Source organism: Anopheles bellator, chromosome 2, assembly GCF_943735745.2.
Source record: "Anopheles bellator chromosome 2, idAnoBellAS_SP24_06.2, whole genome shotgun sequence".
Taxonomy (NCBI): domain Eukaryota; kingdom Metazoa; phylum Arthropoda; class Insecta; order Diptera; family Culicidae; genus Anopheles; species Anopheles bellator.
The window spans coordinates 53,365,069-53,434,709 of NC_071286.1; the positions used below are offsets into that span (position 1 = coordinate 53,365,069).

Consider the following 69,641-nt stretch of genomic DNA (forward strand, 5'->3'; position numbering starts at 1 on the left):
GTGCCGTGCCGGGTTTGGCTGGAGCGTTTACAGAAAATGTTTTCCCGCTTCCCGCTCGATTGACCTTTCGAGAAAATGTAGAGAGAATTTCGTGGCCACCGGGCCCAAACAACGGGCGGGCTAGTGTAGGGTGCCATATTTTTCAAACGTGTTTCTTCACTTTCGTCGTTCCACAGATTTGGGGGAAGTGCTAAGTGCTATACTTAATTAAATACTGTTTGAAAATCATGTTTACTTAAAGCGAGCGGCCGAAGGGCCTATTGGAGGATGATGTTGCTGGTGCTGGTGCTGCTGCCGTTCCGGTCCGGTCGATCGCGATGCACCGACGATCGGCAGCGTGGCAGCGTGATGGGCAGCAAATGCATCAACAGTTTGCTGGAAGCCCGGGAAAAGATCCTGTTTACGTGGGGTCCGGATACGAGGAACCTGGTTACGTTCAATGGCCAGAAGGCTGGAGAAGTAGCAATTTAACGAGTGGTACATTCGTCTACAAGGCAGTTCTTTTTTTGTACACGAACACGTTGCGCCAAGAGTGTAATTTAAAAGGTAAATCGTGGGATTGTTATGGACTTTCTGAAACCTTTGATGAAATCGCTGTTTATTTATATTTTATTGTAAGTGTAATAATAAGACCGCCTGGAAATTTGTGAAAACGTGAAAAAAAGTTCAAACTTTGTACTAAAGTGAGGATAATAAAATGGTCGAAAGATAAATGACAAATACTGATAACGTACCACATGCTGAACGTATGTACGCGAGAGGTTTGTAGGGCAACACTGTATAAAGAACCGACCCGATGTGTGCAGCAAACGTTCGTTTCATTCATTTTCGTCGCCCAGCTTCGAAACGATACAGAGTAAGTCCACTAATCAGTGGCAAGATTTATGTTTATGTCACAATCGTACCGATAGCTTGCCGTGCCTTGCTGGTTCGTCCACTGCTTTACACTGTCGATGGTTTTATTTTTGTAAGGATACAGGGCCGCAGCGCTGGTTCGGTATATTGTCGACAGTAAATCACTGAGTTGAAACTGAACAAGAAAAACGTATGGGAAACGCGCCCTGTTGTTCGCGGGTTGTTGGGCTACGACCATCGCCAGTTCACCAACGCTTAACCAGATTCCTGGACACAATGTAGAGACGACGGGTTAAATATGTTATCGCTTAAAAATTTATTAAATTCCATCAATTTAGCGAGCACGTAAATGGTACGTTTGATGACGGATTTTTCTGTTCGCTATTTAATCAGCTGTTTAAAACAACTTGAAGTTTACGATGACTATTATTTACTAATAGGTTCGTGGGGAACCCACCAATTAGCGCGTGGTTATTCTAAGCTTCATTCTTCTTATTTGCTGTCTCGTTATTCGGTTTGAACCGCTTCCTAGGGGTTTCCGCCGTTTTGTCTGTATCCTTTGCTAAGCTAGCATCACCCGGTTGCGTCAGGAACCACCCGCTCGCCTGGATTCCGGGTATGGTAACTCGTTTGCTCACGGGACTAAATATCTGGTCCAGCAGAATTCTCAATTTGTCGCTAACGTACTCGGGATATTTTGGGCCGCTCTTAATTATCTACAAACGAAAGATAATAAACGAGACGCAGATTAAATGCTGGTGGCATCTGCTAGCCTCACATGCTGCCGCACCTGGAGCAATAGGGAAACTTTTTTGGCGTTCGTGAAAGGTAGCTTGCCGCTCACCATGGCGAACAGGACCACGCCGCACGCCCAAACATCCGACGGAAACGGATCGTAAGGTGTAAAATTTAAAATTTCCGGACTCGCGTACGCATGGCTTCCGCAGAATGTTTTTGATAAACACGGCCCCACCACACCGTCGTTCTCACTGCCTTCCGTGCGTCTCGTTACTCGACGTGCAAAGCCAAAGTCGATCAACTTGAGTGTATCCCGCGCATCGAATACAATATTTTCACACTTAATATCTCGGTGAGCGATTTCGCACTTGTGGATGTACGCAACACCGTCGATCAACTGATGGAAGTAGTGCCAGGCTCTGGGCTCGCTAAGCCATCGTTCTCGTTTCAGCAACTGCAACAAGGACCCTTTCTCCGCGTACTGCATCACAATGTAGAACCTGTTTATGAGCAGTGGAGAAAAGTCGGCTGTATATTAATTCTTATTTTGTTCTGCTAACGCGTGCTACCTCATTGTGGTCTCGATGAATTCGAAACATATGATCACATTCTTGTGCTTGAGAGTTCTGATGATCTCCAGCTCGCGCGGCATAAACTTGAGCACTACGTTTGACGAGGAACCATTCTTGGGGATAATTTTAACTGCCACCGTATTGCCGTTCAAATTGTGCGCTTTCTGCAAAATCGAAAACGGACATGATATGCGTTATCACTCCCGGGACGGGACTCGGCTGCCCCTTTACCTGCCACGCACACACACAAGCACACACCTTCACACAGGAGAACGCTCCTTCGCCGATGACGTCACCGATGGCGATGCCACGCTTTTCAAGAACCGACGGAGTTTGCCGATGGTTTGCTTCACGCAATGCACTCCGTAAAACCGCCTCAGAAGCTTTCATCATACCGCACGAGGTCATCAATTTTGTTTCGTCGCTTAAAAAATTGAATTTTCTACTCTGGTCCGTTGTTTCCCCACCACTTTTTCGGAACGCTTAAAGGCCAATTATCCAAATGACTTCCATCGCCCGTGACTACGATAAAGTGCTGGGCCAAACCAAACGGCAGGAGTGCTGCGATTATTGAGCAAGTGGTAGTTAAGGGAGATTTTGCAAACAACGCAACTCTTTTGAATTGCTATCGATTAACGTGGGTTAAAAATTTTAATCATTTTTTCACATCCGAACCAGAACCAACTACCAAATGTATTGGACTGCTTTACTATGACACTTTAACTAACCATGGTGGAGTAGTGCAAATTATTAATTAAAACCTCCTCTCATTATTCACATCACACGTTCTCAAATGTACTGGTTTATTGTGCAGTAAAAGTAAAATTCTCTTTTCAACTGAAACTCTCACAAAAGTGTTCTTAATAACTCGAATTACAAAATTGGTGCATCGTCAAAAAAGTAGAATCCAAGGTCAATAACTGACTATCGAACTGGCAGAACAAATGGTCTCAGCAAATCTACTTTCCTTATGGAGACTACGTGTCGAAAAGCCAAATTATGAGTGCAAAACAAGCAACCAATTAAAACCTGAGCCATCGGAGTACGGCCACCGGCCCATCCGAATACGTTTGGCCAGGCGTGTAAAATTTATTGATTGTAATTGTATTCGAATTCGCTATCAGATGTATTCTGATCCAACGATGCATGTGCTTGTTTTAGATATTATTCGTTGGCCAACCGTAAGTGTCGTTAGTATGACAATCTTTGACAAAACAGTTCGCTGTCTGCTGGTGTGAATGTGATAAATTGATTTTTGTTACTGCTTTAATTTCCAGCCATATAATTCGCAGACTTGGAAAGCAAACCATTTAGTTCTTGCGAAAATAAAGCAGAATTCACGTGTTAATTGTTATTCATCTATCAACTAGATTTTCAGAAGCATAACGATGAAGTTTTTACGCACTTTGTTTGCCGATTAGAAGAGAAGCAAATTTTGTTCGAGGTTTCTTTTATTTCTATTTATTTCTGTTCGATATTGGTCTTCGATAGTTGATGCGTAGGGCTACGCACGGTGCCTGTAAGGCTTACAGAAATTGCTCGTGCTCGGAATTGAAGGCCATCGGTTGTTTGGTGTAAAAATTCTAATCGCCGCTCTGTCCGACGGGTGCAGATTCGTGGCTCGAAACGTGCTGTTGATTTGCGTGTATACGAATGTGTATAATGTGTGTATATATGGGAGTCAAAACCATTTTATTTTATTGTTTCAATAAGTCCTTAACTTGCACTTCGCTATCTTCCTTCGGACAAGATGAATCTGGGATACTTTTGGAGGAGTATAAAATTTCGGGCGGGTGATCTTTAGCAAGCAACATTACACGTTAGGTCTGTTGTTGATGGAACATGATGTCGTTTTCCCACAACACATACTACCGAGAATCGAAGCTGTGTGAATTTCCTTCACAGAACTACTTAGTTGATATTGAAAGCGAAAGACGTTAACGTAGTGAAAACAACAACCGCTGTCGGCGTGATAGAGAAGCCATTCAATTTCAGATTCCTAGTTGTAGCACAGAACGAACGATTCAGGCGACAATACCGACACAAGTCACGATTATAACGCCGTAACTCACCAATCTACAGGACTGAAACTAAAACCCTACAACGAAACTGGGCAAAATAATAGCGGTATATGTTTTGATACAATTAATATACGATCTGCTGTTTTAAAAACATATCCTTTGCCAGATCGATCAAACCACGACCGTGCAACGTTTCAAACCCGCGTACCGTAGAATAAATAAGACGCTACCTAATATTTACAGAAGCCGTTTGAGCAATCACAGTGGAGGTACTGAACCGTTTCCTTTCGCCGGGATCGGAACGAATCGATCCGCAGGAAGAAGAGACCGGCAAAAAGCAAAGCAAAGTGAATAGCATCGTAAGCAGGACGAACAATAAAAATAGCCTTCGCTACAACCCTGCTTCACTTCTCCACAACTACAACGGCGCCTGGTGGAGGAATCTCTGAATTACCAGTACCGGGGATCAGAAACCAGGTTGGTGACGATGGGCCGCACATTTGCAGTCATCACGATCACGATGCTGTCCGTGTGATCGTAAGGGAGCCACTTTTGTAGTATTGTGGTATGCTGATTGTGTGGTTTGTGTGTCGACCCCGCGAAGGTTGCCGCAGTATGTTCACAATTTTTCCTGTAAAATTCAAAACCAGCAGGAAACTGTAACAACCAGTTGCTTGGGAGTAGAACATTCCAATAATAGCTCACCGAGAACGTTAAGGGTGTGAAAATGTTTGTGCTTGAAGTGGATGATCTGTCGCAGGTTTGTGTTTGCGTTCCATCGTTTTGCAATCTCACACGAACTGATCTGCACAATTTCCGGAGTGTCCGAAAAGGGATCCAACTGTAACAGAGATTGACCAAAAATTAAAGAAACTTCACAAAGTCCTGTGCATTACTTTCTTACCGGGTAGTATTGAACGTCTAACGTTTCATCATCACAGCAGGATTTGATGGCCTCGATCAGTTTCTTATAGTTACAGTCACGCTTCGACATGTGCAGCAAGTACTTCGGTATGTTCATCTTGCATGTGTCCACTTGGTACTGCTCGTTGAAGTACTGGCGCAGGACGTCCAAATTGGGTGCCACTCCAATGCGTGTCTGCAACAAGGTGCGTCTATTGAGTCAAGAACCCGCCGCAATAGTGGATTAACTTACCAAAGCCTCAATTATTGTCAGCTCACCACAGTTTATCGTGTAGATAGTGACCGTATTTTCCGGACAAACCTAAAATATAAAACCGAAACCTATTCAAGAGCGATCCTCACTGAAATTCAGAAACATTCTACACGCACCGTTTGAAAATAGTCCAGCGGCACCACTTGATCGGGTTGCGATGCGTCCGTTACGTCTCCTGTGAATCCTGAGCCACCCACAGCAGACGATCGCAACCTTCGGTAGGTGTGTTCATCGGCCTGCGAAAGGCCGCTGCTGGGTGGTGTTTCTTTGAGGGCATTGATTTTGTTCAACGCTTCGAACGCGATCAGTTCAGCTCGCGCGTTCAACTCCGCATCCGATTCGTCGCAACCCCTTGCTTCGTCGTAGCGAACGGCTGTTTCGTCGAAGTTATAGAACTCGGACAGCTTTCGCCCATCGGCTCGCCCACCGAGCTTCGTCGCTGAACTCACTTTTGATAGTCGCCCTCCACTTCTTCTTCCTTTGGCAGAGCATACCCTGCACAACCGTTGCAGCGTGCGGTCCTGCTTGGTGTCCATGAGAAACTCCTGTTCAGCACAGTCTAAGCAATTGTTTTCCTCTTCCTCGTCCTCCGCAACACCAGCGATGAGTTCGCTTCGAATATTCTGTCCATTGGGGGGAGCAAAGTCCATGTACGCTCGCTGGTCATAGTATGGGTACGGATTGGTTGCAGTGGGGCACAGATTTAAGTCGAGCTTAAGGTTCTTGCAATTTGCCGAGCACCGACCGGGAGGGCGATCTTGATCCGGTGCGATGGCTGCGTAGTGATGCGGCACGTTCTTCGGAATGGCACCGGTTTTGTGAGCTTGCGGAGGATCCATGGTTCGCGACAGCTCGTGACTACCCAACAAATTACCCACCGCTTCCGGTGCTGCCTCATTTCTCCTTGTTTCCCCACCCGTCTCGTCCTTCAATGTTGACAGCTGCTCCGGTAACGGTAAAGTTCCTCGTGGCGCTGATAATTCCAAGCTCGTCGACAAATGTGTCGTATCGCTGTGGGCCATTTGCTCCGTGTGATGATGCGTCTGTTGGTGTAGCGAGTCATTCGCCTGCGAATGTGACTGATGGTGTGCTGGTTGCGGTGACGCTAGAAGCGAATGGTCTCGCGATCCCTTCTCCATCCGCTCCGCAGTGTGCGCTTCGTTCGATCGACATACTGCAAACGCATTATCGTCGTCATCTAGGGTCGGTTCCCGATGACTGTCGAAATTCTCCATCTCCGAGCTCGGTTCCGGATCGAAATCCATCTCGAGAAAGTCCGTCTCGTCATCGGGCGGTTGATCTCCGCGCAGTTCTAGCAACTGACCCGCCAGTCCGCCCGGTTCTCCACCGCGGTACGCATAGATACAATCTTCCGACGTCGATCCGTTGTCATCGTCCGAGTCCACATTGTTCGGCAGTAGGATAATCTCCTCTATCAAACCGTTTTCACTGAGGTACGACAGATTACCGATTGAATTGTTGTCGGAAAAGTCTCCTTCGTCCGGTGGCACGACCGGTGGACCTTCGTCGGCTTTCTGGACCTCTACCACCCGCTCGTCGGGAGGTCCGTCGCCGTGAACACCGTTGGTTCGAGCGTTTACCGAAGCCGTGTCGCTAGTACTCAAAGATACTCGACCGTACACATTCGTTGCTCCGTTCCTTGTTGCACTAAAGCTAGCGGTAAGGCATTCTATGTTCGGCTGATCGGAGAGCAATCGGTCTTCCTTGTTTACGCACTCACTGGAAGCCGCAGATGATGGTGGCGCAGTTGATTGCGGAAACACTGCACAACCGTTAAAGTTTGACCCTGAAAATGGAAACCCAGTTTAGATCGAACTGAACCGAATGTGTGAAACCTTTCCAGTATGCTGCAAACGGCTGACAAACATTAAACATTATGTGGGGATTTTTGCTCGTAGGACCTTACCGTTTTCACCGAAAACCTTCTCCTTTGCAGGCACCTCAATTATCGCCGCCTTCGAAATCTCTTGGTCGTTCGCCGTAACTGGCATTGTGTCGCGCGGTGCGGGCATAAGATTTACCTGCTCGAGCAGATTATTGTTGAACTGGTTCTGATATTTGGCAGCGGACACCGCTTTGGCGATGCAACTGGCACCGATACCAGCCGGGCCAACGAAACGTTTGGTCCCGTCACTGTTGGTGGTGTTGTACTCCTCGTTCTCGTTGCTGTCCATCGCCAGCGTCCTCTGTATCTGGGCTTGATCGTGGCACAACGAATCGCTTTTACCGGGAGCCAAAGACGCTATTTACGACCGTAATGCTGACACATTTGACTCGTGCAACTCGGAGTCCGTCCGGCGCAGCGGCAAGGTGGGTATGATGTAATGTTTATTTTAAACATAAATACCGCTTGCTTCAATCTTGCATGCTTGTGATGTGACCGCTGAGTGTTATGCGGTTGAAGGAACACTCCGCACAACCAGCTTGCGGACAGTTTCTCCGGAAGTTCTACAGTCGCACTTCAATTGCCCTTATTAGTGTGCACTAATGCTTGTGCGGCATTTCGCGCGGTTCTCCAGCGGAACCACCGGAATAAGTATCCACTTTTCAGGACGACACAAAGAGCGAAACGTATTCGCACGGCTGCACGGCACCTTTTGCGTCTCGCAGAATGCAATTTACAACGCGTGCGGCGCCCCTGACCAAAAGTCCAAATTGATTGACGCTGATGCGGAATTGATGCGAAGGAGCAAAATATCACATCCCCGGGTGCAAATAAACTGCACGCACTTTACCAAACGCAAAAAAGGTGTTTGCGACGAAATTTATTGTTGTTCTTTCTCTTTCGTGCACCTTTCTTACCATCTGTCAAAACGGCCGTGCGCTGTCAAAAACTGGCCGTTTCAAATTGGTGTGCGACCTATCGTTTGGAGTGTTTCCTAAAACGATAAGTTTTTTCAAGTTGTAATCTGCTTTCCAAAACATTGATCTTAGTAGACTTGAAGGCTTTAAGATCCAAAGATACTCGAAGCAGTGGGGCGCTACTAGCAAACCCAATTTACCGAGCAAGCGAACGTCTACGAGAATGACCGAGCGCGGCATGTTTGTAACGTATATCTTTTCAGTTCAAGTCGGCATTGCGCTGCTTGCAATTTGTTTGTACCTGGGCCTAAATCAACGAGTTTCAATCGAGTCGAATACCGAAAACCGAATTCAATCCCGTGAAATCGAGGAGGTTGCGACTACTGCAGTAAGCATTCGGGATGTCGCGCAGCTGAACGACAGAATTTCGATGCTGGAGAAGATCAACTTTGACAAGCTCGGACCAACCGATTATGCAGCCCGTATATTTGGTGGGGAAGTTATCTCGGTGGCAAGCCATTTCTCGTCGGAAAACGGTAGCCTCCTGGCAAAATTACAAAACATCTTCCAGAAGCCCTCCTATAACCAGATGCAATGTATTGTGCAGGTAATTTAGAAAAACACAGATCTATCGCCTGCTCATAATAACTGAAATCTTTTCCTACAGGACTGTAGCACATGTTTGAGCGTCGCTGGCAGTCATGGCTCTATCTATCTGAAGCTATCCGCTGATATAGTTTTACATTCCCTCACGATTGAACACTTCCCACTTCACGCATATCCGAAAAGCAAACATGGAACATACAGTGCCATCAAAGAATTTTCTGTCTGGGTGAGTTCGAGTTTCGACCACGGCTTGCTTTGTGTACTGACATTCCTTTTCCTAGGGAACAAACGATTTGAATGGTCCCGACCCAGAGATCTGGTACGGTTCGTTTTGGTTTGACTATAAACAGGATTTCCTGCAAACCTTCCATTTCGCGGCGGATACTCAAACGCAAACTGTCCGTTACGTGCGTGTCGAATTTTTCTCCAACCACGGCGAAGACTACACGTGCATTTATCGGTAACGCGGCACAGATAGTGGAAGTGTAAATTGAAATATTTTAATTTAAAATTGTCTCTTCCAGATTGCGAGTGCATGGATTTTTATTGTAACGATTATGGTAAATTTCGAACTGACAGCCTCCCGGAGAGTGCGTGAAGTGAGCCCTTTACTGTCAGCTTCGTTCCGTTGTGTGCGTGAAAAATGCTGGCCTGAATTCCATTGCGATTGTGACAGTAAACAACGGGCTGTCAGGATAGAAAAACCAACAATAAGGCAAGCGAAACACAAACGAAACAGAAACGAAAAGATTACGGGAAAACTCTCTGTTCCGACGATGTAAAGAAAATTCTGTGTGTGTGCTGCACCCATTCTGTGGGACTGGATTTCTGCTGTTCTACTAAATAGATCGAATCGATCCCACTTTGTCCAAAAGCATTCCTCGTCTTCCGTGGTTCCGTGATTCGTGTTGTTTGGTGTGCATTGTTGTTTTTGTGGTTTTCGTGGAATTCCCGTGATGTCCCCGATGTGAAGTGATTCACACTTGGCACGGTGCTGTGAAGAGGTGTGTAGGAGTCGCTAGCGCGAAGAAACTATGATGGTCAACACAATGGAAAGCTCGTACGCAACAATGTCCAACATTTCGCAGCATGCCGAAAACTTCCCACTGCCAGGTACGTCACGACCCCGTTCAGTGTTGAGAAAACTTTGTTTTTCTAACGAAGCAGGCGGCAGCATGGAAGAATGAACCTGAAGGCTGCCAGCGCCAACTGTGAGGCACCAACAGCGATGTGTCACGGCGAACCCCGTTGTGAACCTTGCAAAAGGCCGTAATTAGCGTAGCGCAATTGGCGCACCGACCGACCGACCGACCGACATCGGAGCGAGTGGAGCGGTTACGTAGTAGCCCTACTAGTTGTAGTTTTTATTCCGCCCCATACATGCTCAACGTTGCAACGTTTATTATCTTTCTTCGCGCGATAGACCCACCGATTAAGACCATAATAGTTACTGCCCATAACCAGCCCACTTATCTGCTCCGTGGTGGTCCGGCAAACATGGACATTCAATTGACATTTATCACCATTTAAGACACCTTCAATGGATCAATTTCCTGCTTTGGGAGCGTTTTATCTAACAGAGTCTCCGCAGGCCATGTCTCGCCGATGATTTATTGTTAGCCTATTTGCTTACTACACGATCGATAGCTTCTATGTTTACGAAGCGTTCTCTGGCGCGTTCAACTTTCTCCTCCCCAATCCGGCGAACGGTTATGTTGCGCCTTCCTCGATGTTTACGTTCACGTGCGTATCGTTTTCTTCCAAATTTCCCGTTAGCTACAGAAGCAAAATAAATCGAAGAAATTCTCCCCGAATGCTCAGATCCGTCCCGGCGGACGGACCCTGCTTCGTGGACGCACGTTCGATGGATGGCCGAAAATAGAAATGTAATTCTGTGCCACCCCGCTCCAGTGTTTCGATAGTGGCCCGATCGATGGATTGATTAACGGGGGTTTGGTTTGGTGCTGTTTTTAATACAAGTAAACCCGTAGCAATTGAATCACCTTCGAATTACCGGGATAGCGCCGGAAAGACGACTTTGGCGAAGTGCGCTGGCCGTAACCCGTTCGTCTTCGCGTCATCGCCTGGGGCCCATAATGTTGGCACAATAAGCAAATGCAAATCGTTGCCACCACGCCATGTGGCCAGAGCGTGAACGGAACGGAAAGACTTCGTTTAGAGTGAAATTGATCGTAGACTGCGCGCCACGTTCTGCCGGCTGCATTCTGGGTTTATCCGGGGACCTTAAAACCTTATTTTTCTCTCAAGACTAGCAAACGAAAGCTGCTTGTCGTCGGAGGCTGCTGCGTAATAGATTAGCATAATCTGCTTGAAATTATGACCATGTTGCTAATTAACGCTCTTGATTTTTCGTTTTAGAACTAACACCAGAGCAGCAAAAACTGTTGATAGAACTACGGCGAAAAAAGCAAGAAATATTGCTCGAGATACAGGTAAGTACCGGTGAGTTTAAGTAAGATTTTTGGCATCGTTGTTGGTATAGTTTCGGCTGCAATGTTGTGCAAATGGTGGCATAAGCGTGATAGAAAGTGTATATTTTAGTGATCCAAGAATGCCGATTATTTTCTGCGGCTCTGTAATACGTGACGGTTCCAAAGTGTGAAGGTAATTTTAAGAGTGTACAAATAGTTCGTCGTGGTGGCATTAATGTAAAGCATAAAAGTTCAATGACTCCAACAGAGTCACGAGAATCCAGCAGACGATTGTCTAACAGTGATAGGAAAAAAGGTGACAATTTATGGTAGAGTAAATCATGTACGATGTTGAATTTACGTTTACCAAATCATTTTGATAACAATGCTTTAAAATCTGTGATTCTACGGGTTGTTTGTTTACCGATAGTAACGTCTATTACGTATGATGCCGTTAAACTGGCTTACGACACGGCGTGACACACCACGCTTGTTTCGTGATTGCGGAAGTGAGTCGTCAAAACTGCCCTTGACTCATCTTATTTGCTTAACATAAAGTTCTGCAGCGGATAGCATAGTGTGCTTTGATAAGGATGAATTATTCATTGGCCAATGATTAATGTAAATCTCCAACTTAAAGAAACACGACACAAAAGAAAGTGAGCTGCGATAGCTTTCCATACCTCTCAATCATCACAATAATTCGTCTGAATTTTTGTTAAAACGCATTACACTCACACACCACACAGTTTAATTTATCACGTCCGCTGTCCACAGTTCAGCGCCTGGGAAACGTCATCGTGAGCAGTGCCAAGGGACGGTGGTTGCCGGCCGATTTGCCGGTCGATCGTGGACTGGAAGACGGCGCGACAACGCCGTGCTGCGGAAGTTCTCGTGCTATCTGACGCCTATTTTATGCTCGCTTAAAACGCGCAAAACAACCAAAATCCTTTCGCCGGCTGTCGGTCAAATTCGCGCTCCAGTTGCGATGGCACGGAATGGTTTCATGACTTAATACGTAGTCCCTGAAACGCAACATTAAATCAGAACGACAGGTCGGTTTGGTGCCGGTTTTCGGAAACGGCCGCTTGACCTGAGATGTCCTTTTCCGAGTTGACATTATATTTGGTTTTACTCCACAAATATTGTCCCGGTGCTCCTGGGGTGGTTTTGGTCCTTCTGTCTGCCAATGTTCCGTTCGATTTTTTGTGCCTCTTTACGAGCCGGTGTGGCACGCGATTTTTTAGCTGACAAAGGATACTCTCTGATAGCGTAGGCCAATCCCAAATTGAAGAGCTCTCGTGACTTGGTTTCTGGTGTTATTAACGCGCTGACGGTGATTTTGGCCGCCAGTGGGCTTCCAGGGGTATAGGACTACAATTGAAACAACGGGCTTTAACGCAGCGCCGAATCGCGATCCTGTTTGTGTTCGCTATTGTAGTGACCGTACTCTGTTCACCGAGTAGTAAATATGATTACTCAATGAGCCTTTTCATTAATTTACCGTTCAGGCACTTATTTTCCCCATGACACAAATCTAAGCATGACAAAAGTCCTAAAAACCTCACGGCACGGCCATTAGCTTAGCGTGGAAGAATCCAGCGTTTCAACGTCTGCCAGTTCAAACAGAGTTCAAACATCTTTAACGTTTGCAGACCTACACAACGATTCAAACTTCCGGTCGGCGGCTTATATCAACGTTTTCGTAGCAACTACTTTTTGTTCACGAACGAACATTTCTGTGCGCAAAAATGTAGTTCATGGACGTGACCTTTGCGACAGTTGTCTGCAACGTGTCCTTGCTAGCGAAAATAGCGTCGATTATCCTTGGATAGGTGCTATCATTTATTGCTTTTGGCAACTGCTGAACGTGCGAATTGGATTGCACATTTTCGGGCGATTCGGGCGTTTGCTGAGTATTGATTTTTGAAAGCTGTACCGCGCCTAGCGGTTCTCTTTGATTTTCCCTATAAGTTGCATTCTTTGTTTCAAGAATTTTGTTTCCAAGGTTTATTCATGGAACAATTCTTTATTGCGTGCGGTGTTTGGTTTCAACAAATAGCATAAACTAATTGGTGTATGTTGACCCAGTACTGAACGAGTGACTTTTTTGCATTGTATTTCAAATTACCGATTTCTGTTAACCGGATTGAATACAGCAGAAAACTCGTTCGAACTCATCCGAAGAGCACCACTCAAGGTAACTGAATTAATGGTTGGCAGATAAAGTTGTTTCCGTCCATCTTGTTTTGTTTTTCGTGTCGATCAGACGTGACGATTAGTGCCGTTGCTAAACGTTTGTGCTGTTTTCTCAAGGCTTTTCATGGGAATCCCGTTTCGAGAACAATCGCTTGTCGCAAAACAAAGCAAAGTTCTACTTTTAAAAAGGTGCTCGAGGTAGCAACATTAACCCACAACATATTTCTATTTATTCAACGCAATTGCCATACTTAGAATACTTTGATTTAGGACGAGGTTTGTCTTCGATCGTTCCTCAAACAAATTTCATACTCCTTGTGCTTCTTACAATAGTGTAAGAGCTTTTGCCGAAATGCAAATAAACCGTTGCACGCGGACGGAGCTTCCGAATCTGCCCCGACGAACCCTCTACTATTTATTTACTAACCCTTCAATCTAGACTTCTATTCGTTCTCTCTCTCCGTCCGTTTGCTGAGCGCTAAAACAACGTCGAGAGGTGAGAGCCGGGAAAATAACAAGTAAACAGAGTAAAATGTTCTCACACAGACGTATACACACCCGGGGGGGGATTTTTCCGGATCGTTACGCGGAAGTTCCTTCCGGGCAGATCGTTCCGGGTTCGCTGGGTTCCGCTCTCCTGCGAACGGTTGTCGCGTTTTCCTCTTATCAGCCTTGGTCGCCCGTCGGCGCCGAGGTTCGTTGGACTCTCGCTCGTCGTAAGGATTCGCCAGGATGTGCCTCGTGTGCCATTAACGTATCCCGCTGTGTGTGCATGTCTCTCTCTCTCTTTTTCCTTCGCCTACCTACAGTTTCGGTATGCGGCTTCCGGGAAAGTGTGAAGATTTTGCCGCACAATTTTCCACGTTCCGCTGTTTTTCGACGGGTTGGTGTGAATGGCCGCATTGTTTCGTAGGGTTTTTGGGGCGGCTCCGGAACTTTTAGGAACTTCCCCGACATCTTATACCGAATAGATTTGATCCCAATTTTTGGCTGTTACGTTTTCAATCTTTGGCCAATTTCTAACGTTCAATTTCTAACGTTATTTGGAACTTCCCTCCCAAACGTGGAATAACTCTCCGGGATGCTCACTCACTCCCGGCGGCTCCGGGGAGGTTCGCAATCTTTATGAGTCGACCAACGTGGCGTGGTCGTCGTCCTTGGGCAGGATTCTCTCACTTCTCGCCAACGCTGCCACCATCCTTTACGCGGAAGTGCGGGTTCTTGGAGCACGAAACTGGAGGTCGATCGCGCGCACGAGAGCACGGGCGATGTTATTGCTCCTTGGCCGGCCAACACCCTGACTCCGAGACTTTCTTCCTTTTTGTGTCGTTTTTCCTGCTGAGCCAGAGGCGTGCAGTAGTTTTGGGCCAACGCACCGAGCGCGCTCGGCCATTGCGGCTTTCCCGGGGAAAATCGCTGCCAAACCGGAAGTAGATGCAGGGCCCTAAGCACGTGCACGTGGTATTGTTTCTCTGTTCGGAGTTCCAGTGTTGTTGTTTAGCTTCGGGAGTCTGCTCACGTTTTGTGCCGCCGTTTGGGGGTTAAAAACAGGTGTGTTTTACGACAAGTAAATGTGGTGCGGATTTACGGTGTATTGGTAAAAGGGGGACCAAATTAAGATGTGTAGCATATTGCGCGAGGGGGACGCCAACGATAATGTTGCGGCGGGCGGGCTAATGTTTTGGTTAATGTGTCGACAAAAAAGTGAGATTTCTTCGGTTCGGTAACGATGTCATCATTTCGTTTAATACTTCTAGGAGTGTTTATTTTTTAAGTACACTGTTTACGAAAATAATATGTTGTTTTATCAGTATCTTTTTAGGTGGATGTAATTCTTGCAAAAACATGTGAAGAAGTTTAGCTTAGTTGTGACAGGTTGCCTCCAAAATCCTCGTTGACCACTCGAACCCAGAAGTGTTTTGCGGTCCGCCCGGACGATGACGCCAATGTGTGCGTTCAATTTCTGGTATTGTTTTCCTGCCGTGCCGTTGTTGTTTTGCGCGTGACCCGAAACCAATTTGGCATCCGTGTTTTGGTAGTGTGTGGGCTTCCGAAACGTCATCGAACTCCGCGTTCACCGCCATTCACCGGAAGGGCGATCGATGGCGGCGCTGCTGTGTTTGGCGTTCGTTGGCGCGGATGGTGCGTTGATGGTGGTGGTTGCGTATAGGACGAGGCCACGAGGCTACGATGAAGGCGCCATAAATCGATGACGTGCCTCGCGGAAAAGGACGACTTCAGAGTCTTCTCGGTCCTCGTTACGTGTCAATACTAAACTTTGATGATCCGCATGTTTTCGCGGCTTGGCCAAATCGTTAACATTAACATCCCGGTCGTTCCGTAATACGAGAAACCGATAAATAGACAACAAGGATTGTGGCGGTTTAGGAGTTGTGCAAAAGGACACTGGTCCAAGACCATTGGATTAGGACAGTTAGCTTCAAGTTAGCAAGGACAAGGACAGTTAGCGTTAAAAAGGGCTTGTTTTATTAAACACCTTTAGTTTCTTTGCCGTTTTCAGAAGTATAAGTCAAAGAAAAGGAATATATAAAGGAAGGAATAAGTAATCCAGGAGATAACGAGACGTCGAACGAAGATGCAAGATTTCTGACCAATTTTTCGTATTAGAATCGGACTGGTGAGACGGCCCGCAGAATGAACTTTTCAAATGTCGCTTGTCGCTGCACCGCGAAACCGTTATTCAGGCGAAAGGCTCTCCGGTAGCCTTAACGGTGCATTTGATCTCAATTACCAAGGACCCTCTGGACAGACAGAGGACGCGTACATACGCCAGCTGGTCCTGCTATGAGGGCGACCCCCTTATCGGATCGCCCGTTCTATATCCGACCCACTCAACCGTTTTCTGTCATGCTGTCCGCTGTTGTTTGCGCCTCCGGCTCGGTATTTGAAGCGTTTGTTGTTTACCCTGTGTTAGATATGCTGCCGATCCCGGGCCGACACAGACACACAAACAGGGCGTATGTTGTATGCAAAACAAACTCACTTAATTCGTTTGGGTGTTGCTCTTTCCGTGTGTATGTGTGTTTGATCACGTTGTTTAGGTTGTTTGTAGTTTCGCTCTCGCTTCTCTTCTGGCTTGAGCCGGGCCGGGAGAGAAGCCGCGCACTCTCACTCTCGTCTTGGCACCGCGTGCGTCCTCCGCGCTAGCCAACGTGTCTCGGCCGCTTCTCTCGCCGCGGAACCAGCTGGGTGCTGCTGAGAAGTGTTTTTAAGTCACACTACCACACCACACACTCTGGCGCCCACTCTGCTGTTTCTTTCACATTCCGCCGTCCGCCGTGGCACAGTGGGGAATTTGTATGACAAAGGCGGACATATTTGTTTTTAGGAAGAATCTATGGACTGTTTTCGATATTTTTGTTTTATTTACATGTGTTTTGATAAAATTCAACTTTTTATGTATAATACACACGTTCAAGTATAACAAAAAAGCTTTTTTTTTGTTATTTTAGGGTTTTTAAACGCCTTAAGTATGCAATCTGCATTACACCAAAACAATTTAAAGCACTATCGAAGAAGCAAATATCGAATTTCTGCTACAAATTGAATGCCTTGTGAGTTTAAAAGAGGATATGAAATAATCAAGGAGCTTTACGCACTCCGTTTGAAGCAAGTAGTTATTACCATCCGAAGTATCCATCCCATGAACTATTATTTAAACGTTGGATAGAATACTTATTAGTCTATGTCTTCATCCAACCTTAAATCGATATTATCTACTTGGTTAAATACATGATCAATCGTAATATCGTCATTAATATTTTCCTCCATTATAAAAAAAAATCTTTAACTACATCAGGAAACTAAATTTATGTTTTTTCGCTGCCTAACCCAATGAATAAGAACTAATTTTAGGGTCACTGTTATCATTAGCATCACTTTTCTGGTTAGGCATTGCACTACAAATAGGGCAACGCATACTTGATTGATCCGTGATCACTCATAACACTTAGTTTATCTAAATAATAGAAAAGAAAACGTAAACATTTAATTATTTCATATGAAAGAAGGATTCATTACCTTTCGATTGATGTAGGAACATTACCGTTGCAGAACTGTGCTAACGATCGCGTTAAAGTAGCTGATAAAAGTTGGTTTTAGAGAGCAATTTTTATCACTCTTTTGACTGTGAGAGATGAATGCTCGGAATCTACACAACATGGAAGGCTAAAAATTTGGATTCGCCATAGATAACTTATCTATTTCAGGCTAATATGACTACCTCCTCAGTTTTTGAAATTGACTTATGACCGCCTTTTCCCCATAGTGCCGTGTATCCTGACGTCTATTGAGCGGCCTGCGTGTATGTGTGTGGTTCTCTTTTATTTAGCTTTTTCCCACCGTATCGCCGCCGCCGCCGCGGGTGTTTCCGTGGGTTGTCTCATCAGTTCCACGGACGGGCGCAAGGCGGAAGGTTGTACACACGGAGTTGTCGGTCGGTCGGGTCGGGTCCGGTCGGTTCGGTGTCTAAGCAACCCTTTCCTTTGGGGGGTGTCTATTTGTCGCGCGAAACCGTCGCCACCGGTCCGGTGTTCCGACAGTTTTTGGCCAATCCAACGAAGGTAATTAGAGAGGTCCTGCTTGTGTGTGACTGTGCTGATCGCGTGTGGCCGGGCGCGGGATCGATCGGATGCAGTTTTATTATTGTGCGATGCGCTGCGCACACGTGACACGCTGCGCCGTGCAATCCGCGACAATTCAAACGTCAAACCGTCACACTCTGCACTTTGATCGTGCGCCACAATTTAGTCCACTTTATGCGAATGGCCCTCACGACCCGCTTATCCGCGTTTAAAGTGCCCTCGTGTGTGTTTGTGCTCGCGATTGTGTTTTATTTAAACAAAAAAAAATGGTTTAATGGTATTTCCGCCGGAATGCGACAGTGTGTGGGGTGGGCTGCGATTAAGATATGAAACGACACCTCCGAAGGTGTAATTGAGCCATCGATGGCGCAGTGTCACTGTGTATCTCCCTCTCTGTACTAAAGTGTTTAATTGCGTCAAGCGCCGTGTGTACCGAGAGGTTGTTTCCGTTCCGTTCATCGTTTCGCGGTTTTGCTATCGATCACGAGCCAGCAAATGAGCTCCCGGTTTGTTGCTCTGGCTCCGTAAAGTCAGCAGCCCAGATATTGTGTGGTCGGTCGTCGGGCAGCCCCACAAATGTTGGATGTGAGACAGAAACACATCTCAACGGAGCAGCGTAGAGATGTATCAAATTAGCACACAAGCGGTGCGGGCCCCCTTCCCCCCACGACATGTGACCAGCCAGCCGTGGAACGGAAGCCCCCCAAGAAACCCCTGCAGCCGGAGCATCCGATCTACTACATCCGGATTCCGGTTGTTTGTGTGTGGCGCCCACCCGCAGTCGCCTGGGTGTAGTTTTATTAATCAATCAACTGCTAATCGAATTCGACAGTCTTGTTTTTGTGTTCGACTTGGCCGCTGCTGCTGATGGGTGTAGTGCGCAGTGCCCAGCTTGATTAAGACAACCCCTTGGACGCGACCCCACGACGTCGCCCAAAACTAACGGAACCAATTCTCGGAACATCAGTTGGTTGTGAGTTTAAAATTTACTACTCGACAAACAGTCGTCCGACCAGCTGCAGCGGTAGCGGTGTGTGCGCGAACGATGAGTCACATGGCCGATTTGCGCGCAACTCGCGACAGCGCGCGATTATCAGCGGGCGCATTCGCGTTGCGCAGGGTGGCGCAAGATAAAGAAAAGGAACTCTTTTGTCCCCGAAGTCGACGGCGAGTGCGAAATGTGCCGTTTGGCCAAGAAGCTTTGGTTGGTTTCTGAGAAATGGCTTAAATCGCGCGTTATTTCGGGTGTTGTTCCGTTACGCGCGAACGTTCTTGGTGTTGATTTGCGTTTTCGTTTTCGGTCGTCTGCGTGTTGTGGTGATTATTTGAACAATTGCTCATTGTTTTCTTCGTGTCGAACGAATGATAGGAGAAGAGGTTTTTTTTTGGTTTGACAAATTTGATGAATGCATAATATCGCTAGATAATTACGATTATTATATTATATTTTTCCTGTGCCTGGCTGATGGATGTTATGCAGCGGCTTTACTGTGTCGGCACAGTTTATTAAAATTGTTGGTTGATATCTACATCACACGGAAGGGTAATGTTGGAAAATATTTTAACTGCAATTTAAGTTCAATCACTTTAAGGGTTTGGGATTTAATTTAGTTTCGTTTTCATTTACAAAGATAAGATGTGGATTGCAGTGGAAAATATCCTATTCTCCACTTCGAGCTCAAATCGCCCATAAATCCATCACGTGGCGTCCAACATTCCTAATGAGAATTATAATTCAGAATAACAACAAAAACATTTCAACCAAGATTGTAAATTTATTGTTAATCTGATCGTTAATCAGATACTTTTGGTGATATAGTTTTCATATCATTGTTTGGCCAAGTGTGTTGAGGAAATAAGGACCTATTTTTAATTCGTTTTAACTGATCGTTTCTATGACTTGATAATGTTGCCAATAACATTTCAAGTTCCAATAGCAAAACTGGCGGCCCTTTCAGGTTTGTTGCTCGTGTTACTCTCTCTCTACTTAACAGTTTACTGTTGGGGTCCGATTGTTTTCTAACCACCCGTCGCAACGGTCGTTACGTGTGTGTTTAGGAAGTGGTTGGTCGACGGTTGTAAATTGTCTGTGTCTAGCCGATTGCAATTTTTGCACCTCAGGACTCCTGGCCCCCGTCTGCGCGCCTTTGTGGCCGCGGAACCGGACCAAACTATGCCTCAACCCGCGAACCCCGGGGGTTGATTTTTTATTTTGTAATAATGTTCATGTCGCTCGCTCGGTTCTTAAATAACCACAGCGCGCGGGCAGTCGTCGGGTAGCGTCGACGACATGTGCGTGTGGTTGGCATGGCAATAATGATTCGAAACTTTGAACCCCCCCGGATAGGGGAGTAGAACATTTTACCATAAACAACGTCAAATTGACCCTTTTTTAGCGCGGGTCCACCGAGCGGACGTACGATCGAATCGCGTTGCGTTGCTTCGCCAGCGAAAATGGTGGCATCATTTGCGAAGAATGAGTCACGCCGAAGTGCGCAAATTCTGAATTCCGCACAAAACGCAACCTGGAATCGTCGCGACGCGAACGAATTTTGCTTATCGAGTTTGATGTCAGTTCTTAAATATGTCGGGGGTCCGGTGTCTATATTTAATTTCAACTTATGGAAGGTTCACGTTGAACCATCGTCGCCGAAAAGTGCTTTCGTTCGTAGACAGCTTGAAGATCGGTTATTATTGGCAAACATTTTGAAACGAAGCAAACTTTAGATATTAGTTTCGATTTTGTGCACTTTTATAAAATGTGTATGTGGTTTATCTTTCAAACCCGAATAAAACACACTTTTACTTTACGGTAAATGTTAGCGGAATTTTTATTACTACTGCACAGCCTATTTTTACAAACATCAAACGACCAGCGGCTCGGTGGCCATTCCTTGCATGTTGCCCCCGATGTCAGGAGTCTCTTGAAAAAAACTATTTCAGCTCTACTGAAGTAAAATGCATTTTCTGGTCTCTTGAAAGACCTAGTTGTAAAGTAGGGCTCTATGGGGGCATTCACTGGAAAGGGTATGCAGTTCGGCCCTGCTGTTGTGCAGCTTTCGCTACATTTTCAAGTGCACTTCGTCTAACGGGGACCTGCACCCGGAGATCTTTTGATGAACCTTATGCTGTACTCCGTGGTCTACGTGGCTATTTGTGCTGTTCGAACGATGGATAAAGGCGGTCTCGTGGCCTCTAAGTGCTTTGAGTAACGTAATTTGAGAACCTGGTGTTCTGGTGGGAAAATTGAGGAAAAAGATGTTAGAGTATTTATTGTTTTCTGAATCAAACTTGTAAATATATTTGAATAATTCAGATCGAGTGCGGAAGAGTGTTGTAAGACGAGACAAAGTTATAAACCTTTTTCAGTAAACAAATTTAAAAATGACCATATCGTCGAAAGTGTCTTGTAACTTTTGTATCTTATCGTGCTTTCGAGATTCTAAGACCCTTTGAGTGTTTTCCGAAAGGGACCCCACATCGATTTGTTTGGATCGGTTCACGTTCACCATTAAAAAGGGGGGGTTTTACCGAACTGAAAGCATGTGTTACATTACAAAGGCTCGTTAAGGAAATGGTTTTTTTGCAATCACTATGTCTGCTGCAATCGCTCAGGAAGTCACACTTTCCTCGTCGGCACTAACCGTTCTTAGTTCACTGAAAAGGACAACCCGCAGCCAGAAAGGCCTGTCAGAAAGAGATTTCGAGCCGTGATAGTTTCGAGGTTGGTGCTGTCGGAGAGGAAATGCAATCCTCGCAATGGATTGGGAAGACGTACGAACCCGTGCCATGTGCCAGAGCCTTTCCCATATGTCCGTTTCCCATCGAAAGAGAGAATGCGAGTGATTACTGCAAGGAAAAGGTTAGTTCTCATTTTTGCCCGCTGATAATAAGAGTACAAAACGCGGTTGTTAGCAAAATCTACTGGCCGTCCGTCCGTCCGTCCCCACTTCCTGTTGTGCTCGTAAACCGAACCGACACCCATTTCCGACGATCTTATCTCGCTGCCCGCGTCGTTCACTTTCCTGACTGTTCATCCCCCACAGCTGAGTATTTTTATTTTTCTTGACCCACGGCATGTCTGGCGGCTGCCGACGACCGACGGGTGTCGGAGCCGTTCCGGCAAGGAAGTGGAATTAGAGTACGAATTGAGCCGCGAGTTGATTTTGCTCCGTTTGTCGGATGAACGATGTGGAAATATGCTTTCCATTTCAATTTCCATTTTCGCTTCTTAATACACCACCAGTGGAAGTTTGTTTCAGCAGTTTTCATCATAACATTTTTGCAGAAACATTATAGAAATATTTGCAAATTCCTATGGGGGAACTTTATCGCAATGTTAGAGAGGTTTCTCCTTGGATGACTTGCTTTGCTCATAGCCTGTGGCTGACCACTGCTCAACTTATCAACTCTTTTGAATTCTTTATCGAAACACATACCTCAGAGCAGAGATAAGCGGTGAAGAGACAGCTCAAGATAGTGACTGAGCCTCGTCGTTAGATAAGGGGTTTCTACTGTAATGTCATTGCCCAGTGGTGGCCCAGATGGTACCTCTTTTCTGTCACGAAAGCGGCCAACGAAATGCACTTCTCTCTCTGCTAGCTATTTAATCAGCATTTATGATGACACATACTATATTAAACGATGAAATGTTATCGCATAAAGGACAATGTTCGGACAGGAGCTTGATAGTGTTGTGGGTAAAGCTGCTACAAATATCTAAATTTTTTTCCCAGAATGATAAAATAATATATAAAATTCTTTCTTCTGGGAATTTGACTGCGATTTTGTGGTTTGCCAAACTGTTGATTTTGAGCGACGTCTGGAAAATTTTTTCTGTCCACTCACTAATAACGATGTGAGTTGACATAATTTTGTGAAAAGCATCATGATTACGCGAGGTATGACTAGACTCTTTGGCTTTAATTTCCTTAATGGTCATTCAGAAACAGCTCTAATTTACGATTGTCTAAAGTTCTCTTTGAGCATCACAGAAAAAGACCTCCACAGTTTTCAAGCCAGAGGTTTTGTCCGGTCACGGCACCGGCGAAAGTGACCACCGAATACTTCACCGAGGATAAAAAAGAAAAGGGAAAACTATTTGAGTGACTGACGGGCAAAATTGCCCGTCTGTCTCTGTGTGTTTTGTGCATTCCGCACGGCGATTGACAATCGAAATGACACGCAAGGGATGCATTAATATTATGCTCTACGTTGATCGGACCGCGTAGCTCCTCGTTTTTGAAGTCTTTGGCGCTCTCGGAACGCGGATATCGGTTACCATCGGTGCTGCATACAGGATGTCGGAACGAAAGTGCTGATCGCCGTTGTTGCTACCGGACCAAGGCGGCCAAGTGTAAGATTACCCCGGCCACCACAGGTGCACAGGACACGGTGGCAGCCATGCAAACCCTGGACGGGTGAGAGTGATGGCTCAGATAACCGTAAGCTCCGTCGAGGTGTATCAGGTGGCAAAAACGGCAGCAGCAGGTCCCCGTGGGTTGGATGTTTTCTTCTTCGTTGATGCCGTCGCGGTTCAATGAACTGTTCCGTCGGGCAAAATTGCGGAAAATGTCCCGATATAATGCAGGAAGTCAGTTGGAAACAATAGAAGACACAAAAGGCGTTACTTTTTCATTTCATTGAACATGTTGGAGGTTTTTTTAAAATTAACCCAAACAAAACCAAGTTCGTCGAAGTACTTTAAAAAAATGTGATTGTTGGCTGCCAACCGGAAAAAAACATCATTTCTAGTGATTCTAGTTTACATAACTGTTATGTCCATTCTTTTATGCGTCACAATCGCTGTTAGGAAAAGGAACGCGTTCCGTTGGATGTGCTAGGAATATTTAACATTTTTATGTTTTTATGCTGAATGTTTTGGTGCCTGAGCGCTCGGCCAGCAGCGGAAAGCCAGCCATTCGAAAAATAGAAACCATAAAACATTATGCAAAACTGAAAAGTTTAGGATGGAAAAAGTTTTTCGGGTGTCGGCCGGAGGATGCGTATGCAAGTTGCGTAGAAATTCGGTTACGGTTCCTGGAAGGTCAACCGGAGTCCGGAGAGATTTTCTTCCTCTTTTCGATCCCCGCGTGTGTGCGTGGCATTTTTTTTTCTCACAAAACAGAAGTCCCACAATGGCCATGGTACACGCCATGCTGTATGCTGTTGGTTGGGTACGATGGTTAAGCCATTGAGCCAAGAAGCAGTGCTGCTTTGCAGAAACGGCATGGAGTGTCACAGGCATGGTTTAAGTGTAACATATGCGCAGGACGACGGCGTCGCGGGGAAAAATATGTGCGTAGCATACGAACATGAGACTTCGTTTATTTTGTCACACAGCAACGAGCCTCTCTGGTTGGTTTTGCCCGCTTCGCACCATCATCGTCGTCGTTGTCGATGCGTTAATCGTATGCGGGCGCTGCGGTACCCGAGCATCGAGAGGACCTATGTTCGCTAGCTTAGCTTCGAATTGAGACGTTCGGAGGCGTTCTTACAGTCGGTTTTATGGGAAGCATAGGAATTTGTTTACGCAATGCCAGCCCGAGTAAGCCAGTGACAGGAGCGCGGACCCAAGTAACGGAATGTGGGGTTCGGGCATTAAAGCAGCAATTTGAACTGCAACATCTAGGAGAAACAATTCCTCATCCCTCCGCACGGTGGCATGGTCGTATTAAAGGTGCGTCCTGGTCGTTCGGTTGCTCAAGGGATGTAATCTCATTTACCTCGTCATCGTTGTCCTCGTCGTCGTTAGTTGGTTGGTTGGACTTGATGGCGTACGGATGATTAGGGCAAAATGCCTCACCGAGCGGCACAGCTTCGAGGGCCCTCGTCTGTGTGCCTACACAACGCACTTCGCGTGTGTCAATGAATATTGATGCGACGTAAGCCTCGTGCGCCCTGATCGCCGTTTTGGCAGTTTGTCACTTGGAACTTTGTTTCGATAGCATTAAACCGACCATAACGAGCCCTGTGACTTCTTGGCGGGGCCTTAAACCACGGGAGTTGGGAATTCTTCAGCAAAACCTTTGCAGCATCGATCGAATGGAGCACCGCGTTCGCTTCTTGCGTTTTTGTTTACCAACCACCGGATCCCCCCCTGTTCGTCCTTGCATAAATTATCATAAACAGAGCATTTCCTGTGTCGCGCCTGTGCGGGCCAATAAAATCGTTTGCTCATCGATTTTCGACTGATCTCTCGACTGACTTCCTTGGCTCGCCAGTGCGAAGAACCGTATGGTTTTGCCGCGGAGGCTGCTGCTCCGGGGAATTGTCTTCCGGGACCATCTGGCGACCAGAATGCGGTGCTTGTGGCGGTAACGCTGTTTATGGGTGCAGAATGTGCTGAGGCGAGCTGGTTTTTTTTCGCACCGTAAAGCGAAAATCGAAGATGAATAAAATTGTAAAGACAGCAACGTGATCGCCGTCCTCGTGACGCAAGGAGTCTGGTCAGTCTTACACAACAAGCCGGTGGCGGCCTGACAGAAGAGTAATTGATTGCTCCTGGTTGGCTGCCCCGGGGCGTCAGTTCGAAGATGCCTCAATAGGCAGCGAGGCATTCCGCGTGCATTCCTGCCCTATCGGATGTTGTGTCGGCCAGTGCCGTGGGCCATGGTTTATAAAATATGCTGCAGTTTGTTGTGAATCTTCTCGTTGAGGCGGCCTTTATTTATGACATCAAGCCGGCTTGGTCCGCCATTTACGTACATCAAATCCATGATATTGGGGCTTCATTCGTTTAGCTGAATTCCTAATCAGATTTCTGTCCAGGATTTGGATGGTGTCGCACCGATACACGTTTCCAGAATGTGTTCCTACCCTTCATGTGACCCAGAAAATCCATTTTGGTGTTTACGATTTCATAACATTTGATCGCTTCATTCCGTTGGATGCCAACCAAGAACGCAGGTGAGCTTTTTCGGTCGGGCTTCGCAGCTTGGACGGGCATTTTCATGGAATGTGCGTTTTTCTTTTCGGTGCTAGACGATGGTTGGACCCCGGTCACGTTTCATATTAATTAATCAGAAAGGAAATGTGACAATCCGTTGGTCGTGCTACGAATCAGGTCGAGGTGCGTTCATTATTACGAGCTTAATCCGAAGCGTAAGTTATGTTGCCTTTTTATTCATGTTGCGATAAGGATTTATTTGGACCCATGTTTTACCATTGCTTGGAGGCTAAACTCCAATCGCTCGGTGTTTTGGGATTAGTACTTTTCGTAATTTAGCCCTCTGAACCCTGGAGGGACCGAACTTCTTAATTCATTTGAATTTCAGGTGAAGTTAGAATCGATAGTTTTTGTATTTTTTACTGTACTACCGAACTGTATTCCATTTCCCAACACAGTTGAGTCCTCAACAACCTCAACCCCAAGAACTTATTTCCCTTTTTCTGTGTGATCACTACGTATTGAGGTTTGGTGCCTATATTCAACCCTTCATTGCAAAGGAACAATAACTCAAAGGAAAACGCACTTTGCTTCCTTCCTCCGACAAATGGAATCATGGTTCTTGGTCTTGTTCTTTATCACCGACGAAACGCCAACCCTTTCTGTTTCCGGAAGGCACTCCATTATTTTTTCCGCCATAAAATGGGCGCATCTGGTCTTATCTTCTCCCCCCCCGGAGCGGGCCTGCTTCAGTGTTCAGGGACGCTTGCGGAAAATCTTCCCATTGGATGCGTCGTTACAAATGACTTCCGCGTTGTTGTGTGTGTTTTTTATGCTGGAACGTGTATATATCTTTGACCCAGTTCGGCCACCAAACATCGAGCCGAGACTGTGTCACCAACCAAAAGGGAAGCGCCTGGGCGCCTGTTAGCCCTCAAGGGAGCCGAGAGAAGACGGACTAAAAGTTTTGATCCTTTTATGGGGATGGTTTTATCGGTTCCGCTTCTGGTTCTCTGTTGCTCGCGGAAGGCGGCGACTTGGACGGTCCGTATTCCGTCGAACGCAGGACGAGCCACAATGTGGCTCTCGGTTGCCCCCTAAGGCATCGTATAACGTTGCAGGGTTTGGCGTAAATTAAGTAAGCGATTTTTTCTCGCCAGATAACCTAGTTGCTGGGTGCTAGAACTGTGCTGCGGCCGATACGGGGCGAAAGGCGTCTATGTTTTTACAGCTTTATCGGCGTCGGTATCGTCATGCGCCTAAAGCGTGCAATCTTGCTCCCGAATCCCGTTCACAACATCGACACGTTGCGACCGGCCGCAGATCCGCTCGTTGGGGTTGGCATAGTGGCCGAAGGCTAATAATGAAACTGCAAGGAAATGTGATATTTACAGTTGGTCACATTTCTTCGTCTGTTTCTTTTTTTATGTATTGATCGACCGATTCAACTTAGGTTACATTTTTGTACGAATTTACGTTTGTAATTTGAAGCACCCATCCCAAATGCTTGAACCATGTTAATTTATTGCACAAATGTTGGTATAGCCCTGGTCATTTGTGTTAATGACCACGTGTGATCAGCAAGTTCTGTTGGACCGACGCTCGTTCTATTTTTGAAAATCCATCATATTGTCCAAGACTCTAATTTTGCAACGCAAATGCGCCGAGCTAAAGACGAGTGGTCTTCCAGACTATAAAAAATACTTCCCAGACAAGATCGCAGGATGGCAGCGTATTATTTTCTTCTCCTTCTCTATGGCTGCATGTTTAACGAGTTTCTGCCGGACATAAATCTACCCATCTTAAACCGGTTGGTTGGTGTAGAGTGTTTCAATCATCATGATCACCGTCCGTTCCGAAATGGAAGCCGCTGCTTCGGCTCCAACCTAGAAGCCCTGTCCCACGCACAGCCTTGACCTCGTCCTTAGCGGCTTGTTGTTGGATTAAATAAAATAAAAACTCATCGACGGCGCAATCGGCTTGTCTCGCGTAACGGCGGGACGTTGCTTGGATTGTAGACGCGCGTCGTGCGATTTGTTTTCGTTACCATCTTCCCGGAGGCCGTTCCTTGCCGGGACCGATGATGTCATATTCCGCTCCCGAGCTGCCGGATTGCAAGTGGAAGCACCCCGTCGTGTGTAGGTCGCACCACCGTGGCCGTGGCCGAGTGGGTCTTCATCGTATATGAAATTGGAGAAAATTATGAGATAATCAGCACCAACGACGCATAACCGTCTGACGTCACACGTCTATTAAGTGCGGTCTCTAAAGTCTCCCGCGGGGTCGACACCACAAGTGGTTTGCTGGGTGGGTTGCTTTGTTGACCCCGTCCAGGGCTGGCAGGTCGAGAATGGCCGAAAATTATGCCTAATAAGCGGAAAGGGATGTGCTAAATTTGACGGTGGGCTTTCTCTCTGGGACAGAGGCGCATCACAGGACGGAACTAAGAATAGCTGGCCGGCAGTAGTTCTGCTGATGCGTGAAGCGCGTTTCCGCGTCGGTCCGATCTTCTCGCATGGCTGACGATCCGCAGCGGGCGTTACGGGCGTTACTTGAATTGGAGTGGAGTTGCTCACCCGAACAAAAAAGTCACTCAATTTTTCATTTTTCTGGCCCCAGATCTCAACCTGTGAGACAACCTCTCTCACTATGGCTGGATTGAGATATAACGGCTCACTTTCCTTCTTGTATATCCCAAAAATCGCGTTTATATCCCAATCCGTCTCACTAGCTCCGTGAGCGTCTCCCCCTATATTTTTTATTCTCTCTTCCTCTCATTCCATACACCCTCTCACCTACATACTCTCAATGCATGAACTGTCAAATCGTTGTGATGTTGTAAACAAAGTGTTGCATTTATTCATAACCACCAATTACAATATTTTCACAATTGTTTCACTATTCCACCATGTACATGCACTTTTCACTTATCTCTGCGTGTACGTAGAGTGTATCCATCCGTGAATCCTGTATTTCATGTATCCTGTACCATCCGCCCTATCGACATTGTCCCGTACGCTGCTAATGGTTAGCTGAAATGGAAACAGACGCGTTGCACTTTCACTATTTAGAAGTAAATACTTATCGAGAAATGCTTCCCGATGCTTAAATTTACTTACCGAAATAAGCAACAGCTTAGAATTCACAGTTAAACACTATTTTTACACCGATGATGCTTCGTCGATTTGCTTGCGTCGTTCGTTCTGTGTTCCTGCATGAAACTAAGAGTTTCTAACAGTTTGACATTGGAGTGCCGGACTGGATGCTACATGAGCGTGACAGAGACAAAAAAGTTGTTCGGTGTTGCGCTTTCTTTCTGGCCTTTGGTGAGAAACGAATCGGCGCTCAGATATTTCGTCTCACTATAGAAAATATGAGTGACTTTTTTGTTCGGGCATTCAACCGTAACCCCCTCTCTCGGAACCGACTGTCGATTGTTCCACAAATTGGAGTGGCATATGCTTGCGTTGTTTGTGGCACTGTTGCAAATTGAGGAGCCACCGTGAGTTTGACGATCGTGATCGTATTACGCCGCGATTGGCGTCATTCAATACGTGGGCTGGAAATTCAACGCTCTCATTTTTCGCACTCCAATGGGCAGGTTTTTTTTGCCGTTTCGGTGTCCCAGGTGCGTTACGTGTTTTCGATGCAGCATCCGTTGTGGCGAGCCAATGTTGGGCTTTCGGGAAGTATGCCCATAATATGACGGAGGCTATGGAGAAGGTACCAACACTATCTGTTGATGGAACCAGAGATGTCTAGTGTTGTGACACGAGGGATATACTATTTCATAAAGTCGCATCAGTAACTTTTACCATCACTCGTCCCAATCGTCCGTTCCGCTAGAGCTGTTACCAATAGTTATTTTATAGTGTTTGTTGAGTAAATGAAAAGAAAAATATTTTTTTGGCAACGACATGTCTTTTTAATTTTAATTTTTAAAATTTTTAATATAAAAGTGTGCGAATATTTGTTTTAGTATTTTCTTCATTTATGCCATCCATTACATTCCAAGCCCGTTGATAATGATATTAAAATTTGATGAATGGCAAATAAAATTGACCAAAAAAACAAAATTTACTTCCAATAAGTAGTAGAGCACACTCATGATTTAACCATGAGTGACGTTTAGTTGGCGTAAACAAACTCGCCAACATCAAACGGAACCGCCGCCCGTGGTCTTATCAAGCGACTTGTAAGTCGTTCGAAGACATCGAAACGAATGTTTGATCAGCAGTAAACACAGGAAGGTATTTTTTCATTCGGTACGAACGTATCCTTGTTTTTCTTTTTATTTCATCAGTAACTTCCGATTGTTACCGATCATCATCAAACGTACTGTGGGGTTGTGCAACTAGTTGTCGTTTCAAAATTCAAACCAAACGCATTTGGCTGTACTACATTTCGCCATTACGCCAGTTTAGAGTACGACCGGGAATCATTGTGCAACGTGTCTTTCAGTTTTACTGCACATGCAAACACACTCTGGTGCTAGCAACTCTGGTGAAGCAATATCTCGTAACGTGCCCGGTTTACAGTGTAGTCCACCATGTGAGTCGAGTAAACAATCCGACAAAAATTTTGGCCTCTCTCTGTCTCTGTCGGGGTGTTTAGTGCAACATGTGCGTTTAGTTCGGGGTCGCACCCATTTTACCCAGACGATTTTACCCCCGAAAAGCCGGAAACGACAAACAGACCTTGGAACCAGAGACGTGTGGAGACCTGTGGCATCGAAATCTTGAACGAAAATATGTATTTTCTTAAAAAAAAAACTCCGACCCGTGTGACGTGAGTTGTTCGGAACATCGAGTTCCGAACTTTATTTTGCATAGTCCATTTGCAGCAATAATATAGTTCGGGTGAAAACACGAGTACGCTATTCCAATGCCTGCCCGGGTTTTGTGATCCTAGGCGCCGTCCCCGGTCTGTCGAACGTTGTTTTGTTTTTCCGGAAACACTTTTTTCCGACGGGTGTGTAGAGGTTTTAAAAATAATTCATTTCAAGTTACTAACTCGCCCGCTGAAAGAAGCTGCAACCAGCTGGTTTTGTTTAAATATTTATGATCTGGCTAGCGTTCGTTTCTATGTGCTTTAAACAAATGAGTTCCGGGTAGCGCATGCGGCAATCAATGTTGGCTAAAGTGTTTACACAAATGGATCAAAAGTAGTCTTACTTTAGCTCCATCACTTAATTGTTGAGTGGTATTGTTAAAGTACGATTACTGATTGTGTGCGTGTGCGTCGAACGGCCGAACACTTTAAATAGCTTTTTTTGGACTGAAAATCTGTCAGGTCTGTGCATAATGAACAGACGTGCAAATAGACGCTAAATTATGACCGGCCAATACGCGGTTCATGCTCCTGTCGTCGAGAAAATGATATTTCTAGCCCCTCGGTTTGCGTTTGCCATCTGATAACAGACGAACATCTTGGTTGGCAACAGTGTAACGACGCCTTCCGTTGTCGGTTCTTTTATTTAAAGCTTTGTGAACCTGACGACAAGCAGAGATCTTGACGAGCACCATCGAGTGGAAACGCAATTTGGTGCCATGAGAAAATTCGCGACCGTCGACCCGGGAAGCGGCCTTTTGGGCCCATTTGGCGATGGGAGCTTGTCGGTATTATTATGTTCTGCTGACCAATTGGTAAATGAATTAATCAACGTTCTGAGAAGTTCTCTTAGTTTCTGCACTTCGTCAATTATAGCAGCAGCAGCAGCAAGAATGCTTCCGTTGCTGGTGGCCGCCTCATGATGACAGCCGAAAAGAAGTGGGATTATGGGAAGGAAGCTAGCGAGGAAGTGACCGGACGGAATTCGCCACGGTATGTCGCGCGGGTGCGGCTGCTGTGTGTCTTTGACTTCCTGCGACCGGCTGAAAACTAATTGGCGCCGCCATTACGATTCAACGGGGCGATGGGAGTAGGTAATAGCAGAGCGGACTGACAAATGCTTGTCATTCCTTTCGTGTGCCGTGCCGGGTGTGCAAAGGGGGTGCTCCACCGTTATCCCCACATCAACGAAAAAATCCCCCAAATGCGCTACGTACACGCGCGATTGACGGGTGTATTTTGTTGGGTCCTATTTTTGGACCAAGTGAAAAACTGGCGTGTCTGGGCGCGCTGCTGTTAGTTTTTGAGCCAAATCGATTGTTGGGTCGAGTGTTCGTAGTCCGTTTTTTCTGCTGTCGCTAGCTCACGGTGTCGGTGATCTTGCGCTAGATCTTGGGATTTTCAAGATTTTCCCTTGTTCCGGTCGCACAAAGCGAATGGGAGCACGTGAAAAGCCAACGAAGCAACACACGTCCGTCCTCGAGTGGTTTCTAGTGTCTACCACTAAACAACGGTTGGCAATGAGGGGACGGACCTTCTAGCACTCCAGTGTGAAGATCCATGAACCGGTTGTCATTGCGGTAGCTTCGTGAATCACGCGACCGTGCAACCGAAAGCCGCCAGACACGATCGCCTACGGTGCGAAAACGGGGTTTTATCATTGTGTATTTATCGAATGATGACGATTTGATTGTGGTATTTGGATGCGTCACCGTCATGTTGCAACATTGCCACAGCCGTCGGCGGCGCCTACTCGAAATTATGGCTTCAGCATGTGATAACGTCATCGATCAACAACAACCAAAGAATGCCATGATAGATCTGGAGCGAAGAGAACTATGTAACTGACAAGACGAGTTTGTTTCGTTCTTTTGGAACACAAGAAAGAACTTGGTAGCAATGGTTCAAATCGCAGTGGTCACTTACATCAGATGGTTACTGGTTCAATTCTACAATGATTTGGAGAAAGTCTACGAGGTGTGTTCGAAAAGTATCGTGACTTTTGAATTTCCACGGGCTACGGATATCCGATTTGCGATTTATGGTGAAAAGTTCGGCCATTTTAAGTAATCAGTTAATTTTTGACAGCTGTTTTGCTGGGGCAAGATTTGGCTCACCGTCGATTTTTTCTCTATTCCAAAAACTGGATGCCAAAGAATCTTTATCAAATTTTGTGTGAAAAACGATATTAAGAGCTCGGGCGCAATCGAAATGTTGACTGTGGCTTATGGTGAAGCTATTAAAACCAAAAGCAGCGCTTATCGGAGGTTCAAAATTTCTTCAGAGGTCCGAGAAGATGTTAACGTCGAAAAGTCAAATTTGGTCGAATGTGAACAGTTTTTCTTACAGTTTTCTTCGATTGCTTCGATCGTGGTGCACCATGAGTTTTTGCCAAACAAAAGAGCAATCAATAAGGAATATTAGCTGCAAGTTATGTGAAATTTACGCGAAGCAATCCTCCAGAAACGCCCAGATTTGTGGGAAACCCAAAATTGGTTATCGAGCTCCTGCTAACACATCGTAGTTTCTTCTTGAATTGTTGGCCAAAATATCACACTAATGATACCATAGCTACCGTATTCTCCAGATCTGGTCTCCTGTGACTATTTACTGTTTCCAAAACTCAAATTACCGCTTCGTGGTCAATTACTTTTGGAGTAGACAAAAATCCACGATGAGTCAAATCTTGTCCAAGCAAAACAGCTGTCAAAAATTGACCGATTACTCAAAATGACCGATTTTTCCACCATAAGTCACTGACATGTGCAGCAACCTAACTCCACAAAAAAAACGGATATACGTAGCCCGCGGAAATTCAAAAGTAGCATTGCTTTTTGAACGCACCTCGTAAACGTTTAAACTACAACTGATTCTGTACTCATAACTTTATATACTTAGTAAATGGCTGATGTTTGTAAATCGCTGCTCTACTCTTACGGAAGGATTTGCTCTCCAGTAACTCCAGTAACGATGATGTGATTCTTTCACCCGCCGAGTTCGTTCACCGAGCTGCGGTTGAGTTACTGGGTCGATTACTGGTACAAGCCCGCGGGTGATATTTCTCAATATTTATTCACCATCAGTAGCCGCCATCAGCATAAAGAGTGTGCACAACACACACCGACCGGCTGCATTCCGGATGTGTTGTGAGTCACCCCCGGGCCGGCCACGTCTCATGCTTCACTCACATAATCGGCCTTACGAGCGAGCGAAGGGTCCAGCTCTTCGTTTGCAGGTGACAACGACCGATCGCGGGCGCCGTATTTGCTCAGCGCAAATTCTTGACCGTCTACGCCGACTGGTCATTTCGCAGAAGCAAGCGGAGCGGGTCCTCCGGTGCGTGAGAAACCCTGATCTTGATTTCTGGCCGGTTGGATGACCCTTCGGGGCTGCTTCTTTTTGCCAGATATTTTATTCCTCGCCCTCGTTTCAGGGCTTGCCCCGGCGTATGTATGCAAATGTGCAGCGATTGCTATTTATTAGCCATCGTGCATTCGCGCCACGTCCGCGAAAACCAATGTTCTGGTCTCGCGGGACCGGGGTCCTGGGTGTACTACGGAAGGTGGTGTAATCAGAAGCGTAACTAAGCTTGCCAGTGTGTGTTTTGCGGGCCAGGTTTGAGGCTCGTGCTGTGTTGGGCGCGAAAGACGACACACGTTACGCGGGCGACATGCGATGCATTTTGTGCCGCCGCCGATGGGGGATGCATCTACCGACGACGACGTCGTGTTGGGCTATTTCTGGACCCGCGTCGGCTGACGGATGAATGCGGGACGAAACGGCCCGGTTTGGGATGGTGTGGTGGGGGGGCAAAAATGTTGCTGCTAATTTATGATGGCACTCAGACAGAGGTCATTTCCACTGCGTTACTCGAAGTTCATTGCTTGGCTAATGTAGAGGAAGTCGCCCGCAACTCTGTATTTCCCGAAGGATATATTAATGCGTTGCTTTCGGCTCCGAGTGGCGGCAATACTAGTTTGTCGGTCTTTTGACGTATTTTTCATTTATTCCACGTCGCAGTTCGTTTTTGTTTGATTATTTGTTTACGTTTCCCTTTTTCCACTCCTCATAGTGTGCAGTTCGTTTTTTAAATCTTTGCTTCTGTATGGTTTTGCTGTTATTCGCACAGTTTCGTTCACTGTTAAGTTTGTCTTTCTATTTGCGTTTAGATTATCTTCTTTATATGTTTTAGTTTTCTTCTTGAGCTTGTCACATTCTTTTTGTAACATATTGTATGTTTCTTTTCTGGCGTTTTCCACTGACAGTAATTAATTAACTTCGTTTCGTGTTGTTGCCATTCATGGCCTTTGGAAAAGTATTGATTCGTTCGTCTCGTGCGTCAATCATTCGCATTTGTCGCCCATTTATCATCGACCCTGTGTCATTTATCGATTTAATACGATAATTTCATAAATGATGTCTATTCATTCGCAGCGAAATGCGTGGCTCACCTTTGCCGTCTTCAGAACGTCTGTTCAGCTCGATCGCCTTCGTTTCGCACAATAAACTGCGTTCGCGTTGACCTTGTGCTCGATCGATACGCGAGAACGGAGACCGCTTTAGTGTGGTTTGACCAACTTGCCAACCTCATTTCTTGGACCGGGCAGCGCAATAAGATTGGGCTGTCCCTGGATGGTTCTGAGACCGACATTTTAATTTTGTCCATTGCATTTGCGTGTCGGCGTCCAGTATTTCCGCTAAAATGGGGTGCCCCATTTGCCGGTACGTCCGAGGATCACCGCACTCCGAACCGTAGGGGTGCGTGGTGAATGCAGTCTTCACTTAACCTTTCGTGTGCCGTGCACGGCGCGTAAACAAATCTGGTTTAATTATCGTTCGCGCGTTCGCATGTTTTTATGCTCCTGCTACCGATTTCGTTTATGCTGTGGCCCACTCGCGTCGGCCAATTTTGACGTGGCCAACAAAACTGTTTGTCGGCGGAACCCAATTAACGTGTATGTGATTGACTGGGAGCGTGCGTGCGTGCGTGCGCTGTTTGCGAGTGCCAATAATAGGCCTTCACTTTAAACTAGATCGTCCCAGTTCCGTAGAGGTTGATCGAAAGTTCTGCACAACGCCGCATGAACGTGAACTTGAACTGTCAAACCGTGGGGCGGTTCTCACAGTTTTGAAATGTTTAATAGGGAATTAAGGGCATAAGGAAACGTTGATTGATTTTTCGAAATATTACCCAACTCGTCGTGGTCGTTAGTTTTGCATAAATCTTTATGAGTGATGTATTTGGCCTGCAGAGCGAAGTGATTGAATCATAAATACTCCCGAAGCCCATCGTTTCAACATTATCGAAAATGGCTCCTTTCTCACCTGGGGTCCGATCGATAAACTTTCAGACAATTTATGGTGCCAATCAATGCTGGCAGCACCGATGGCACCGTGCCACGCAACCGAAACAAAGTGTGGAAAATATCAATGGCGGACCCATTATTATGAGCAGGGTGTGCCCAATTCGATCAAATATTTAGAATTTCCATAAAGCTCACCGGTGGACGGTTGTTTCGTTTTTTTTTTGTAATGTCGACTCGAATAAAACTATTTTAGTCACGTCGTTATGTGTTGCTGTGGGGGCCCCATATCTCTGGCACTGATGCTTTTGGGCTCTCCTTTTCGCTGTACGCCCCACACCGAACTCCTCGGCAACGGTTTTGTTGATTTTGAACGTAAACTATCGGGCCCGGGGACGACGAAGTACCGTGACCTATCCATTCAGCCGCGTTCGGTTGAAGTGATGGGCTCAGGAGGAAGATTTATAGGGGCAGCTAGTTGTTGGCAAAGTCGAGATCTGCTATCTGCTTCACGGCGGGGGCACTAGCAAACCACAGCGACAGAGACCGAGACAGTGGCAAACGAAAATAGATTTTCCTGTCTGTTTTCTTTCGATTGTGGGGATGCGGGCCCCGGCCAAGTTATGTTTAACGGCAGCATAACGAGTGTCTGTGTTGTCATATTTTGTCACTTCGCCCGCCGTATGAGAAATGTGATCGTAAAACGATGGTTCTTGATTTGATGAGACCGTCACCGGAGGAGCTTGGTTTGTTTCTGGGCCAGAGATTGGTTGACATTGAACTCGGGCGTTCGTTTTTTCGGGCGTCTGTTTCTCTTATGTTTACGGTGCTAATTCACTTTTTCGGCGGGGAGCCGTGGCCCAGCTCCCCCGGCTGGTAATGTTTACTGACTCTCGGGGTGGTTTTTGATAGGAAATCGCGCCACGAAAACAAGCCGAAGAGCGATACCATCTGTTTACGCCTCCACACCTGACGAAGAAAGTTTCGGCGCTGCGGCGCTGTTTGTCGTTGGGCCCGGACGATTTATGGACGATTTTCTCCCCTCAATTTGCGTGCGTTCGGTGAGTTTTGTTTTGCCGTGAAAACAAGCCCCAATCCAGCAGATATTTTTTGGCTGAATGAGTGAAAGTCGATAAATGGATTTGGGTTTTTATTTCGCTCTTTGGGGAAGCGATGGATTGCGTGCAGACAGTTGAAACATAACCGCAAATGCGCCAAATGTCAGTTGTAACGACGGAGGCTTACTTTATTAAAGTGGCTTGATTTCGAGTGGATGACTTCCGCATGACTTTAAGGTGTGAAGGTGGAGCTAATAAGTAAAACAATATAATTTATTTATTATCTCATTAAGAAAATTTATCGGAGGCCACAAAGTGAACCAAAATTTGATGAATAGCTACACCTTAGTGCGCCCTGTTTGCTTTTGGGGACGACCATTTTTCAAATCGCCCGGAATGAGCAACAAAATTGAGTTAGAATCGTGTACCGCAAAACGTGGAAAACCCGAAAGACTACAATGGGCCTCTTTCGAACGCGGCAAATAATGTACCGGTCGGCTTCCTGCTTCCTGTGCCTGTGGGCCGGGAACCGACCAAATTCGTCGTTACTTCCTTATCCCACCATCCGGATGGAAACATGGAAAACGACTCACGGTGTGGTCCATTGTCGTGCCGCGGATCCGACGGATCTCGCGCTGCCTGCTGCCCCCGGACAAGTGTACCGCGTCGGGGGAATGTTTTGGCAATAAATTAAAGTCCCTAATGCTTCTCCAGGTTTTTCCAGCGTGTGTACTATTTCCGACGGTGCCACCACGCAGCAACGCACTTTGGCTTTCAATGGGATCCGACCCGGAGATCCTGATGATGTTTCGCCTAAGCAGGGGCGAGCGAGCTGTTTGGGGTCCTTATTTAGAAACTTGGTCGCTCGTGAGCTGGGAAAGTGAAATGAAATCGATCGGTGGCCATATCGTAAGACGATTTTGTTTCTATCTGCCACGCCTTGTAAGGAAGCCTCCGAATTCGCTTCCACCGGCCGGCGGGGGATTTGAAATTCAATTGATTAGTGAAAGGTTTCGCCAACCGATTGGATTGCTATTTTGCCGACAAAAGCGAGAAATGCTGGGACGCTTGTGAAGTTTTGGGAAGAAGCTATACGCTGCCTTGTGAATTCCATCCAGAAAATCGGAATCGATTTTACTCATCCTAAACCAAAAATATATTTATAAAAGAATAAACGTTTTAGGATGGAAATCCATCATCACCCAGTGAGTATATCTGAAGGGCGCGTAAAATTGTGGAAGCATTGCTTTTCACCATAAACCTCTCTGTTCGAAATGAATGCCAAATATTTATTTATGAAACGAAACTTTTCCGCGCGCTGAAATCAATCGTCGTCAGCACAACTGGAGAGAATGTCTGTATTGGGACAGGAATTTTTGGCATTATTACGGCGCAAAATAGCATGCTGTGCACCTGCACACCTGCATTGTTGCTTGCTGTTCGGTAAAGAAAAGCGCATATTATTTATTACAAATGCACGTACACGGGCGGGTCAAAGTGGATGGCGTTTGGGAATGTTGTAAAAATTAATTTGCTTTCCACGGGCCACCGTGAATATTCGGAAGCGCGCTCGGAGTATTGGTTCGTGGAGTTACCACGGGCAGCGGGTTGTGTTCATCATATTGCATATTGATATGTTTCGTACATTTTTGTGGATCCTTCGAGCTCGACCCCTACCAACGAGCAGGAGCGGGACCGTTCTTGACGTGTTGCATTAATTTTACATCAAAATATTTCGCCTGCAACGCGCGCTCGAAATGTGTGCTGCTGCGAGATAAATTCTTTGTGCGTTTATCATGGGGTCATCAGGATTCACCGCTCTTACACAGAGTTCTTGAATCCATCGTGACATTTTTGTTTGTCAGTGAATGTTTCATATAAACTGCATAACGTGAGGTACGGTCGCAAAAATAATCGTACTGATGATGGCTCTATGGGAGTGCCATCGAAAGAATATTGCCGCCAGCACAAAGAGGATCACTTGTTGCAGGGCAACTTATCAATTTATGCTGCACCGCCGTATCATGCACACTCCATTGTGCAATTTGTTAATGTATGCACTTGGCCCCAGCGGTCCTGTCGCTCGCTCGTTTTACACTTCACTCTCCGTTCGATGAATTAATTCGGCCGACTGGCCGACGACAGTGTGTGGCGCTGGCCCAAACAGGTGGAGAAATATCGCTCCCCATTATACCACCCGAGAGCCCCATACCATTTATCGGGTTAATAATTCATAATTCGTAAAATTAATTTTTACTGCTCATAATTTATTCAATCAACATTGGCCACGGTCGTCGCCTGCGTCTGGGAATTGGATTAACACTTGGATGAGAGGATGAGCGTTCCACCTTTCTTTTTTGGTGTAAATTGTAATTCGTGACAGTGTGCTGCAATGCTTTTGCATACTCTCACTTAATATGATTGTGATTTTGGTTTGACACAAAAAGACACCTTCCAGTGGAGTCCCGGATCTCCGGGTGCCAGACTGGTGGACGCGTGGCACCTACTTAAGCAGAAAGCAAAAGCATTTATGTGACACTTTAAAAGACAGCTGCATTGTTCGGCTATTGCCGCTCGTTACTGGAACGGCGACATAATCCACCAGTTGAAGGTCTCGTCCCGATCCCGATCATGCGGACGACGATGCAGACGTCAAACGATAATTGGAATAAATTGAATTAAATCTACCATGCCATTCTCGGACGCTGTCTTTGTCGCCTGATACCCTCCCGCGTGAAAGGAGCTCGTTTTCGGGATGAAGATATCGGTAGCGCCTCGCACGGACGCGCGTGTGCACTATTTGCCCCACAGTGGCCACCAGACGGGGAGGAGTGACACCCTTTCCACAACCGCCAAAGCCGATGGACTTAATCCACGGAGTTTGAGGAGTTTATCTTCCTGCAAGTGAACCTGTCACGATGGTCCCCCGGTGTGCCGGTTAGGACCATACTGGAAATGGCAAAACCGTGGGCGCTGCTGAGGAGGAAATATATGACATACCATTTGTGTGATCATCATCCACAGACACACACGCCGTTCTGACTAACGAGGGAAGTAGCCGCAGTTTACCCATTTTATTAGATTTACTAAAAGGTGATTTGCTCCGTTCACTCCGTTGCAGATTTTGAGCGCCCAACCGGGCAGCCGTTTGCAGAAACGGTCTTACGGGTCTCACGGGGTTGAAAATTAATTTATCTAACATCTTTTTAGACGGGCGCGTCTTGTGCTTTGTGACGTTAAGCTGTTTTGAATACCATCAAAGGAGCCATACGTCAAAGGAGACATCAAAGTTTGCGGTGTAAAGTTGTGAATGTTTATTTGAAAAACAGCTAGCTTCTGAAGACCTCGATGCTTCGGTGGCCAAGATCTGAAAACAGGCAGTATTCGTAAACACAACCGGGGTCTGGCTGATGTGGCTTAGTTCGCTTTCTAATCGGCCGACAAACGCTTAATGCTACATTGGCACTTTAATCATGCAGTGCTCGAAATAATTGCTGTCCGTCAAGCGCAAGACACCAGCAAAGAGCACTGCACCCCCAAAGTGCCTCTGCTTCTGGAATGCTGCCAACGGAAACACCGCCGGCGTGCCATTGGTTTTACGCGAAACCAATCCATCCCGCAAAGCGAACCGGAACCGCGCCCGAGAGCCGGCACGGAAATCGGGCAATTTAATTTGATCGAGCCAAATTCCATTTCATCAACAGGCGGAAGACCGGATGGAGGGTGCAAGGGATCGGGGAGAACTACCTCCTCGTCCCACCATTCGATGCAGCAATCAAACTTTACGCGCGCGAAATTAAACCCTTTCGGAATGGTTGGCACCGGGATCGGCTTCGCGCCGAATCATGTGGGTTAGTCGTGTACTACGCCACGGTTTCGGCCACGCTGGAATTGGGTTAGATGGATGGAATCAGAAGTGGAGAATGTGGATCACACCTTGTTTCGATGGTTTTCCTGCGTTGAAAACATTAGGTTTCAAGCGGGGAGCGTTTCCGGGTGTTTGTGGTCCAAGATGTTGTCGGAGAATTCGTCCGTAGTATCGTCTTTGGTTACTGTTTTCAACGGCAGTTAAAATAGGTCCTCAATAACTCGATAACAAAAATATTCCCAAATGAAAGCACAATCGATTTCATATTTCTAACGTGTTGTTTGACGAAACACAGTTTCAGTTCTTGGGTATCAACAGAGAAGAATTTCACTAAAAGTTACCGAATAAGTGAACGGAAACAACTTGCGTGAGTGGCTGCTTAGAACGATCGAATGAAGTGCTCCCGTGAAAGGATCCAAAAGTCGCCTCAAGTGTCTGCGGTTTAACTGCACACGACTCACACGGAACTCTTTGCCACTTACAGTAACTTCTCAGCGGGGCCTTTTACCAGTCGCAGCGTATAGAAATGTTATGAAAAGTGTTACCACTCCATGAACGACTGAATTCGCCGTGCGCGCTTGTGAACCCCGAATACCCCGAAAACCCAGTGCCTCGAACCGCGGAAGTGCGTCCACGTCCCCGGGTTGAAAGTGGCAGTCCAAAATGTTCTCCTCGATGCCACCGACGGCCAGCGGCGGCGATAGCGCCGGCAACAAGAAAGGCAACTGGTTCTGGTCGCTCCGCCGGCAGCCGAAGGCGAAGAAGTCTGTGCTGGAACCGGACAAACCGAAGCAGCAAAGCTGCGTCGATTTGTCGGCCGACAACGGGATGCTCTACGGTGGTGTGAACGGATCTTCGCTCCAACACGGCAACCACCGGCTCGATGAGGTGTCGGTGAGCAGTTCGTCCATCGAGGGCCGCCTTCCGGACAGTGGGTGCACCTGTGAGTACGTCCAGCTCGGCGTCGTCGAGCCAGCGGAAACGAGCGGTAATATCTCGACGACGGCCACCGTCACGACAACCGTGTCGCGGCATCTGAACGACCTGCTACCTCCGGGGGTGAGCTCATCCTCCGACAGTAACCTTGCCTTAAGCTCCAAACCCGATGTCGCTGCTGCCACCGGTCCTGGTAGCAGTGATTCCGCGCCAGATGGCGCCCCAACGGCGACACCGGCGGTGTACGAAACGAACAGTTTGCGGCGCCGCCGGGAACGGGTGTACTGCTCGAAGACGGTAACGACGGTCACGAAGACCACGGTGATGAACCGACAGCGGACGTACCGCGTCGGGCTGATCTTCAGCGATAACGGAGAACTGCTGAACAGCAATCTGGACCTGCGGCAGCTGGTCGAGGAGAGCAAACAGAACTTCCTGAACGCCCTCGGTCACAACGGTGCTGCCCGTCCACTGGACGAGGTGCCCAGCATCCCACCACCGCCACGATTACCTGCCTCAGGGAGCGTCGAGCCGCCGTCGGTGGCCGCTGATCCGCCGAAGAAGTATCCCGAACTGAACAACAACGCTCAGGAGGGCCGCCGAGCGTCACAGGATCGATCGCTGCGCCATCAGTTCAGCATACTGGACGACAGCAACTTCGACTATATCGACGACAGTGCCGATCTGTTCAACCGGAACTACCCTCATCAGCCGGCGGCGGCGGCGGCGGCACCCAGCAGCAATGGCGGTCGGTCCGGCGATTCGGTGACTCCCGTCCCGGCGTTCCCCGTTACCAAAGTGTTGAAAATGTGTAATAACTGTAAAAACAAAAGCAATCTAGTCTACAAACGGAGCTGCTCCCAGCCGGATCGGAAGGTAATTGGGCGAAGGATGTCCCTTGCGCAGCACGTCCAACAACAACGATGCCAAAATTTGCTTACAGTTCTCCCGGCGTTTTCCAATTCCTTTGCGGCTGTACTTCAAATTAATGTATTTTTCTCTAATCTCTAACAGCAAATCAACGATGAGCTGATTGAGGTCGAGTCGGAAATGAAAGCGCACGAAAGCAAGGAGGAGAACAAACATTCCAACAAAGACAAGCAGATGGCGCTGGGGAGGAAAAAGTTCAACATGGATCCAAAGAAAGGTACGTGCGCGCGGGAAGTTCCTTTGCGGCCGCCATCGCGAAGCCGGCCGCTAGCTTTCCTTTCGGGTGAGCTTACCGTTCCGGTTCCGGAAGCTCTTATTCGTTTGGCGATTTGACTGAAACTCTGCTGGCACAAGTAATTTTTTTTGTGACACGAATTACTCTGCACCAATGCCTTTTTGAAACAATTTAAATAATCTTCTTCGTTTATTTGGTTGATGAATCATTGGGAAAGGCGTTGCACAGGTCTTATAACTAAACAGCTATCAAAACTACAATGAATTTATCATGAAGTAGTAAGATAAAAATGGTAGTTTATTATTTGCTGAGGTTATGTTAGACAAGTGTGAACGGAATGCATTTTGGCCTTGCCATTCAACATCCAGCGTCAATTGATTTGTTGTTGACTTCGCAAACATGCTTAAGCTCCCATTTGGCACTGCAATAACGTCCAGTTCTCCACAGTTCAATAAATCAACGCTTCGCAGACGTATTAATTACCACCGCAAGCCGGTGCCCCGGGGGAGTGTCGAAAACTCCTTCACCTATTGCTTACCCTCTCAACCACAGAGCCACGCCTGTTTGATGAGTGGTTGTCGTTGGCCGTTCAATTAAATCGTTCACATCCGTTAAACATCCTTGCGAGTGTTCCTGTGGCGAAACGGAGCGTAACGTGGCGGTCAGTCGTCTCGGAGAATTACTACCTCCCTTTCATTTAAAGACTGTTGGGAAGAGGAACCTGTTGCTGGAATCTAATTGAGTCGTTAAATTTGTTGGATTGTAATAGATGGCCTTCATTCTTGCACCTAGAATGGTCAAGCTTGACAGCAATCGTCCTGTGGTGTGCTGTGCAATGTAATGCAAGAGGGTTGAACGGCTCCGCAGTTCTTGAGAAGAGTACGAAATGAAATTGCCATCAATCATTTTTCAGCGTCTCTCGCATTGTTACTCCCTCAGAAACATATTCCCGTATTTATGGCAAACAACGCGTTAATAGTAGTAGTATTTCATTTGAGACGCAGAGTGTAATTCACATGGTGAATGTACATTGAGCATGAAGGAAAAATATGTGAATCCTTTTCTCTTCGTTTTTTTCTAATGGTGGCCACTTGCCAACTCTTTAACAACGCTGTTTGAATGAGCACCTCAAACGTGGTCAGCATGTTAACGAATGACCTTCTGGGAACTTGGATCTCAATAGAGACCTTAAGAAATAAACAAGTGATGCCGAATAAATGTATATTGTCCGTATTTTATCAAAGTGGAAAGGTTAAGATGGTATTGGAAACGATTGCCAAGGAATCCTGACCCGGCATCGTGTAGTAAAGGAATGTAACAAGAATTTCTGGTAGCAAAGCATTTTTATTGTTTAACGATCACTATTACCGTTTGTAATCTGTTTTCACTCTTTCGTTTGCAGGCATAGAATTTTTATACGAAAACCAACTTCTCAAGACCGACGCACAGGATGTAGCACAGTTTCTCTACAAAGGCGAAGGACTCAACAAAACGGCGATCGGTGAGTATCTGGCGAATTCTCGGCCGCTGGTCCAATTTCTCCGCAATCAACAAAATACCCACAGGGCCACCTCGTGGCCACATAAAGTCTGTGCGCGAGCGTTATATGATGGGGGAAAGTGTTCATTTATGTTGTGTCCCGCATCGACGGAACCCATCATCCCAGCACGAAACAATTTGCACCATAAATTCGATGGATTTATTTGCAGCGTATGGTGACTTTTGGACAGCGACAGAATGGCGGACACACACATTTATCTTGCCTGCATTATGCTGTCACACCTTTTGTGCGCCTCCCCGTTTCGGGGTCGGGGTTTTTATGGTGCCCGCTCAGAACAGGGATCAGTCATTTTACATTACACCGCCCTTGGAGCCACTCGAATCGATGCTCGATCGATGCAATATTTTTCACCACTCTCACTGCACCGGGAAAACACCGGCAGAAGTAAGAGAGTTGTTTTCGGTTTTCCTCCCCGTTTTTTGGGTGAAAATTAAATATGCAGGTCTCACTTTTCCTCGTGCATTTGGCCGTGCATTAGTAACCGAGCCCCGGGCAGCTCGACGATGTTCTTCGAAATAATCGATTGACTAATTATGCGCTCGCGCTGAATTGGATTTTAACAGCGAAGTAAGGAAGAGGGACGAAAAAGCGGACAGTGCAATTAGCCTTTCGATCCGTGTAATCGATCCTTGGACCTTGGGTAAGTAGTCGCGCGTGCGGAGGGCACGGCGCGTTACACTGTTCGCCTGCTACTTTTTTATTCGAGTCCTCCCCCTGTGACAGGGCTGGCACAGGTGGGGCTTACCGATGATGAGCTGAGATAAAATAATTGCCTTTTTCAATTTGCTACCGATGCTGGTGCTACATCGAAACGCCATTCCCGGATGAATTACGGGATGCGCATCAATTGTTAAAATTTAATTCACAAATTAAGCGCTTCGCTACCCGCGGCAAAAATGCGCCGTCACACGATGGATGGGAAAAATGTCAGATCTATAAATTAAACCCCTGGCGCCGGGGTCACCCAGGAATTTGGCCGTTGGGACGATTATGGTGTGACCCAACACGCTCTAGGTAATAACACACTTTTAATAGTTTAAATGAAATCCTAGCATGTAAAACGTCACTCAAACAATGTTATCTATTGCATTCGTTAAATTCATTTTGTTATCCGAAAATCCAATCCCACCGAGTGGGCTCGCTGTTCAAACAAATCGAAGCGTACCATGTCCGTGCCAATAGCAGTGATAATGGTTATCATGGTTAGTTGGCGAAAGTAAAACATTGTTTGCATTATTCACGCCCATCACCCACCTATCGCTGTGATGCTTTATCTGTTGTCAACGTTCAACCTATCACGCGCGATGTGTAGAGATAGAAAAATTTAGCTTATCTTTAACCCCAGATGCATCGAACAACTCACGATATTTAATCCCAGCGCAGTCATCGGCTAATGGATATTCGTTTTGGGTTGATTGGCGGTTTTACCACTTTTTGTCAATGGACTTTTGTAGTTTTTGAGCTCCGCCGACTTGTTTATCTCCCACGTAACGTTATCGCATCAGCTCTCTAGGAGCATCGGAACATTGTTGATGGATCAGTGTCCAACTCTCCTCGGCTGCGTCATAATTTTCGCTCACCCACAACGAGGCTTTTGCGTGCCCTCTTTTCGACAGGATTCAAAGTGATCCCACCCCCAAGGGAATGCACACCGCTCGGATGGATGAATTCCGATTCCGGCCGGTACCCGTTACATGTATGCTCGGGAGAGATGATAAACCACGAACCAGCCCTTTCGCCACGATGGGGATGAGTAATTAATAATATCGGTGATGCGGGTGCTATTTCACCACCTGGAGGCCACGGCGGTGCTAGGTAACCCAAATTTCCCACCTTACACCTGAGCCCCGGCCAACGGCCAATAATGGGCCGTTGGGGAGGATCGCTCATAAAAATAAACAAAAATAATTAATATCGTGTTGATAAAAAGCGATTAAAACAAAAATTAAATTGTTTTCTTTCTTTTTATGTTCCACAATCGCGCGCCCAACGGCGCGTCCGAACGGCCTGCGCCTGTCCACACTCTGTACATTCCATTCCGTCCTCCCGGTGGGGCGCACGGTGTGTTCCGGATTCTGCGGTTCCCCGGTTCCAGCGGAGATGATGGATTGATGATGATGATGGTGGTCAGGGGGCGGTGGGAGTTATGGTTGTTTGCGGTTGAACGGTAGTTTGTTATTTTGGCACACATTTCTGCTCGAACCTCGAACCGCATCGGAAGCCGCGCGCCCCCTTTACATCAATGGGCGCGAGCGGGAATATAAATTTATATTCGCAAATGTGATAATTTTCGTTTGAAATGAACGATCAGCGAGCGGTGGTGGAGGAAAGAGGGAAGGACCCGGGGAACCTTACCTACGCCACTACGCGTTATGGATGCCTGTGAATCCGGTAGTTCATTTGTGATCCTCCACTGGTCACTGGCCGCATGGTGGGGAATTTCGGGGGGAATGCGGAAAAAAGGATGATACAAACATAGTTGCCATTTTAAATCATTCCGATGGTAGCAATAAATTTTGCTGCCGGTCAAATATGGTAAATAAACGGCCCGGGTGTGTGGGCAACGCCCGAGTTGATAGCGCAGCCGCCGGGCGTATGCTGTACTAAATTAAACGTTATTTAAGCGATTACCACCTTCATGAGTGCTTCGTGTCGCCGTGCGCGCTGCTATTAATAGGCTTAAATGAATAAATCATCTAAAACCGTACCTTTCCTTTGCTTTCCGCTACTTTCAGGTGATTATTTGGGTGAGAAAAATGACTTCAACGAGCAGGTGTTGAAGGCCTTCGTAGAACTGCACGACTTTACGAATTTGATACTGGTGCAAGCTTTAAGGTAAGGGCCAAACCGAAACTGCCACCCGTTGGCATTGTCGGACACATGGATGAACTCTCAATAGCTTCATAATTTAACGTTTTTCGATTTGCTCCGTTTTTAGGCAATTCCTCTGGTCATTCAGACTGCCCGGCGAGGCGCAGAAGATCGATCGTATGATGGAATGCTTCGCTCAACGGTACTGCCAGCTCAATCCCGACATCTTCACCAACACGGACACGTGCTACGTGCTGAGTTTTGCCATCATCATGCTCAACACGTCGCTCCATAATCCCTCGGTACGTTTCGCAGGCCGGGTGCTGAAGATGAGCATAATTTAAATGCGAGACCGTTGCCGACCAGTAAACCGACGGTTCACCGGCCAGCTTGTCATTAGTGACTGCACCGTGCATACCGTGCGGTGTAGTCCTGGGAACCACCCAACCCGTTCCGTCGGCTACGCTGCAGCGGAACCAGCGCGCTGAACACTGTTGATGGAAATATCAAGATTACTGTATTTAATTATCAACCGGACGCGCGATGTGGTATTTCCAGGCCAACAAGTGCAACCCCTCACTGGTTCCAGGGTCCCCCTTTTCTTCAAAGCTTGCCCGGGTTTGTTCCGGTCAATGGGATGGAAAATTTTACATTATCCTCACCCACTGCACAATTGCTCTGATGTTTGCGTTACATCGACCTAAACACCGGGTGGCCCCGAATCGTATTAATAAGCTCCCGCTTGCACGGGCAGAATCCGAATCAATAGGGACGTATGGTGGTCTTCTGGCATTACGGGACGTACGTGGAAGACTGTGCGCTGTGGCCGACCGGCCAGTAAAATTTAACTCTCTGGTGCCGGCCTCGTGTCGTTCAGTAGAATTTGGTGCGGTTTATTGTGAATGCTTTTTGTAATTAATCGAGCTCAGCTGAATCATTGAATAGAGTAGTATTTGAATAGTCGGCAAAAGCTAATGTCTGCAAATAGAGGAACCTTCACGCAAATTTTTCATTCAATTCCAAAGGCCCAACGGAGCAGCATTTTATCTTTCACGAGCCGGATCTAGAATATTTCACAGCACATTATTCCACTCCGCTTACATTCCTAGCATAGTATCACACAGCTAAACCGCACATTGATTGCTGTACCGGGCGATGGGAATTGTGTTTTTATCGCAACACAACGAACTGATTTCCAGTTCGAAGCGCATACAATATGTGAGCCATAATTTGAACCAACTGCTGGAAACACCAACGCACATGGGGGTTAGGAGGCCAATTGTAAACATCAAACGGAATTTGATATCCTCGCGCGGCCTTTGATCCTTGGTCATAAACTGGATTACATACCAAGCGCGTGATTGCGCGTCGATTTTATTGGATTGAGTTAAAACATTGAGCCTCAAACCTGAAATAACACACTAAACTCTATATTGTGCCACAACACGTACTGATTAGCTTTTTACATTCGTTTGTCTATATTTTCCATCATCGATGCCAATATTGATGTAGGTCAAAGAAAAGCCGACGGTTGAACAGTTCATTTCCATGAACCGTGGTATCAACAACGGTGGCGATCTTCCGCGCGAGCTTTTGGAGGTATGTGCTCTATCGAATTCATGTGCCCGTCCGCAGCCTCTTATGCACGCATTTTTGCTACTGTCCTCTTACAGTCCCTGTACGAGTCGATACGTGCCGAGCCGTTCAAAATACCGCAGGATGATGGTAACGATCTGATGCACACCTTTTTCAATCCCGACAAGGAGGGCTGGCTGTGGAAGCAAGGTGGAAGGTAAGTGGCCGGTTTTACACTGAATCGCGCATGAACTCGGAACCAACCTCGGCGGAATGGCTGTCAAATGTTTGATTTTTTCACTTTTCCAGGTATAAATCGTGGAAACGCCGTTGGTTCATTTTGAACGATAATTGTCTGTATTACTTCGAGTACACCACCGACAAGGAGCCGAGGGGCATCATTCCATTGGAAAACATTGCGGTACGTGCGGTGGACGTTCGGTGGAAAACCGATGTGAAAACTCGCAAACAATTACAAATTCGCCACATTCCTCTTCCCACACACGCAGGTGCGGGAAGTAACGGACCGGAGCAAACCGCACTGCTTCGAGCTGCATGCGAGCGGCGGGGCGGACATTATCAAGGCCTGCAAAACCGACAGCGAGGGCAAGGTGGTGGAAGGTAAGCACACCGTTTACCGCATGTCCGCCGCAACCGAGGAGGAGCAGCTGGAGTGGATCAGCCGCCTGAACCAGTCGATCAGCCACAATCCGTTCCACGACATTCTAGTACAAAGGAAAAAGAAGGCTCTGGCAAAAAGTTAGTTAGCGCTTTCCTCTTGCCTGAAAAACTAAAACCGATAATGTCCACACATCAGCTCCACACAGCTCCATTACCAAAAAAGAAACGTAAAAACAATAACAACAAAAAAGCGAGAAAACGGCCCAAACTGCTTGAGAGGAATGTGTGTGTGTTGCTGGTGATCATTTTGGGCACAAACCATTTTAGGAAGGATAATCGCTAGGATCATGGTTCAAAACACCCAGGCACACCTTCACAATCAGTCCATTGGCCATCACGAAAAGGAACCGCTAGTGGCTTCCGCAAAACCTTTTGGCCATCATTTTAACCTTTGATAATGCCAAAAATAAGGAAATAATTGTGTGTACACATCGTCCCCCGGGTGGGGGCCGCCCTGAAAATGGCGGACTCCCATTCAGTCTCTCTTGTCGTTGCTTGTACGGCGATACATGCTTAGTACCTCTACCATTAACGCTTCCGTGGAATGCTTCCCGCGTGTGTACTGTTCGTGGCTACTACTTCAGCATACCGTAAAACCTGGGCGTCAGTGGCGCCGCGACTCCATGTCTCCACGTTTCGTGTACTACGCCATGGCACTCGGTTAGATGGCAACACACAATAAGAACGGAATACTTAGTGGTAAAGTGTTTTGGAGCGTGACTTGAGTTAGCCTGGCTTAGTTAGTGAGTTAGAATTAGTTAATGGCAGGGTTTGAGTGATAGTAGTACACCGTTGCCTTAGTTAGTTCGAATTGTTTCGGTTCGTTAGTTAACTGAACATGTGTTTACATTGTTTACCGTGGCCTTTCGTTTACGTTGCTTACTCCGTCGCTGTGTTCCATCATATCTTGTGCCACGTTTTGTGTGTTGGGTTCGTTTGAGAAAAGTGCAGGACGGTTGCAAGAGGTTCCTAGCGAGTATTCTCTCCCAGTGCAAACTTTGAAGGTAGCGTGTGTAACGAAAAAGTGGAAAAGATTGTGACATTGAGCGATCAATCGTGACTGTGATCATGATAGTATGCGGAAGTAGGAAAGTTAGTGAAGCGTACATAGGAAAAACAAATAGAAAGGAAAGCAAAGGGATCATCGCCTGTTTACTAGTGGTCGAGTTTTCTGTATAGGTAAACTTCTTTTGTAGGCAAACGTTCCTTTCAGGTCGATAGCTCAGTAATTGACACTCATCTGGCACGTAAATGTTTGTTGCAACACTGATCTCGTTTACCCATTCGAACGCTTGTGTACGCCCGCAAACAGAGCGCATTTGTTAATCGAATGACTAAAGAAATGTGCGAATTAACGTTTGGAGCAACATTTTACTAACACCGGCGAAAGATCCTGCCGCTTTCCCTAGCACAATGCTTGCGCAAGCCCTGCTAGTGATATTGCTTGAATCGATGATTGTGATCAACTAAACGTACGTTTAGTGTGCGTGAGTGAATGCGTTGTGTGTTATTGCGGGTACGGCTGAGGGTAATAACGCGAAAAATGGTATAAAACGTTTTAGTTACGAAGTTATTCATCCAAACTGACCAAAAAACTGATGGATCAGTGTGAACATATAAATAGGAGACCGAATACCGAACCTTATCGTAGTCGCATTCTAAACTGAGCAGAGCGATAGTTTAAGGACCATTACCGTCGCTACGAGCGAAACGAAGCATTTTAAATCTGTTTATTTTAACCACCGGTTGAACCAATGTTACGGTTCCATAGGAATACTGCGAGAAACACAATTTCTCCTTGTGTACGCTTCCGCAGCGGATAGGTTTGTGAAAGGATAAGAGAACGGCTTTAGGCAATAGTTGTTTTGCATCATATCTCTCTGGTCCCGCGTGCTTCCCATCTTGTAGCTTATTCTTGTGTTTCTTTTTCTCCAACCCAATTCCCAGGTTTTGCTTATTTATCTATCCACCGATCATCTCTCGCCAGCGCATGACGTTTGATGAACAATGTTGAAAACTGTGTATTTCACTCATCTACGTGTAGGCTATCATGTATTTGTACAATTTTACTGTAAAATCAAAAGGGAAATATCGGCGGGAAACGGCTCACCACGGCAAGGTTTAGGCTAAATTTATAGTATGTAGTGTATTAAATAATAATTGGTTGATCGTGTAATGAAAAACTACGGATGGTTTTCTTCCATAATTTGGTTTTCAGGTAAACCGTTTCGATACTAAGCGAACGACTTTCGAGAAAGAACAGGTTTTCGACGAGTTGCGGGTTTTTGTGGTATATTTTGCGATTGGTTTGCGCAACAATCGATGAGGTAATTAATTTATATCAAGTTATGGTTGAGCATTTACATTTAGCAATTATTTTTATCTATTTCGAGCGTTCGAAAGTGTACCTAGCAAGTGTTACTAGCAATTTTACTTTTCTCAATCACCGTGCAATTTTACAAAGTTCGCAGAACGGCGCCCACGGAGTCGAAGAATCGCAGGAACTGTCCGCAAGATCAGAGCCATAATGTAAATTATGAGTCCAAAAATTGGTTCACCCATGCTTTTTGGTTCACTCATGCTCATGTCGCATGATTCCTTCGAAATTTTCCTCCATACGTTTTCCTAGAAAGGACCACCAAAGTTCTTAGCTCTCGGATGAATGTCACCCTATAATGTGTCTGATCCGAAACGCCGGTAATTATTTCATGTCATTACCGGCTCTGTCGGGACCTTCTGCTTGGGCCTGAGCCACGCATGCTGTCCTCCCGCTACAATTTGTTAAATTGATACTAATTACGATCACGAAAAGACGCCTCCGAATGCCGCTGCGGTGCTGCCACCGAAATCCTGCAGCTGAATGGAGTTAATTTCGCGACGGATTTATGCGTACATTTCCTCCGGCTAAATTCATTTCGGGTTTGGATGGATATTCGTTTCGGTTGGTGGAGGCGAAGCAGAAAAGCGCAATCGATACACACAGCACCGTTGTGTGATAAGAACCGAGCGCGAACGCTTCAGCACTTTCCTCTGGACCGATATGCCGACCAAAATGCTGATGGGTCGCCCTGCGCAGTCCGGAAAATGAATCGCAGAGACGGCAATGGATGAAATGAAAAATCGAATAATACGATAATAAATACGACTGTATGCCGATCGTTCGATAATGATGATTGAAATTCGATAATAAAAAAGCATAAATAATGGAAAAGGATAGCTTGCGCACTCGGTACCCCGGGACCCGGACCAGCATTGCCAAAGTGCAGGTTCGGCAGCCGGATGTCAGTGTCAGTGGCCACGGTCAGTATTGCTTTCAACCGAACCGGGGATCCGTTTTTTGTTAAATGCTCTACTATGCTTCTAGCCAGCCAGATAAAACTGGAGCCGCGAGCCAGGATAGCGGCCCACCGGGATTGTGGGTGAACGAAACAAAAATAACGAAATCAAGCCCAGCCCGGCCAGGCCCAACTCGTGCACACTTTCGGTGTTACCGTTTTGCTTATGGCACAATTAAAATGATATTTAAAACACCCCGCCCACACGCTCTGGTGGCCGGCCCCGAGCTCCGGGGTATATGAATTAATTCAATTTAAATTGATTTTCATCTGGTTTTGCGTTCCCGATTTTCACAACTCTTTCTCGCGCGATGCGCACCGATAAAATTCGGTACAGGAGCCGCTGGGCACGGTCCCGGCAAATGGCAGATCGTTACTGTTTTGCGCTCGCCTCGTCCGTGCCGTTCCCGGGCTTTTTGCGGACGAAAATGCACCAGTTCCGTTTCAGTTCGTCCTGAACGCTTTTTCGGGTTTGTTTCGGCCTGTTAATCGAGCCTCGGTGTACTGCAGGAGTTGTTATTCTTTTCGGCCTTCACCTTTCTTTTGGTGTGCCTTTGCAACACGACGATACAGCTCGGGTTGATACTAATATGGTTCCGAATCTCCTCGAACATTAGTTCACCTTTTCGGGGCGGATTTGTGTGGTCGCGACTATCTTTAATGCATTTAATTTTGTGTCACTTTCATTGCAATTATTGGTTTATTTTGCAGCATTTCTAAGCAAAGTGCTATACATTTTATGCATCTCTCCCTGAATCTCCCGCTTGTTATTGAACCTTTTTCATTTGCCAACAGCAAATCCAGTACTTCAAATGTTACGGAATAGTTTAAAAATTAGATGAGCTTACAGGTCATTTAAGTGAAAACACATTTTGTCTAGCAAACCATTGATACAATCGTAAACACTTTAAGCGTATGCAGAATGTACTATGAACGTACTTAAAGTAGTTTGTCGTAATGATTTAGGTGTTTGTGTTCCTTCCCGTAACAATACATGCAACGAAACTACCCAAGCATTTATGTGAAGCGCCGAATAAAATGGCACCCAATGGCTCGAATGTTTTACGATCGTCGTGAAAAGGGATTACGTGTGATGTTCAGTCGCTTCCAACGGTTCGATGAGCGGATCTGTTAGATAGCATTTGTTAAGTGAGCAGGATTGCTGAAAACGTAAGACGGAAAATGAAAACATTAAGTAGCTATGATCGCCTTCAGTTAAAGGGATTAAAACATTAGGAGGTCACTGGTCCAAGCTGCTTTTGTGTTTTGGTATGATTTACAATAAAAAACTGCCATGTACTCAAATTCATGTTAACCAACCGTAGACTTCCTTCGCAGGGGGGTAACCATTGAGGATGTAGGCTCGGAGTTCTAATGAAGCATTCGTTATCAAGGTGTCCTTGTTGTAGGTGTACTGTGGCAACAGGTTGGTCTGCAGGCTAGAGAGTGTGCCGCGCCGGGACAAAGGTTGGTCAGATATAGGCAGACCTCAGAAGCAAAAGTATAATAAACAGCGTGGTTTTATATCAATACTAACGACCGTGTGTTGTTCCTTCATACAGTTCGCTCGTATATTAACAATTCGTGGAAGCCGATTGTTCCTTCATTTGTTTGTCAACTGTGTTTTCGTCTGTTTTGTTTCAAAGTTTTTCCCAGTTCCTAACAGCAATCCGTGCGCTCTCAAACGACAAGTGTGCGAAATCTAATATACTGTTCCCCATAGAACGATTCTGGTGCATTAATAGATAGTTTCTGGCTAACCACGCATTCCATTCGTTCAATCTCGGCGCAGCTTTCGAATCCGATCATAGAATTGGCCGCTATTGCTTGCACACACGCGCACACGGAGCAAGTGTTCTCGCCGGTTCGGCAACAGTTCTTGACACCACTTTTATCTTCGTTCTAGAGTTTTACCACACTTTGTGGGAATGGTTGAGTTGCGGGTTATGGCGCAGCGGCCGTAAATCAGTGCCCGAACGGCAACAAACCACCGTAAAAGAGTATCAGCTAATGCAACTGTAACACATACACAGACAGCGCTCCTAATCTCGGAGCTGGCGGAGCTAGATATGATCGAATGATAATTAAATCATGCAATTGCCCAAACGCATCAGTATTTGTTTCCTTTTTGCCTGCGTTGTTGACAGTCGGGCGATGACATTGTGTTTTCTTCTTTCGGGTCACATTCGGGATCGTAGGCGTGATCGGTCGCGAGGCCAACTTTCAGCGATCACCGGACGGGTCATCTCATTAGTTCCTCACGTACCGTACAAAGCGGAAGCGGATTTTAGATTGCTCGATTTCGCTAGGCTGCAGAGCGCCCTAGAAGCAAGAGGAGTTCGGATTTCGGAATCGCAAGTTGTATCGCAGTGGTAACAGCGGCAATAGTAGGCCAGTTTTCTCGGAGTCGGTGTTGTTAAACTATTCGCACGAAAAGGAAGCTGCGGACGCCACGGTCCAAGCCATCCGGGAACGCGCCCCGAGTACCGCACCGTCCGTCGCATAATCGCATCGCCGTTTCGCGCTAGGATCGCGTTGTATGTTTTCCGTGTGCCGAGCGGCCATCCGGGCACCGCGAGAAGGAATAGTTTAGGAATCAATTTTAATCTGTTAGCCCCGAAGTGTGTGCTTCTTCCCCGTCAAATAGAGCCAGGTGCGCGTTGCGTGTTTTGCGGAACAGAGTGCATTGAACTGCACCGGAGCGCAGAAAGGAAGGGTTGTCGATCATCGTGCTCGGGTTTATCGCTGTGCTCGTGTCGGCGCGCGTATCGAGAAGATACTCGTGCGTAAGTAGGAGGAGATAAACGTATTGGACGAACGGGGGACTGAGAGGGAAAGTGAACGAAAGCGAACGTTGGCCTTGGCAAGAATGATGAAATTTGTTACCTCGGACAACAGTTCGATGGCATCGTCGTCGTTGCGGCACGCAGAACAATACGACAATTGTTCGGAGCTGCTCATCGAGTCAGGTGCGTTGACCGGTCGATCGGATCGGAGGCAGTCGGCCGCGGTGTAGTCCTCCATCTTGATTTCAATTTTCGATGCTACAGATGCCACCCCGCTGAAGGAGTTGGATCCGGCCATTTTGAGCTGCGGACTGCCGGCCATTGTGTTCGGTGGTGGCGCGGCCGAGCTGGACCGTGCGTCGTCGGCCCCGACCATCGTACGGTACACGTTTGCCCAGCTGCTGGCGTTCCGGAAGATACCGCTGTCGCACCGTCGGCCGGTCGCCATCGATGATCCGCGCACGGGACAGTATCCGATCTGGCAGCGCAACGGATTCAGGCGAGCGACCGGAAGCGACGATGAGCTGTACCACGGTGGCTCCGGTGCCGGACGCAAACCGAACGACCGTCATCGGGACAATGGCTTCAATCCGCCAAGGTGAGCCCGCTTTCGTTGTCAACTGAATCTAGCAACCGGTTTCATCGTAGCCTACTGTTTCGGTGTTTTGCATCTAGATTTCGACGTAATCATGAATTTAGCAACCGGAACCATCACGTAATTGTGAAGAGCTACAGTGCCGGCGACAGCCACCAGGTACGTTTGCAGGATACGGTTATCGAGGAGGAACCGGAATGGGTCGTCGCTGGGCCGACGTCTCGGCTCGATACGATCGAGTTGCGTGGTTTCGATGACGATATGACGCGCTCTGTTACGGACACGATCAAGTCTTCACCGACGGCTGCTGCGGTGGCGGCGGCGGGTCCTAGCCGGTCTCAGTCGTTTTACGATGCTCTTATGCATTACGAGCATGTGCATCCGAAGCACGGTGGTAAGCACGATACATCCGGCAGTGGCGATGGTGAGAGTGTGTCCAACCCGAGCAGTTCGTCTCCGCCGGCTCGCAGCACGCCCACGAAGCATGTGACCGACATGAACAACAACAGCCACGCCGGTGCACGAAAGGGCGGGTTGGCTAGTGGCAAGGGTGGTACTGCGGGTTGCGGATCCGGGCCCAGCGGATCGTCGTCGTCTTCGGCCGGCGTGAACGTTTCCAATTTTGAGGAATTCATGAAGTTCGATTCGATCCTGGGTGATTCCGGTGATGCGGACAGTTCGCGGTTTAGTAAATACTTCCGCCGCGGTGGAGCTTCAGGAGCAGGCGATTCTGGTCATCCGCATCATCATCGCCATCACCATCCGGTGCACGGTCAGCATCAGCATTCGTCGTCGCAACATGTACGTTTTGCACTGGATCGTAACACGCAACACCACTATCAGCGTCAGCCAGGGTCCGGTCGCCTGTCGATGGCTTCTTTGCAGAATCTTCCGCCTGGTGGTGGTATGGAGCGCAGCTCGCTGCCGTACGACGCACAGGTATCCGGAGCCCACACCGCCAACACCGAGGAGGGTGGTTCGAAATCGTTCCAGCATTTGGTCGACATGATTGCCGCCCAAAATCAGCGTATGCAGCAACAGCAGCAGCAACAGTACTTGCTGCAACTGCTGCAAAACAGTCAGCAAACGGAGTCACTGCGTCAGATGTTGATGAAAAATTCGCGCGAGGTTGGTGTCCCGGCACCACCGAAAGGACGCGCCCAGTCCGGTGGCGGCGCTCAGCACCAGGGACCGGGGCGTGTACCGACCCAGCGTGAGCTTCAGCTCCACACGCAGTCCATCATGAAGAACGCATTGTTGCGCAAGAAGATCGTCGAACAGAGTCGGCTCATACTGGAACAGCAAGAACCGATTCCGGCCGTGCAGCAACTTATCCGTTCAATCTGCCCGAACGTACAGCGCAGCCTAGCCGTTTTGGCGGCCGGCAGTGGCAGCAGCAGTCAGCAGCAGCAGCAGCAGCAGCAGTTCTCGAGTGACCCCGGTTACGGGGCGCCGTTTGGCAGCGGAAAGCGCGGCCAAACACGGGCCTCCAATCGGCGTTACTAAGGACTCAGCCCGGTCACTCAGCTTATGGGTGCTGCCTAAAGAATTTGTCAGCTGGATCACTGGTCGATTCTTGCAGTGCTTAAAGAGTTGTCGGATCGGATCGCTTCATCATCAACACTACGCGCCATGTGCCTTGCACTAGGCAAAAAAGACACAGGCCAGTTTCTTTTGCATATTCCATTACTTTTTTTTCATTTTTATTTTGTCAGTGAAACGCCGCCGGCAAGGGTTGCCCGGGGCCTCGAAACCATTACTCCCCAAAACAACACGTTTGTACCACGGTTTGGATTTTCTTATCGCATTTTAGTTTTAATCATATCTGCAACGTGTGTGTCTTTGGGTTTCCGTGCCATACCTGGTGTTCTGAGCGCTTCGGAGAGAATAATGAGGAGACAGTGGTTCACGACATGTTCGAATGTCCAGAGAAGCCTAACAAATGCATCCGTAGCTGCAGCGCGGGTGTCCAGTAGTGTAGGGTTGCGTAGCTTTTGGCAACCTTTTACTCGACTCTCGCCATCAAAGCATTGACACGAAACGTGCAACGTTTCAACGAAGGTATTTCCCCGCTTGGACCATGAAATCATCCCGTTGCTTCTTCCCCGGTGCCAGTAATATCATCATCGAACGATCTTATCGATCGATGGTAGAGTATTTAATTGATGTGATGCGGTTTTCTGCCGATCGGAACTCGTCGGTTTCGGGTTTCATCCGCGATCCATCCATGTCTCTGTCGATAAGCGTTTTCCGTGATTAGTTTTTAATTTGTTCCTTTTTTACCCATTTCTTGTGCCAACAACTTTGCCTTGTGGGCCGTGGTTGAAGTTGATCAAGTGACTTTCAATGAGCCAGTGCCCGTTATGCACTAAAACACTTCGCTCTGTGGGTACGTCGGTGAGCGACGGGAATCGAGACAGGGAGAAACATCGTGGTTATTGTACTTTTTTTTTATATGGCTCGTTTGCATATTTCGCATCAAATTCGCAGTCCCGGCAGGGCCCAGGGCCTAGGGAGCGCCAGAGTAATTTAGGAAGCTATTGATTCTCATTAATGTGAACGCACTTATTATTTAACCCTCCCGTTTGTCGCATCGCCCGACACTCGTCGTTGCCGAGCAGAAAAAAACGGGTTCTAGTATACAGTAAGAGAAACAAAATGAGAATATGAAATTATGTTTGTTTACTTCAATGTTGTATGGGTGGATGGAATTGGTTTCAAATAAAAACGATTACATGTGTTCGCGTTATTTGCAAATTCGTGGAGCTCGCCGTATTTTCTTCCCCTTTTTTCGCCTCAAGGCAAAAAGATATGTAATTAGTAAATTCAAATTCATTCACCACGAATAAGAGCAAATAGGGCTTATGATTCGATGACCAAGTTATTATGTTTACAGACTTGATAAAAAATCACAGCAAATTTATATATAAAAAATGAGAAATATGGCGACCCCAAAATAGGCCGTTCAGCTCACGACCGCTCAACGCAGCCCGGGACTTCTGTGAAAGTTTCAATTTCTTCCGCACCCAAAACGTGACTCAAATATGCTGTCCCTTGCCGGAAGCGATCTTTCGCTTGGGAAATAAAATAAAATGACAGATTGTTGGCATCGTTCTCTGGTCTGCGGTCCCGACCGTACGTCGGAATGTGTCGTTCACGTCCAGGTCCGGCCTGGCGATCGGTGACCAACTTTCGGTTCCCCATTTTCTAGGGACCACCGGCTCGGGTTCCAGTTTGTTTGTTTGCCTACGATCGGGTTATGAGTTTTCATTAAATGAAGCACAAAACAATGTTCCAATTGGCATCATCGTCGAGCGGTCTCACCGTGTGCTTCCGGTTTGGATTTGGCTCTCAGATTGCTCGATTATGAGCGAGCATCGTCGCGCTCCCCGTTCGCAGGCGGCTCATCACCGTCATCGCCAGATCGGGGGGCGAGCGAGGACAGACCGATGGCCGGAGTCGGATCCGATTTTTCATCAGCGATTCCGAAATACCCCGGACGGATTGTGGAGCAGTCGGGAGAGTTTTCAATTATTTGGTAGCGCTTTTGTTCGGCGGTTCGCTAAATGTGACCGGAGGCGGTGATCCCGCTTGCAGGTGCAGGTCCCGGAGGCTTGTTTTCGGCCGTCGAGCGTTGATTTGCCGATCCGACGGGACGGACGGCAAAACAAGTCGCCATCGACCGGGCCGTCTAGGCGATAGGAATGGTGGTCGGTTAGTGGACCGATTTTTTTGTGCAGGACTTTGTTCGGTCAGGTCCGGCAACGCCATCATCGGGCAGAGCATTGGAATTGACGCTTCCGAGGACCTGGCTTGTTGAGGCCCCATCAAGGACCTGACATATTATTCGTTCGGCGCAGTGCGGCCATGCCCGAGTGCCCCTGATCCCTGATTGGCCCGTTGGCCACGTGCTGAAGAAGTCAACGATCGTGTCACGGTCGAAAAGTGGCACCGGCCAGAGTCACCGTACACTTTGCGGACGACGACCTATGGAGGGTCTCAGTCGGAACCGGAAGATGCGTGTTCCGATGTTTTCGCAGGCCCGCACCGGGGCGAACGGTGGGTTGTTTTCGAAGTGGCATATTCGATGATGTGGCGTTCGCGGTGAAGTTGGGTCATGTTTATGATGGGCAATGATGGAGCCTCGAATGCAGGCCGAATGCCAAATGTTCGTAGCGATATGAATTTTCATTCGGCAAATGATGATGACGGCATTGAAGCATGTGCTTGGCTTTTTGATAAAGCGTTGGCCGAAATTCCGGGCCGTATTTTCGCTTTTGCAAGCGCATTGTTCCGACAAAAGTGTAACGCTCGGCCATTACATTCGATTTATCTTTTTGAATCAAATTTAAACTGCTCACTCATACCTACCAGCCAAAATATCGAATTATAAATTTATTTTATAAAATTTCTGACATAATCCATTTTTATGCCTGATATTAATTGATAATTGTAATAATTCCAGTAAACTGATTGCAGCAAACGACGTTCTGGGCCGCTGGGAGACAGGATCCACAGCGATTGACTAATTATTTCACTGCATTTTACTCTCCTTTTACGTTCAGACATCAGCCTCAGGCATCGCATGTTGTTGAGAGGCTTTTTGCAGCGAAATCTATAAAGACGTCCCGCGATAGTGCTGGGTAAACCGACGAAGCGCTACGGTACCCCAGAATGGCAATTATACGTTCGGCAATTATCTCAAGACCGATCCCGTTCAAGTTGCTCAGCACGTGCACCGATCGACGATGGCGGATGCGGCTTGCATCTGCATCATCGATGCCTGCGTCTATTTATCTCGTCCTAAACTGCGTTAACGCTTGATCAACTGTCAAAACAGCATCGCTCCTGTGGGTCCCAAGCAGTAGGGAGCAATCCTTTCCACTGCCGCAAACAAGGATGTACGACGAGGTACATGCGGACGGACCGGAGCCAAACCGAGCTGATAAAGAGGTACGCACGTGTGTTTGCATGAGTTGTACCCTTGGAGGATGCTCCTGAAAGGGACCAGAGGACAGCCACTTCAGCCGGGGCTTGGGAAACCCAGAACTTTGTTAAGACGGTGCCCTGTTTGGCTTCCGCGTGGCAATTAGCCGGCAACGGTTCATGGGACCAGACTGGAGGGGTTTCGTTCCGGATTCGCTACAAGCAGAGTGAATAACAATGGCTGTCAAAAATAGATCACTCGATGCGTACATCGGTTCGGTTCCCTGAAGAGGCTTGGGAAATGGGATGAAAAGTTGCCCAAGGGTCGTAGATTTTGTAAATAATAAAAACGACGCCCAACGATATAGTGTGTTGGTTTAGGCAGATTAAATTTATCCTCGTTCGGTGTTCGGTGAGATTTCTACGCAAAAAAGAAGAGTGGAGTGCTTCGTAGAGTGTCTCAAGTGACGGGATAGCAAACTAAAAACGCGATGCCTTCCGGCACTGGACGAGTTCTTATTGCGCAGCTTTGCGTTGCGTTGTAAAAATACGCACACCCCCGATAGGAAAACGACGAAAAATATGCGATGCAGCAAACGCAGGGAACGCAAACATGGGAAACTGGATAGGGCCCCGTGCATTACGCTAATTTAATGACATGTAAACCTATTAAATTTTTTGCCTTCCATACGGGAATTATCCTGTGCGTACCCTGGGCGAGGGCAACATCCGGCAACATGGCATCGGAAAAGTTAGTACGCTAACGAAGAGGCTGTCTGCTCGTGTCGGGACGGTGGGTTACATTTTGAGAAGGCAACATAAAGTGACAACATACGGCCGTGGGGAACAAAATATGAATAGATTGCGTACCGCGGTGACACGTAAAGTATCAAGAAGTGAATCGATCATGCGAGTCGATGAAAAGTTTACCATTTTTAATGATCAATCAAATAAGTTCCGGGGAGACATCGCAAGCCAGTTGCGTAACGAATTCGTCGTAGCGTACGTCGGTTGCACATTTTCGGAATTGAGAGATTGAAATTCAATAGCTGGTGCCATTAGAGCATTTAGAACCGGCCATTGAAAGATGTCAGATAATTGTTGGGTGGTGGTTTAAAGATAATAAGAAATCCTTTTCGAAATTCGTCTGGGTATTTAAATATTATTTACCGTAGATTACGGGTATTAAGACCCACCTTTTTGCAAAAAAAGCCAGGGGGGTCTTAATAGGTGTAGTCAGCGACTCGGCTTGCTGGATGAACCGGTTAATGCATGGCTGATGGCAGCAAGTTGCCTCCACTTTTAATCTTCAAACGTAAAACCCTGCCTAAGGACAAAATTCCCACAGGTGTATTGATTCATGTTCATTCAGAAGGATGGATGGTCCAGCAAGGCATGGACTTGTGGTTTGATAAGGTATGGTCTAGGCGACCTGGCGGCCTGTTGAAGAAGAATTCTCTTTTGGTTTTTGATCAGTTTAGAGGGCATTTGACGAAAAAAGTAAAGCAAAAGGCTAAAGAACTGAGAACCCAGTTAGCCATCATTCCAGGTGGTCTCACAAGTCAATTGCAACCTCTTGATATCAGTATCAATAAACCTTTTAAGGCAAATGTGAAGGAGAAGTGGACCAAATGGATGAGTGAATCTGATACAAACTTAACTCCATCAGGCCTGTTGAAGAGGCCAACAATCGCACAAGTCTGCCAGTGGGTGAAAACTTTATGGATGATGATTCATGATGATGATGCTATTTTTGCTCAAAGTGATTCCTCAGACGCAGATGAAGATGACATGGAAGAATTAGCTAGAAAACTGTTTACTCAATGTTTGGAAACAGAATATATGTTTGAGATTGAAGAATTTCATAATTTCTATGACGAATGAGTTGTAAAAAAGTCGTTAAAAAAAATAAAGTAATTTAGGTTTTTCTTAAATTTTTGATCTGAAAATGACGGGGGGGGGGGGGGTCTTAATGGATGTATGGTCTTAATACCCGTAATCTACGGTATATTCTTTTTTCATTGTTTGAAAAAGCCTTTTTACTATACCAATATTTTTATTTGTAATCTTATAGTTCTAATGAGTAGAAATGTGTTTTCAATTATCTTTAGATTTTTCATCTTACATTTATATGGTTGAAAATCTGTTGAATGGGTAAAATGGCCGACAACTTTCGAGAAAAACTACACATACTAGGCTTAATCTATTTTATTTCGTACTGTCCGCGCCTTCGACGGCTAGCCAGCTTGAGAAGACACCATAAATTACCCGTCAATTTAGGAGCAGCAGATGCACTTGATCCGCCCGTGCATAATGTCTGGCCAAGACTGGGTGTACTTTTTTCTTCCATGCAGAATAACGTAGGGTTCGGCGGGTTGTACCGCCGGCAGCGAAACGTAAATATTTGGTCAGAAATTGAATACCAGCAGGCAATGCACGAAAAATGACGCTCTCAGCCACCGCCCGAAAAGGGGAAAATTGCACGGGCCAGGGGCGATCCTACCCTTCAAAATTAATTATGACAGACCGGTTCAGCGCCAGTCAGAGGGAAGGTCAGATTCGCAGCCAAATCCCGCTGGCAACCTGAAGCGTCCTCGGTTCCCGGCGCTTCCCCTTTTCGGGACAGGAAATCTAATGCCTATTACGGAGAAGGATTAGACGAACGCAAAGAGTGGTTCCCGAATAAAAACATCAGCCCATGGAAAGGGTGCTCCGTTTGATGATGTTTCGACGCTGTCAGGGAGGAAACGCTGTTAGTAAGCTAAACAAAATGCTGATGATTAATAAAAAAAATATGTACGTATGCTGCCCGCTGGACCGAACCGGCTCGAGAGGCAAGGAAGGATTAGGCGCTACGGACGCATTAGGGGCGTCATGTTATGTCGAGAGCGAGAATCTCGCACGAAAGGGGGGGGTGCCGTGTCCTCTCGATGGTAAGGTGTTCGAACAGTTCGAATCGTCGAAGGATATTTCGGTACGGAGCGCAAAAAATCGGATCGTCCCTTGATCGCTGGACGAACAGTAGTTCGTACAGATTTCGTTTGTTGGCTTTGAACCGGCACCAGCAACATGGATGAGTGGACCCGTGAATAAACAGTGCACCCGGGCAGCAACCCGAGCTGCATTCCGGCCATCATCATTCTTCCGCGGGGCGGGCTCTGTGGCTGTGGCCAGGGAGAAAGTAATCGGAAGCCACCGGGGAAAGTTTGTAGAACATTTGTGGTCGAGCCCCGAGCCCCGAGAGAGGGCGAGGTTTGCATTTTACGATTGTATTTGAACACGGATTTGATGGTTTTACATTTTTCGGTCCACGCTGATCCACTTTTGATGGGATGCTCAGCTGGGGCGAGCTAGAGTACCTACTCCTCCTCGTACATACGGATTGTTGGACCAAGAGCGAGCCTCGACTCTGGTTGAGGTGGAACAATGTACATGAGTTATGAATGATTCTTTGCCTACGAGGTTTGGGATTGAGTTCGTTGTTGTTCCTTAAAGTTAGTTAAACTTTTAGATGTCACTTGCATTATTATAATCATACAGTATTAAAGACGTATTCACCAGTTGTTGCATACAGCGAATTACTTGATAAGACATATCCTTTTCTCGGAAAAATGCCTGTTTATGATAAAAAAAGATTTTAAGCATAAGGAAAATAGTTAATGATATTTCAAGCATTGAACCTTTTATCTCTAATTTACATTTGATCTCTATTTAATGCTGTGTTAAATTTCAAGACAAATAAGTTTTAGGTATCAGTTAAATTGTCGAAAGAAACTATTTGAAAAGACGTACCGATATATCAATGGCTGTACTTACATGGCACTGGAGAATCTTTTTAGAGCAGTGATGGCCACAGTTAATAGTATTTGTTTAGTATTTATGATACAACCTATTCTAATTCTGTATGTAAACTATATAAACTATTATTTTATGTAACCTATTCTTCTGATTTGAAAATCCTCGGCTTAATAAATAGAGTTACAAGGTAGTAAATTTTTTGAACGAGCTATTTAAATTTTAACACACTAATTGTTGTTAAATATTTAATCGTTGATAAAATGCTACAATTCAATTAAATGTCGGAAATTCTTCATCAATTCCAAAAAATATTAGTACATTATATTAAGATTATTCTTATGTTGACTTCATTCTTAACTATTTCTTTCTACCTCTTTTCTTTTTCGCAGTTCTTAAATGAACAGATTTGAAAGAAGGCGCGTCCCGTTATTTCGTCTGATTTTTGACATAATCTTTCATTTTCGGCTTTGGAAACATACCTAATATTTGAGAACTTAACGGAAATTTGGGAACTTAATTATGTTAACCTTTAAAAATGGTCTTCTTGGCAGAAACATCACAAATGTCCTTGAGTTACGCTTTTTTAGTGTGGATGAATTATAATTAGCTGAAAGTCCGTAAAACCTGCACCATTTCAAACATACGCTGTTTAAATTATTTACATTTTACACACAACACAAAGCCTCTTCTCACAATGCCTTAGACATTGCAGACAAACAACGCAACACAAATTAGACGATCTGAAAACCCAAGCCAAATAATCGACCCAAGCATAGGATTTTACCGACGAAAACACTACAAGCTGCTTGTGGAAATCACGGCTACAACCTCGTAGCCTCGGGTCGGTGTCGTCGACTGAAAAGTTCTTTCCGTTCGTTCGCGGCCCCGGTCCCGGGAAACTAGAGCAAGGATCGAGCGATAATAAATGTTATTAAAATAATAAATTATTATATATTGCACCATCCCGTCGTCGTCGTCGTCGTCCTTCGGCGTTGATGTTGTTCGCCGCCACTACTGGGCGACCGATGTCGCAAGGAGTCGGACGGCAGCCTCGACTTCCGATTCCATCCTTCAGCGTCGGCAACTCTTTGACATTGGCGACCCCCGTTTGGCCTGAAGTTTGGGAGCGTTGCGCACGTCTGAGCTGGGTTTGATATCTGGATTCATAAATCCTGACGTCGGCACCATTTTGGCACCCCGTGTGTGCGGCGCACCGTCACCGTGGTGTGTGCGTACGCCGTTACATTAGTTCCTTTCGGGCGGGGATTTATGTTTCTCTTGAGAAAATGTTGTCCGCCCGACGTAAACTTTACTGCGCTGTCGGCTGTTGCGAAGCATGGTCCCCACAGTGCATGAACATTGATGATGATCCCACGCCCGGCCGCGAAGTTGTTGCCGCGCTGACCGGATCAGTATCAGAATGGGATTCGGAATGGCCCGTGCGCAGGGGGTATTTATTGACCGGAACCTACGGGGGCCGGCAGGAAAAAGTGTGATGCGTCCACCTGCGTGGCCTGCGGGGAATTGGGAAATCCATTTCTTTCTCCGGCTCTCCGGATGACCATCTGATGGCGGGATGGCCCGGGGATCATGTACGGAACGATGTATGAGGTGTACCAATGTTCCTATAATATAGGGACATTAAAGAGATTTGGTTTTTGGCCGCCGGAATCTCTCTGGTTTCGGTGAAAATGAGCAGCATTAGGACGGATGCCATTTCGCGTGGACATTGCAAATGGACTCCGGGCGTTTATGTATCACTCGGCCGCACTCAGCGCGGTTGATATATTCGTTTCCTTGAAACCGCAATTACCCCATTAGGTAGCCCCATAGGCGAGGTTCATAATTTTACATGGCCATTCCGGAGTGCTTCCGGAGTAGTGTGGACCTGTTTTTTCCCCGTCACGAGAGGTCCTCGCCGTAAAGTAGCGAATTACATTCACTGGCTGGCTGGTTGGCCGGCGTACAATGATCAGCTCGTCATTATTACGGCCGTACACGGTCGTTCGGATGGCGATCCGGAGACTGCCAGCATCTAAAATGGAGCTGGAGTGAGCGACACCGTCCCTAATAGACGTTGGCAGGTGTTTTGCGAGTAAACGGACATACCGCAAGCTTACCGTAAATACGACGGCTTCATCTAGATGGATTGCATTTTATTAAAACACTAAAAGGAAAAGGACTTCCGCTCGACTCCGGCCACGACGGGCTGAACACGTATCGAGTGGTAGAGAGACAAATGCTTGAATGGAGCCAGCCCGGGGTGCGGCAATGGTGAAGTAAGCCGGCCAACGTGTACGCAATTTACTGACGAGGCCACGTGTGCCCCTCGTCGGTCTCGGCCAGTGTTGCCAGTTTAGTGTTATTTTTGCGCGTTTATGCCTCATTACGGTTTATGCGAAGGGTAATGAGTACGTGGCTCCGGCCACCTCCGGATGGTTCACCGTTGTACTTTTTAACGAGTAAAAAATAAAACAAATCAGTGCAGAGGGGGCAGGCACGGACTGAGTTTTGAGTGCACTCCTAAGATACAAATTATTGTCAATCATACAAATTTGGATCAATTTTGGATCTGTCATAACCAAAATTCCCTGACAAGCAAAGGAAATAGCTTCAGCCTCAGCTATCATCTAGCTTAATATCATAATATCATATGAGTCTAATGCAGTTGCAAGAAGGACATAGACCGAAGAGCGTAACTGGAACCAACTTTATCTCTTTCTTTAGTTCCTGCAGCTATCAGAAAGGCATATCATCCGTTGAAGTTTGCTACAACTCGTCCATTTGCACACTTCATTAGCATTCGCTTACCGAATGCGATCCGCTTGCTCCTCCGCGGTTAGGACACCGAACTAAACAGCCTCAAAATGCAACGTCCGGAGTCCGCAGCTCCGGAGTTGTGTCGTCACCGGGGCAGAGTCGAGGCAGTACAGATATTGTTTTTATGGCAACACTGCACAGCGGTTGGTTACGCGGACGACACCATCTGCGGTTTTATTGGCCGTGTACCGTTGCTGTCGATGGCGGTTTCGGTGTAATACCGTGGGACATTCGATTCCCGGCTGAACCAGGCTCAATATAAATGCACAATGCCACCACCGCTCCTCGTTTCGCTCCAAAAGAAAACATTTCCCGGAGCGCGCGGGCCAGTTTGCCACTCTGGCGGGCGGCCTCAGGGGAGACTTTACCGGGTCGACCGCGATGCAGCACGTGGTTGATGTTTTTATTTTGTTATACTTTGCCCCTCTCTCAGTGCGGGGGTCCTATTTTCCTCCACCACCACCAGGGGCCCCGGGAGGCAGGAGGTTTTCTTTTTATTGCGCGCTCCGGTTTTCCATTCCGTCGGTGGCAATAAAAGGACGTTTTTCCTCCGGCGGCATTATGCATGCGCCGCTGTAATATGCGCGCCGTTGTTTTCGAAAACGGATCGAATTGTTCACCGTTCGAATAGGTTCGTTCGGCCTTTAAATAACGTGTGCCACGGTTGTACAATTAAGGGGAGGTTCATTTGAGCTTCAGGTTTGGATGCTTTGTCGGGGTGGTGCGATGGGAACGGATTGCCGACGGGCAACCCGAACCAACCTGTGGCACGTTTAATGAACCCGAAGTGAACCGGGCTTAAAGTCAAGCTCTGTTGTAAATGGTGCGGAAGTTATACCACCAAAAACGGCAAGGGCATGCACTGCCTGAATAGTGTTTTGCAATTTAACTTTAAATTTGATAATTTAAATCAATTGAACAAATAATGTTTAAAGGTTTTTTTCTGATCCGCTTTCCGTTCAACAAGTTTTAGTGCTGCTGCATCTGATTTCGTCTTGTTCTTCCGCTTTCTCTTTTCCAATTTTTTAGTTGTTTCATCGAAGTCAAAATGTTTTTCTAAGTTTACTGAATTTTAGCATTCTTTGTATGGTTACTCTTAAATGTCTTTCACAAACAAGCAATTGCTTTAAAAGATTGATTATGTCACTCTGTGAGGGATTTAATAAAATCTCACAACGCCTGTTGGCAATAAATACAATAAATATTTAAAAGCAAACAGTGTTGATACTAAAAGTTCAATTACAGTAAAAAAGGGGGTCCAAACGTTGATTAGCCCCTGCGGTCCTTAATAGAATTGTTTATGCCCTTCGAGATTGTATCAAAATCCTACCCTATTAGCTCTTGTGAAACACGAAGCGTCTCCCCATAGCTCAGCAAATAATTTCAAATTTTATCAGCATCTTGTTGACGGCCATAAAGTAGGAGACTGGAAACCGAAAACGTAGCGGTAATTCGACGAAATTTACGCACTACATGCTGCCGCGTACCTCATCCGAGGTGATGGTTCCCAAAAGAGTTCGGAACGAAAATAGATATTTACCGCGCTACCGCAAGCTACAACTTGCTTGCGCCACAATGTTCGCAATGTTGGCCACTCTGCCCGATGGATAGGAGCCCCGTGCGCGAGGCTCGTCAATGTTCGGCTCGGCTCAGTTGCTACATATTTCAGCGACCCTAT

General features: G+C 46.7%; 5 protein-coding genes across 9 annotated transcripts; 3 read left to right on the forward strand and 2 right to left on the reverse strand.

Moving 5' to 3' along the window:
• Window positions 1-1,188: 1,188 nt before the first annotated feature.
• Window positions 1,189-2,705, reverse strand: LOC131210862 (testis-specific serine/threonine-protein kinase 3-like). 2 transcript variants are annotated; one of them, XM_058204170.1, is made up of 4 exons: window positions 2,424-2,705; window positions 2,163-2,329; window positions 1,646-2,093; window positions 1,189-1,571 (listed from the first exon to the last, which is right to left on the reverse strand). In XM_058204170.1, the coding sequence occupies exons 1-4, from the start codon at window positions 2,571-2,573 to the stop codon at window positions 1,332-1,334; spliced, it is 1,005 nt and encodes a 334-aa protein (XP_058060153.1). In that variant the 5' UTR covers window positions 2,574-2,705; the 3' UTR covers window positions 1,189-1,331. The 2 variants fall into 2 exon arrangements, with proteins under 2 accessions (XP_058060153.1, XP_058060152.1); XM_058204169.1 differs by having other exon boundaries at window positions 2,397-2,705.
• A 911-nt stretch (window positions 2,706-3,616) lies between these two features.
• LOC131207720 (uncharacterized) lies at window positions 3,617-7,558 on the reverse strand. The gene is made up of 6 exons (XM_058200346.1): window positions 7,291-7,558; window positions 5,480-7,170; window positions 5,343-5,411; window positions 5,091-5,285; window positions 4,892-5,027; window positions 3,617-4,817 (listed from the first exon to the last, which is right to left on the reverse strand). The coding sequence occupies exons 1-6, from the start codon at window positions 7,556-7,558 to the stop codon at window positions 4,702-4,704; spliced, it is 2,475 nt and encodes an 824-aa protein (XP_058056329.1). The 3' UTR covers window positions 3,617-4,701.
• An 851-nt stretch (window positions 7,559-8,409) lies between these two features.
• LOC131207722 (sperm-associated antigen 4 protein) lies at window positions 8,410-9,344 on the forward strand. Its single transcript, XM_058200347.1, has 4 exons — window positions 8,410-8,793; window positions 8,854-9,018; window positions 9,074-9,252; window positions 9,317-9,344. Exons 1-4 carry the CDS (start codon window positions 8,410-8,412, stop codon window positions 9,342-9,344), a joined length of 756 nt encoding a protein of 251 aa, XP_058056330.1.
• Window positions 9,345-9,513: 169 nt separating this feature from the next.
• On the forward strand, window positions 9,514-55,080 carry LOC131212139 (cytohesin-1). Of its 4 annotated transcripts, none has more exons than XM_058205888.1 (11): window positions 9,514-9,905; window positions 11,172-11,245; window positions 42,925-43,057; window positions 44,478-44,576; window positions 47,372-47,471; window positions 47,575-47,749; window positions 48,960-49,046; window positions 49,121-49,239; window positions 49,332-49,443; window positions 49,532-49,781; window positions 54,945-55,080. In XM_058205888.1, exons 1-11 carry the CDS (start codon window positions 9,827-9,829, stop codon window positions 55,058-55,060), a joined length of 1,344 nt encoding a protein of 447 aa, XP_058061871.1. In that variant the 5' UTR covers window positions 9,514-9,826; the 3' UTR covers window positions 55,061-55,080. The 4 variants fall into 4 exon arrangements, with proteins under 4 accessions (XP_058061871.1, XP_058061873.1, XP_058061872.1 ...); XM_058205890.1 differs by having other exon boundaries at window positions 49,532-49,643; window positions 54,945-55,074; XM_058205887.1 differs by lacking the exons at window positions 9,514-9,905; window positions 11,172-11,245 and adding exons at window positions 17,867-18,006; window positions 41,459-42,786.
• A 248-nt stretch (window positions 55,081-55,328) lies between these two features.
• On the forward strand, window positions 55,329-59,093 carry LOC131209519 (protein cup). Its single transcript, XM_058202606.1, has 3 exons — window positions 55,329-56,007; window positions 56,089-56,422; window positions 56,500-59,093. The coding sequence occupies exons 1-3, from the start codon at window positions 55,908-55,910 to the stop codon at window positions 57,923-57,925; spliced, it is 1,860 nt and encodes a 619-aa protein (XP_058058589.1). The 5' UTR covers window positions 55,329-55,907; the 3' UTR covers window positions 57,926-59,093.
• The last annotated feature ends 10,548 nt before the right edge of the window (window positions 59,094-69,641 follow it).

What these genes read in the sequence shown, in the direction of transcription:
- LOC131210862 (XM_058204169.1), bottom strand. Translation starts at nt 2,573, where the DNA reads ATGACCTCGTGCGGTATGATGAAAGCTTCTGAGGCGGTTTTACGGAGT. An exon ending in CTTGTGTGTGTGCGTGGCAG is followed by an intron (nt 2,330 to 2,396) that starts GTAAAGGGGCAG and finishes TCGATTTTGCAG; the next exon opens with AAAGCGCACAATTTGAACGG. An exon ending in TTCATCGAGACCACAATGAG is followed by an intron (nt 2,094 to 2,162) that starts GTAGCACGCGTT and finishes GCTCATAAACAG; the next exon opens with GTTCTACATTGTGATGCAGT.
- LOC131207720 (XM_058200346.1), bottom strand. Translation starts at nt 7,558, where the DNA reads ATGGACAGCAACGAGAACGAGGAGTACAACACCACCAACAGTGACGGG. An exon ending in GAAGGTTTTCGGTGAAAACG is followed by an intron (nt 7,171 to 7,290) that starts GTAAGGTCCTAC and finishes TTCCATTTTCAG; the next exon opens with GGTCAAACTTTAACGGTTGT. An exon ending in TAGACGTTCAATACTACCCG is followed by an intron (nt 5,028 to 5,090) that starts GTAAGAAAGTAA and finishes TCTCTGTTACAG; the next exon opens with TTGGATCCCTTTTCGGACAC.
- LOC131207722 (XM_058200347.1), top strand. Translation starts at nt 8,410, where the DNA reads ATGACCGAGCGCGGCATGTTTGTAACGTATATCTTTTCAGTTCAAGTC. An exon ending in AGATGCAATGTATTGTGCAG is followed by an intron (nt 8,794 to 8,853) that starts GTAATTTAGAAA and finishes CTTTTCCTACAG; the next exon opens with GACTGTAGCACATGTTTGAG. An exon ending in GACTACACGTGCATTTATCG is followed by an intron (nt 9,253 to 9,316) that starts GTAACGCGGCAC and finishes TGTCTCTTCCAG; the next exon opens with ATTGCGAGTGCATGGATTTT.
- LOC131212139 (XM_058205887.1), top strand. Translation starts at nt 41,638, where the DNA reads ATGTTCTCCTCGATGCCACCGACGGCCAGCGGCGGCGATAGCGCCGGC. An exon ending in GCTCCCAGCCGGATCGGAAG is followed by an intron (nt 42,787 to 42,924) that starts GTAATTGGGCGA and finishes AATCTCTAACAG; the next exon opens with CAAATCAACGATGAGCTGAT. An exon ending in AAAGAAGGCTCTGGCAAAAA is followed by an intron (nt 49,782 to 54,944) that starts GTTAGTTAGCGC and finishes TCTTCGTTCTAG; the next exon opens with AGTTTTACCACACTTTGTGG.
- LOC131209519 (XM_058202606.1), top strand. Translation starts at nt 55,908, where the DNA reads ATGATGAAATTTGTTACCTCGGACAACAGTTCGATGGCATCGTCGTCG. An exon ending in GGAGCTGCTCATCGAGTCAG is followed by an intron (nt 56,008 to 56,088) that starts GTGCGTTGACCG and finishes TCGATGCTACAG; the next exon opens with ATGCCACCCCGCTGAAGGAG. An exon ending in AATGGCTTCAATCCGCCAAG is followed by an intron (nt 56,423 to 56,499) that starts GTGAGCCCGCTT and finishes TTTTGCATCTAG; the next exon opens with ATTTCGACGTAATCATGAAT.